The following is a 72089-nucleotide window of genomic DNA, read 5'->3' as shown; positions in this document are numbered from 1 at the left end:
AGCATGACTAATTTCTGAAACTGTGAACGAGTTAAGCATTTTACTTCTGAGATACATCTTTATATACTTGTATTATGCTGTTATGAACTGTTGTGGGATATTGGTTTTGGACCCGACCTTGGTACACGCTCGTCACTACTTTCAACCTAAGGTTAGGTTTGTTACTTATTGAGTACATGGGGTCGGTTTTACTCATACTACACTTCTGCACCTTGCGTGCAAATGTTGGCTGCTGATGTTGCTGTGTTCGATGGGAGCTGGATTAAAGATGTATCTGCATCCCGGCTGTAGCTGCTTCTTGTTCGTGGTAGCTTTAGATCTGTAAAACTCTGTTTATGTACTATTCAAACAGACTATGTATTTATTTCATTTCTGCTTTATAAACTCTATTCTTAGAAGCTCATGATTTGTACTACCAGTTCTTGAGGGAAATGTATAAGATTCAGATAATTCCTTTTGCTCAATTGTCTTATTAATATTATTGAAATTGGATGGTTATTAGTTGGCTTTCTTAGCGGGTTGGGTTAGGTGCCATCACGACTAGTTGATTTGGGGTCATGACAGGTGGTATCAGAGCTCTAGGTTTATAGGTTCTACAAGTCATGAGCAAGTGTCTAGTAGAGTCTTGCGGATCGGTATGATGGTGTTTATACCTATCTTCGAGAGGCTACAGGACATTTGGGATATACTTTCCATCTTTCTTTCTTTATCGTGCGGTATTGATTCAGCTTATAGCGTAACTCTTTGAATTCCTTCCACGGATTCGTATTCACATATGAGCGCTCGGTATCGGATGTGCGCTGATGACTTGTGATTCCATGGTTGAGGTACGAGATGTGATTTTGGCATGCTGATAATGGGCCAGTCTGGAGGACTTGAGGCCGGGTTTTGACGGTGGCTTGAGCACAGAGATTTTGGTTGTGTGAACACGTGTTTATGGGACTTATATGTCCGATGGTGTCCCTGTTAGAGGAATTTATGATTGGATGACTATGGGATGAGTATGAAGAGATTACAAAATATGTTCGAATTGTTGGAATATGACGAGAAGAGTTTACTTGAGATGTAGCAAGGACTATGGAGTGTTTGATTTTTGTGTTGATTTGGCGTATGGTCTCGAGTTATGGATGTGTTGAGGGATCTCTCATGTTGTTTAGTTGTAGAGTGAAGTAGATTATCATGTCTTATTGATGAGTTCAGAATCAAGAAGATTAAGTGATTGCGTAGTAGTCGTGATTGTGGAAGGGTATAGAGAGATGTCGGTTTGAGGCAGAGCAGGTGGGTTATCTCCTGCAAGGTGTCCTGAGGTTGTGTGGTCCTTATGATATTTTGTAGAGAGTTCTCTTTTACCAGTGAATGATATATGTTGCAATTTGAGTTGGGATCGCTTGTGGAAGTTTGCTTGACTATTACAAGGGTGAATGCGAGATTTGCAGACGATTTGAGGTATTATATGATTTGTGTTACATGGGCTTGCGAAGGATTTAGTTGAATTTTAGTGCGGGATTCTGGCAGTAATAGAGTATGGGTATCGTGATGTTATCGAGTGTTTTGTTCTGTGGATTTGAGCCAAGTGGGGAAGTGTGCTATCAATGAGTTGATTGCACGGTTATATGCTGTATTGGTTTCGGTTCGGGGTATAATGGTGAATTAGTTATGACTTGTAGGGGTCGAGATCGAGGTCGGGTAAAGGAATTTCTGGATACAGGTTGTATTACACTCTATGGGTATATGGGAATCATAAAATAATTGAGTGGTTATTTGCGAAGGATGTAGTGTACATAGAGTAGGAATTTGCTCGATTGCTTAGGAGTGTGGGTTACTCTTTTAGGTGTCATCGTGCCAATGGGGCACCAGTCATTTGGCCCATTTGGGGCGGTGCAATTGAGATTTGAGCAGAGTGGATAACTCTCGAAAATGGTTCTAATGGATTCAAGAATTATATGTAGCGATTTGGAATTTTCAAGATTGGTACATGGCTAGAAACTAAGAGTTACATTGGATGGTATCGAAACTTGTGGAATTTTTATACCATTGTGGATTATGCATTTCTGCGTCGAGAAGGTGAAGGAAACAATCTTAGGTTCATATAAGGTCTCTTTAGAGTGGGTATCTCAGTTGTGGTGCTTTGGGGTGCTTAAGAGGGAAGTCAACGGCTTACGGGCCTTAGGGCATTGTGGTTTTATACTAGGGTCTTTTGTGTGGTGAATTTTGGTTAAGGATCGTGGTGTTCCAGTAAGGAAAAATATCAATTTGAAGGCAATTTGGAAGGGACATGGAGAAATAGGACAGCGTGGTAGTAGGTTGGATCAATACAATAATGGATATAATCAGTTCTTTGGGTACTTATGATGTGGCTAGTCTCCACATGTGTTTCATGGTAATGCTCTTGGGTTTTGGCGACCTGCATGGCTGGGCGAGTTAGAGAGATTTAGTTCTGATAGCTTGATTGTGTGCAAATGGGTTTCAAAGAGTTCCCACTGGGTTTTACCATGGTTCGAGGAGTATATTTCCTATTGGCGTGAGGAATATGTTACGTATTAGGATTTTCTCCGGGATGAGATCAGTGGAAGATTTCTGACTGATCGGGTATGTGTTCTTCTTGTGACTTAGAGTTGATTATGAGATTCTTGTACTCTTCACAGGATGGCATGGTAGATGTGATGTGTTGTGTGGGATTGAGATTTGCATGTGCAAGGTCACAGTTCGGTTTTGAAGGGAAGGACATAAATTCATAGGCAACATGGACGGTTTCGGATGACTAGGTAAATGATATTACTAATCGGTATGGCCTGATGAGAGTATACATTTCAGAAGGGGCAATGTGTTTTGATTTATGGGTACTTCATTGGTATTGCAACACTCTCCTGGTTGATCGACTGATGATATTCATATTTTAATATGTGGTACGGAAGAATTTTAGAAGTATTTCTCGTGGGATGATCGTGTATGAGAGATGTGTTAGATATTCTGGCAGTGGAGATGGAATCAAATATGGTGATTCGTGTGTTTTATGGATTTGGAGGCTGGGTGTTCTTAGGAGCAGACTGTTTCATAGTTATGGACTGTAAGGTTGTGGCCGAAGCTAGCCAGATGATAGTAGGTGTTATGATTCAGTCATTGTGGATTTTCGGAGGGTTATTTATCTATTTGTGGGTGACCAGAGTCGATTTAGGGTCCATTGGTAGGCCCAATTAGGATGTGTATTCTACAACAAGCCGGATTGGTTGGCTCCATACTGCTATTATTGAGGGATGTGCCATTCGATTGTTGTTGAGCTTATTCGTGTTCTGAGATGATCTGTAAGTTACTCTTCTATGCTACGAGGAGTTGTGATTCGTTGGTTATATGCACATATGGTGCGGTTCTATTGGGGCCTTATAGCGGAATTTGAGCAAGAAGAGTATTGGGTATTGCTTGGTTGATGGAGTATTGGTTATGTTCTTTCGGGTTTTGGGTGGCATTGTGTCATTTTCTTCTCCGTGGTTATGGTGATGCACTTGGAGTACTTAATGTCGAATTGCGCATGATTATTGATTTTTAGCAAGGTGGCTTGAGGTATTTCATATGGACCAGTATTTGGATAGGGTCACGCATTGCAGCGGAGTTATGTTAAGATTTGATCATTTGTGTTAAATTCGTGTGTTTTTGTTCTACGGTGTGTGATAGGTTCTTAGCATTGCGTTGTGGTGGTACTTGTGGAGCTTGCGGGACAGTTCTCTCATCTGAATCAGTTTTCCATGATTAGAGTATATTTGGAAGGTTGCTTATTGGTGAACGAATTGCACGGGTTATGGCGTCATATTGTATTGATGTGGCATGTCACTAGAGTGGTCGTGTTGGATGAGATGAGATCATTGGACCTAGGATGGATACTATCGGAATTGATTACATCATGTTTGGAAGGATAATATCGAAAGTCGGCTTAGAATTTGCTATAGTTCTTGTCGAGTAAGAGAGAATTCCATGACTGGTTGATCTGATGAATGATTATGAGTTCTGCGTGTTTCTTTCATCATCGGCAGTGTACGGTGGTTTTAGAACGAGGTTTTGTTTGATATGAGGTTTATTACCGACATTGGGTTGATTTGAGCAACTACTGTGATTAGAAATCATTGCTTCGAGCATTTGAGCTATGTGGTATTTGAATTTGAGTATTTGAGTTATGGTTACGGCTTTTGGTACAACTTGTTTAGACTTATACGGTATGTAGATGCAAAATTCTGATCTTATAAGAAATTCCAGATGTTGGAAATTTGATTCGAAGGCTTGTGGGCTAGGTTGAATTAAGAAATTTCAGTTATGTTGTGTTATCAGACCTGTATGGGATATGTGACGTGGGATCACCCAAGGGGATGTGCATGCAAGGTTATACGGCAGTTCGATGGCTTTGAGAACAACTCTGGACATGTTCGAGGACGAACGTATGTTTAAGTGGGGGAGAATGTAACGACCCGACCGTTCGTTTTGAGCATTTACACTTCACTCGGTTGTTTGAGGGCATGAGTAGCTCTGTATGATGTACTATGACTTATGTGAGTCGCCGGTTTTGGTTTTCAGGTTATTCAGAATTGATTTGAAAGAATGATTCTCAGCTAAAAGTTTTAAATTTGAAATAGTCGACCAGGTTTGACCTTTTGTGAATTTGAACCCAGAACGGAGTTCTGATTGTTCCATTAGCTCCGTTGGGTGATTTTGGACTTAGGAGCACGTCCGGATTGTGATTCGGAGGTCCGTAGTTGAATTTGGCTCGAAATGGCAAAAGTTGAAAGTTTGCAAAGTTTGACCGGGAGTGGACTTTTTGATATCGAATTCGGATTGTGATTCCGGGAATTGTAATAGCTTTGTTATGTTATTTGGGACTTGTGCGCAAAATTTGAAGTCATTCCGGATTGATTTGCTATGTTTCGGCATGAGTTATTGAATTTGAAAGTTCAAAGTTCATAGATTTCGATTTGAGGTGCGATTCATCGTTTCGATGTTGTTATGCGTGATTTGAGGCTTCGAGTAGGTCCGTGTTATGTTATTGGACTTGTTGGTATATTCTTTCAGGGTCCCGAGGGGCTCGGGCATGTTTCAAATTTATTTCGGATCATTTTCTTCAATGTTGCTATTGCTGGTTCTGGTGTGACCGCTCCTGCGGTTGGTTTGCACAGGTACGAGGGTCACAAAAGCGACGAAGGGGTCGCAAGAGCGGAAATATTGCTGGTAGGAAAATTCCGCAGAAGCGCAGATCGCTTCGCATCTGTGAAGGCGCAAATGCGGTGAGTTGAGTGCATAAGCAGATTGGAAGCGTAGAAGCGACAAGTGGGCGCGCACCTGCGAGTGCGCAGATGCGGGTATTTTACCGCAGGTGTGAAGGCAAACCTCCAATGTTTCTCCACAGAAGTGTGTTTTTGGTCTCAAATGCGACGCCGCAGAAGCGGCTAATGTGCCGCAGGTGCGAAAGTGCTGGGCAGAATGATAAATACAAGGGTTTGCGAATTTGGCTTCATTTTAACATTTTCAAGCTCGGATTGAGGTGATTCTTGGAGCAATTTTCATCTTGTGGACTGGGATAAATGTTCTCTACTCATTTTTGATCTTATATCACGAATCTACCTTCATTTTTGGTAATTGAATTGTGAAGTTTATAGAGAAAATTGGGGGTTTTGGCCCAAAAGTTTCATAATATGAATTTTTGAGTTTTGAACATCGAATTGGAGTTGGATTTGAGTGAAACTAGTATGGTTGGACTCGTAATTGAATGGGTTGTTGGATTTTATAAATTTTGTCAGGTTCCGAGGTGCGGGCCCGGGATGGGCTTTTGGCCGATTTTGGGCTTTTGATTCAAGATTTGATCTTTTCGATCGGGATTGGTTTCTTTAGCATTGTTTGATGTATTTGGGTTGTTTTTGGTTAGTTTTTGAGCCGTTCGAAGGTCGGAACACGCATGATGGTATTTTGGAGCATCGCTTGGCTTGCTCGGTGTTGGAATTGGCTTGTTCTAGGTAAGTAACTCTTCTAATCTTAGTGCTGAGGGTATGAAACCCCGAAATACGTGTTGTGTGATTTGTGTTGAGGTGACGCACATGTTAGGTGACAGGCGTGTGGGCGTGCACCATGTGAATTGGGACTCTATTATTTCCATGGCACTGAATAGTGGCCCTATTTGGTTGATATCCGTATTTTCACCATGTGATAAAATAATTGAGTTGTCAATCATGCTAGATATTATATTTAGGCTTTATGCCGATATTGTTTGGACCCATAATGGTCGTTTCTTACTGTCATTGTTACACCTCATGTTTTACTACGTGAAAGTACGCCATAAGTAAATTGATGGAAGCTCGAAAATGAGATATTACATCCCGAATTTTTGTATCTTAAAGTTTCGTCATAAGTTAATCGACGTATGTTCTGGAATGAGATTATTATGAGATTATAAGCATTATGCTATTTCAAACAAATGACGAGTAAATTCATGAAGGTGAGAGGGTAAGCAAATCGAAAAAAATGAATTTCGTCGAAGTTTAACATTTTGGGATAAAATACGGCCCGTGCTAAAATACCCGGTATTTATGGACTAGTACCATACAAGATACCACATGTCCATAAGAGTAAGGTGTATAAAGTGTATTAAAAGTGAGTAGTAGTTTTTTAAGTAAATTGAGATAATTCTTAATTATATGGATAATTGATTAATTGTGGAGATAATAGTAGTATTAAATAAGGATTAAGTGGATAATGATCCTTTTAGGGGCTGCCACATGACATTAAGCCAAGCCAAAGTGGCACAAATGGGCATGATGAGTCATGAGACATAAATTGCCTTGTTTACACGTAAGAGCCATTGAATAGCAACCTTGGTTTAGTTCTTTATTTGATAAACGAAGCTGCAAACAAAGAAAAGCTTGTTGGAATTAGCATTAAGAACCAAGACTCACAAATCTTTACATGAGAGACGTAAAGATTTCCTTACAAACCAAGACCACTGTTCTTATGCTTTCCCAATCACTTTGATTTCAAATTCTCAAATTTTTGTCATTCTTTAAATACTTTTTGATAACAATTATAACTTAGAGAATAGCAAAAAGTTATGGCACCAATAGAAGGAATCTTGGCTAAGCTATAAAAGTCTCAAATTCACAAATATATGGAATGGAAAATGTGATTTGCTTTAGCAAGAAAAGCCATCCAAAATTGTGATCAAATTCACCAAAATGGAGGTGTTCTACATCTACAAATGTAACGGATCTCTAGCCAAGAAATCTTCATACGAAATTATAGTACGAAATGTTATAGCAACAGGAATTTTGCGATTCTAAGGGAATACGGTGCAATCTTTCTCAAGAATTTCATATGAATTTTTTCCTAATTCGATTCGCCGTTACGTGTTCGTTGCAAAAGACGTGTGTTAGAGGAATTGTCAAGAGAATCGGTCTAGGTATGTTAAGGCTATCCCTTCTTTTCTTTTGGCATGATCAATATGATACAAACGAAATGAGTAAACGCACAATTTTCATAAATGACTATATTCATAGAAGTATTAGAGATTCCTACGTTCTTAATTCCCCATGCGAATTACTATTATATCTTCTATTTATGTGTCTCAGAAAATTACGTATTTGATAAAGTTTATCCGAAAGGTTCATTGATCTTATTAACGTATTTCTTATGCATTTCATGCATTTATACATGTACATTGACCCAGGACCAGATATCGTTATATACATGTATATTATATGTATATGGGATATGGGAAAAGGTTACGGCGTTATATACGCACCACCACCTGATCAGCTGGTATACGTTGATGATTTGCCCACAGTAGCCGAGATGATATGATGGGATGCCCTCAGAGGCTTGATGATGTTATGAACGCATATACCCATGCATGGTATGACATTTATACGCATATGCATGACATTATAATATTAAATGATTCACAGAGCTATTCAGATATACATGTTGAGTCTTTTACTCCATGTTTCTCTCATGTCCATTGTTTACTGATTTTCATTCCTTACATACTCGATACGTTATTTGTAATGACGTCCCTTTTGCATACTCGGTACATCATTTGTACTGATGTCCCTTTTGCCTGGGGACGCTGCGTTTCATGCCCGCAGGTCCTGATAGACAGGTTGAGAGCAGTAGTCTATCAGCTCAGCAGAAGATGTTGGTGCGCTCCATTTGCTCCGGAGTTGCTATTTGGTCAGTATCATTAGGACATGTATTGATTGGTATGGCGGGACTCCGTCCTGACCTTTATGACAATTATGTATTCTTAGGGGCTTGTAGATAGATGTCATGTGTATGGGTATTTGTATGGCCTTGTCGGCCTATGTTTTGAGTTTATAAATGAACATGTTGGCCTTATAGGACCGTATGTCATGTGTATGAGTTTTTATATCAGGTTAAGTCGTTCTATGCCGGGTAATTCCCTCATGTTTACTCTGTTTATCTCATTACATCCCTTCTGGCCCACTTACCTATGATGATGTAATAAGAAAGATACGTTATGTTGGTACTCGGTTGAGTAAAGTACCGGGTGTCCATCGCGGCCCATCGATTTGGGTCGTGACAAAAGTGATATCAGAGCAGTTCTGTCCTAGGGAGTCTACAAGCCGTGTCTAGTAGAGTCTTGTTTATGAGTGTGCTGTGCACCACACTTATAAGCTGGAGGCTACAGGGCATTTAGGACTATCACGCTTTCTTCTTACTCTAGATCGTGTGGTAGATCTCAGTTGTAAGAACTCAATTTCCTAAACTCTATCTTATTCATAATACGACGATGCCCAGGAAGACGGTTGGTATGAGATATAGCTCTAGAAGAGTTGAGTCAGAGGAACTAGATTTTTGCATCATGCTTATGCTGGATAAATATGAGGTATTCAGCAGATCATGTGTGTACTAAGATGTGTAAGCTTCTTGATAAGGATCCCTAAGGCAAGAATGTCTATCCACTCTTACGGTAAAAAGGAATAAGAGAATCGGAAGGTAGACACAAGTTTCACCAAGTAAAAGAAGCAAGGTGAAGAAGGGTACGAGGTACCTAGTTAATGAAGATCATCAGTATTTTCAACGCAGGCAGAAAAATATAAGCATTGTGAGTTACCTTCAACAGTAACAGAGGTACATCTCAGTTATGCCCTATGGGAGCCAACATATATAGTTTAAGAGAAGGACGGGATATCAAGATCCATCTGGGGTTAAAGTAACCCAAAATGTTGGATGGATTGTTAGCGTTAACTGACATTCCAAAGGATATTGTGAATGTGCTAATAGATCTCCTTGTTAGACACCCAGATGGTGCACTCTAAAATAGTACAACTAGATATGAGTACTGTAGAGACAGTCACTGGAAGCCTTGAAGGGATAAATATTACCTTAATGTGGCTCCCGTCCCTAGTAGAGAGAGAATGTTAGGCAACCTGAAGAAGCCAGTGGATGGAGCAAGGGGAGCTAAAAGCAAAAGAATGTCTTGCTGAAGTTTTTAGAATAAAGTGATAGACAGAAATGTTAGCAGGGAAATAAGCAGAGGGTTAATGAAGCATTATGAGTAAGATGTGATACATGGATGACAATGGTAGATCAATAAAATGACAGTATTACAGAGTCTATAGTCAAGTGAAGGAAAATACAAGAGGTGACAAGCCTTGAAACAACAAAAGAGTATAAGCCATAAAGTCATATCCTCATTTCGAGAAACAAGTTCGTGACTCCAATGCGACTACCCGAAGGAAAAGTTAGACCCTAGAGTAATGGAAATCAGAATGGGCCGGTAAACAAGATAAACTAAACATGAATTAGGGACTAAGTGATTTTATAATATTCGGCATCATGAGAAATTCAGAGATTGCGTTCCGGAGATAATAGAATAGATGATAGAAGAATAACTTTTAAAGGTCACTCAGGAAGACTCTTTCCTAAAACAAGAAATGTGAGCAAAGTTAAGCTTAAGGGACTATATGTGCCAGTTATACTAAGTATCACCCTCGCGAGTAAGGAATTTTGTTATCCTTGGTACAGAAGAATTTCCGCAAGGCGAGTAAGGGTCATCAATGATGTGAAAAGACGCCAAAGATAAAGAGGTAAAACATCTATAGGTAGATCATCGTAGCTCTAAATCTTAGCACTCCCCTAAAGGGGGGAATATGGAGTGATGTGACATTAAGTCAGAATTAAGTGGTTCTAGTAACTACGGAAAGGTAAAGGAAGAATGCGATAAAAAAATGAGAAAGGAATGAGATTGCACTTATCCAAATCCTACATATTTGCTACGATTCCAGAACATTATGCAAATGTGACATAAATGAGAGGAAGTAAGGGTTCCTGCCCGAGATGTTATTGATAAATAAGGAGCATGTGCGAGACGTAAGTTAAGATAAAGAAGATAACCAAAGAAGATTACGCGGAATATTGATATAAGAATGGGCCAACGAGTAGTTAGTAGTTGATCGAGGAAGAGCCTAGTTATAGCTAAACAAGAGAACACAGACAAATCAACAGATTGTGCAAGATGAACATAGTGAACCCCAACACGGGGAATTCAGTCTCGCAGATATGACATCGTGATCCTTGAGATATATTCAGATAGGAGTTGGGGTAGTTAAAGGTAAATAAAAGAGAATGTCACTAGAAGACAATCAAAATATTAGTTCAGAAGCAACCCTACAAGCACAAGGGCGTGGAAATAAGTAACTACGGATAATTATAGGCGGGGAAGAACATCAAAGATTCCGTCAAGTATACGATGTGATAAGCTTGAAACTTTACAAGAGTTAGAAGGTCTTCCCTAAGTACTACAACGAAAGACTAGCTGAGGAAATAAGGAAGAAGGCTTCAACCTAAGCACAATGACCTAAAGAGGAAATGGTCATGTAAAAAAAAATAGTCTCACTACAACATTGTATGCACTCCATGAGGAAGTGGCACCTACCGTGGCTAAGGAACGGGAAGAAAAATCAAAAGTAATATTCGAGATCATATGAGTTGCACGAAAATTTCAACATGCATGGGAACTAAGTTAAGCTAAGTATGCACGCAACAAAGGGGCAAAAAGACCAGGAAAAGTAATTGCTTACGTTTAAAAAAAGCTAAGATGGAACGAAAGGAAGTATTCGATCAATGATACAGAGTTAGTTACGTTATAAACACACTTAAAATTTCGGAGTATTATCCATGCGGCATATATGTTGACAATCATACAGCTGTAGAAGACTCTGGTATAAGTTAAAAGAAAGAATTGAGTCCGGGTCATAGACAAGAGATTGAATTGTTAGATGATTGTATCACGGATATTCCATAGCGGCTATGAAAGACTAAAGTAATAACTAATACCAGGAGCTGCAGATCAGAAAATAGCTTAAGCCTACACAAAGGCTGATTAGAAGGAAGAGGAAACTAAAAAGTTACATCAACGAAGCAAATCAGGAGTCTGATTATTGGACCCAGAAAATTATAGACATCATGATTGAGAACATTGCAGAATCACTCTTAATATCAGAGGTACAAGAGAGATAGTACAACAACCATTTTATATAATGGCCATACAAAAAAGCCAGTTAGAAGAGTACCAACCTCATAAGAAGTCAGTATGAAGCTTCCACCGGATCGTGTATGCACCAGAGTTGCAAGTATTATAATAGAGCTTCAAGTTGTGGATGTGAATTATATATATGTGAAAGGAAGGTCATAAAGGAGATAGAAGATGTGATGCTAGATTTTAAGGTAAGTAAGGTAAAGGTGAACAACGTACGAGATACTCACATGCAGAAGGTTATGTATAGTCCATACTTCGGATAAAAGGCTAAAAGCGCTGGGATTCAGTATCTAGGAATGATAGCAGCTTCATCAATGGCATATTTTCTAGCCTATGGTTTCTAGGTATTGAGAAGCTTAATTAAGAGAGTAAAGAAGAGTTAGAGACGATGTGATGTCTCGCTTGATGTTCCAGGATGACATAAAGAAATCTATAATGCAAGCAAGTTGAAGGAAGGTTGCGAGTAGTATAAATAGATACGTGAAGGTCGCAAGCTAAAGTATGGTAAAGCGACAAGGTTTTAGGAAGATAGGAGTAAGGATAAGAAAAGGCAAGTGCGAAAGTGACGAGAATGGACCTCGGGATTAAGCCTATGAAAACAAGAGAGTTGATGGTTTCTCTAAGTTATAGAGAGCTTAGTATAGCCTGAATAAACTCAAAGGAGTCTAAGACTAGTAGCATTTAGAAGAGATGGAATGCTGCCCTAGTAGTAGAATGAGGGTGTATTTATGGTAGATAAAGGATGGCGTTTGGGCCTTCGATTGAGTAATGACTTGAAGAGGATTTCATGAATTGTACGGAATTAAAATACCCATGTGAGGTGAGCCACATTGGGATGCTATGAAATAAGATATAGCAATATTCGTAAGTTCAACAAAGTATCGAGCGAAGAACTTCATTGTACATATAGATGCCCAGAGGGACATCTTATTAAGCTATGTATATGTTCACAAAATGAGCCCTAGGGATTGGCTAAAAGCTAGAGGAAAAAGGAGAGAAGAGTCGCATAGGCGCTGTCATGACCCAATTTCCTTTCTGTGTGATGTCTTTATGGCACCTAGTCTCTACAACTAGGTAAGCCTAACATTTTTGCGAAATAGTGAAATAAAAATATAAATTTAACCAACTATTCAAAAATACACAACAAATCCCAAAACCCGAAACATCGTGAATCACAAACTACAAAAGGAAAAATTTAGTGTCTCTATACATCAGAGTCTAACAAGGAAAAATACAGAAGATAATGGACATGAGAAAGAGTAGAAGGGGACTCCGAGGTCCGCGGACGCAGCAGATATACCTTGAAGTCTCCAAAGCTATCCCGACGCACTGATAGTGCGGCTAATAAGGTGCACATGGATCTGCACATGAATAACATGTGCAGAGAGTAGCATGAGTACACCACAATCGGTACCCAGTAAGTGCCAAGCCTAACCTCGGTCGAGTAGTGATGAGGTTAGGTCAGGGCCCTACTGGTAAATATATAATTAAAATAATATAGAGTGTAATACCGCAATAAAATAAAGGCTAAAATTTAACAACAATGAAATCATAGAAGGTAACAGCTCAGTACACAGAAACACAACAGGGGATCTCCCGAGATACCGTCTCATAGTCCCAATCGTAAATGTGCAGGGGGATCTCCTGGAATACTGTTCCGTAGTCCCAAAGTAAATATGCAAGACAGAGGGGATCTCCCGGAATACCGTTCCGTAGTTCCAAAGTAAATATGCAGTACATGGGGATCTCCCGGAATACTGTTCCGTAGTCCCAAAGTAAATATGCAGTACAGGGGGATCTCCCGAAATACCGTTCCGTAGTCCCAAAGTAAATATGCATCGCGAACGATAAAAATACAACTACATCATGAAATTCTTACAATTTAGACTAAGTACTAGTCAGGGAGGAAGCAGGAAATTCACTAAGCGTGTTGCACAGAATTCATATAAACTATTAAGACACGTAGGCATGTTGTATTAGACTAAACATGATAGCTACACATATTGGAATAACTCAATTAAGAATGAAAATAGATTAGTACTCATTAAATGGTATAACTTAAAATAACAGGAAAATATGTTGTTGTTCAGTAAGAAAATCGGGTTTTACCACAACTAGCCCATGTACGTACTCGTTACCTCACGTACACGATGTTCACATATCATAATAGTTCCAAATCTTAAGGGGATTTTTCCCACACAAAGTTAGGCAAGCCACTTACCTCGAACCAAGCTCAATCAATCGGTCACAATGCCTTTTCCACGAATATCCATCTCCGAATGGCCCAAATCTAGCCAAAAGCAATTACATATCATAAATACAACCATAATAGACTCATCTAATTAATAAAATCAACACTTTAACCAAATTCCGAAATTAACTCAAACATTGCCTATGGGGCCCACGTCTCAGAATCTGGTAAAAGTCACAAAATACAAACACCCATTCACTCACGAGTCTAACCATATAAAAATTACTCAAATCCGACCACAAATCCCCTTTCAAAACTCGAAATCTTTGTTGAAGAAGTTCTTCCAAATGTTTTCCAATTTCAACCCCAAAATCCGAAATTAAATGATGGAATCAACAATAGACTAGTGGAATATAACCATAAAGGAGTTAGGAATCATTACCCAAAACTCTCTCTGAAAATCCCTCAAAGAATCGCCAATTTCCGAGCTCCCAAGTCCAAAAATGGAGAAATGACTCAATCCCTCGAAACTCTCTCTTTTCTGCCCAGCGAACTCGCTCCTGCGAGCCCAGAACCGCACATGCAGTACCGCTTCTACGGCTAGGATGCCGCACCTGTGAGTTTTCATAAAACTCCAAAGGCCACACCTGTGCGCCTAAGTCCGCACCTGCGGATGCGCTTGTGCGCTCAATCGTCCGTTTCTGTGGAACCTTGGGTCCTTCTCATCTCCGCATCTGCGACTGCCCTTCCACAGATGTGGCTCCGCTCCTGCGGCTCTCTCATCGCATCTGCGACCACTGACTCCCCGGCCTAAAAGCGCACCTGCAATCCTACCCTCGCTTCAGTGAGGCCGCACCTGCGGAATTCCCACCACTGGTGCGAAAACACCAGAACCAAAAACTTCAAAACTCTTCTATGTCCAAGCTTTCACCCATTAAGCACCCGAAACTCACCCGAGGCCCCCCGGGACCTCGACCAAACTTACCAACCAATCAAAAAATACCATACGAACTAAGTCGAGTCCTCAAATCATATCAACTAATGCTAAAATCACAAATTATCCTCCGATTCAAACTTAAAGAACTTGAAACTTTAAAATTCTACAACCGTTACCGAAACCTATCAAACCACGTCCGATTGACGCCAAATTTTGCACACAAGTCATATTCAACATTATGGACCTACTCCAACTTCCGGAATCAGAATCTGATCCTGATATCAAAATTTCCACTACCAGTCCAAAACTCCAAAAATTTAACTTTCGCCAATTCAAGCCTAAATAAGCTACGGACCTCCAAAACACAATCCGGAGTCGTCTTCGCACAGTTCCGACTATGGTCACAATTCTAAGACTTAAGCTCCCGTTTTAGGGACTAAGCGTCTCAAAACACTCTAAAAACTAAAACGAACCATCCCGGCAAGACACAATAGCAGAAATAGATATGTGAGAAGTAGTAAATAGGGGATCAGGGCTATTACTTTCAAAACGACCGGCCGGGTCGTTACAGGCGCACATACAAAGTTAGAGTCGTACATGCTGCATGATAAAAGATAGCAACAGTTACAAGATTGGAATGATTCCGACCTTGAGTCATGGTGTGAGAAAGAGGCCTGGGGGGGGGGGGGAATGCCCTGGCATTTGGATTTATTCACAGAACAGTTGCCTAAATGGCAAGGAGAGTATTAAAGTATTCGCAAGAGCTATGGGTTATGAGAATGATAAGTGCATCAGTCAACATTCGAGGACGAATGTTCCAAAGAGGGGAATGATGTTACACCCCATATTTTCGTACGTGAAAGTACGCCATAAGTAAATTGATGAAAGCTCGGAAATGCGATGTTACATTTCGCATTTTCGTATGTTAAAATTTCGTCGTAAGTTAATCGACATAAGTTCGGGAATGAGATTATTTTGAGATTATAAGCATTATACTATTTCAAAAAAGTGACGAGTAAATTCGTGAAGGTGAGAGGATAAGCAAATCGAAGAAAATGAATTTCGTTGAAGTTTGACATTTTGGGATAAAATACGGCCCGTGCTAAAATACCCGGTATTTATGGACTAGTACCATACAAGGTACCACATGGCCACAAGAGTATGGTGTATAAAGTGTATTAAAAGTGAGTAGTATTTTTTTAAGTAAATTGAGATAATTCTTAATTATGTGGATAATTAATTAATTATGGGGATAATTATGGTATTAAGTAAGGATTAAGTGGATAATGATCCTTTTAGGGGCTGCCACATGGCATTAAGCCAAGCCAAAGTGGCACAAATGGGCATGATGAGTCATGAGACATAAATTTCCTTGTTTACATGTAAGATCCATTGAATAACAACCTTGGTTTAGTTCTTTATTTGATAAACGAAGCTGCAAACAAAGAAAAGCTTGTTGGAATTAGCATTAAGAACCAAGACTCACAAATCTTTACATGAGAGACGTAAAGATTTCCTTACGAACCAAGACCATTGTTCTTATGCTTTCCCAATCACTTTGATTTCACATTCTCAATTTTTTTGTTATTCTTTAAATACTTTTTGATAACAATTATAACTTAGAGAATAGGAAAAAGTTATGGCACCATTAGAAGGAATCTTGGCTAAGCTATAAAAGTCTCAAATTCACAAATATATGGAATGGAAAACGTGATTTGCTTCAGCAAGAAAAGCCATCCAAAATTGTGATCAAATTCACCAAAATGGAGGTGTTCTACATCTACAAATGTAACAGATCTCCAACCAAGAAATCTTCATACGAAATTATAGTACATAATGTTATAGCAACGGGATTTTTGCGATTCTAAGGGAGTGCGGTGCAATCTTTCTCAAGAATTTCATATGAATTTTTCCCTAATTCGATCCGCCGTTATGTGTTCGTCGCAAAAGGCGTGTGTTAGAGGAATTATCAAGAGAATCGGTCTAGGTATATTAAGGCTATCCCTTATTTTCTTTTGGCATGATCAATATGATACAAACGAAACGCGTAAACACATAATTTTCATAAATGACTCTATTCATAGAAGTATTAGAGATGCCTATGTTCTTAATTCCCCATGCGAATTATTATTATATCTTCTGTTCATGTGTCTCAGAAAAATACGTATTTGATAAAGTTTATCTGAAAGGTTCATTGATCTTATTGACGTATTTCTTATGCATTTCATGCATTTATACAAGTACATTGACCCATGACCAGATGGCGTTTTATACGCGTATATTATATTTATATGGGATATGGGAAAAAGGTTATGGTGTTATATACGCACCACCACCTGATCAGTTGGTATACGTTGATGATTTGTCCACAATGGACGAGATGATATGATGGGATGCCCTCAGAGGATTGATGATGTTATGAACGCATATACCCATGCATGGTATGATATTTATACATATATGCATGGAATTATAATATTAAATGATTCACAGAGCTATTCAGATATACATGTTGAGTCTTTTACTCCATGTTTCTCTCATGTCTATTGTTTACGGATTTTCATTCCTTACATATTCGGTACATCATTTGTACTGACGTCCTTTTTGCCTGGGGACGCTGTATTTCATGCCCGTAGGTCTCGATAGACAGGTTGAGATCCCTCCAAGTAGTCTATCAGCTCAGCGGAAGATGTTGGTGCGCTCTGTTTGCTCTGGAGTTGCTATTTGGTTAGTATAATTAGGACATGTATTGATTGGTATGGCGGGACTCTGTCCCGACCTTTATGACAATTATGTATTCTTAGAGGCTTGTAGATAGACGTCATGTGTACGGGTATTTGTGTGTCCTTGTCGGCCTATGTTTTGAGTTTATAAATGATCATGTTGGCTTATAGGCCCGTATGTCACGTGTATGAGTTTTTATATCAGGTTGGGTCATTCTATGTCGGGTAATTCCCTCATGTTTACTCTGTTTATCTCATGACGCCCCTTCTGGGCCACTTACCTATGATGATGTTATAAGAAAGATACGTTATGTTGGTACTCGATTGAGTAAAGTACTGGGTGCCCATCGCGGCCTATCGGTTTGGGTCGTGACAGTCATCTCACTGATTTCATTGATATTTCGTACTCAGTCATATTCATGTATTCATACCATATCTCAGTCTTAGATATTATTTATTGATACGTCATATCATTGTTGTCGGGCTAGTTTCATGACATTGTGAGCCTGAGAGTAAGACTGGAGAGATTGATGACTGAGTGAGGTCGAGTGCCTAAGTGGGACTGACATTTTGGGATTGGACTGCACGCCGCAGCATATTATATTGATTATATTTTATATGGGGCTGGTTGCACGCCGCAACATGCCTTAGGGATGTGTATATATATATGGATCGGGTTGTACACCGCTGCGAGCCTTATGGCTATTTATATGTTATGGGATCGGGCTGCACGCCGCAACGATATAGCGCTTGGGCTTAAGGAGCCCCTCCGGAGTCTGCACACCCCCAGTGAGTGCAGTCGACTATATATATGTGGATCGGGTTGCACGTCATAATGGGCCTTATGGTCATATATGGATCGGGCTGCACGTCCCAGTAGGCATTGTACAACGCTGAGTGATTGAGTGTGCTGAGCCTTGAGCATAGTCAGAGAGAATGCGAGACAGTGAGATTGAATACTCTAAGCGTGTGAGTACATGATTCATCTCTGAGATACATGGCATTGGCATGTATACATGACATACATGCATAGAGACGCATTTTTCCTCGTGTTGTACGGTATCACGTCATTCGTGACTTTTTACACATATTGATATGTGGGCATAGAGAGGTATTTCACACTTGCTATCTAGAAAGAAAATGAAACATCTTATTTATTGTGGAAAGGATATTTGGAAAAGTTACAGTTTTCAAACTTACTCGTATTTTTGGCATTTTCGGTAAAAGATTTGGGGTTTTCACTAAAATACTTGAAAAGCATGACTAATTTCTGGAACTGTGAACGAGCTGAGCATTTTACTTCTGAGATACATCTTTTATTACTTGTATTATGCTGTTATGAACTGTTGTGGGATATTGGTTTTGGACCCGACCTTGGTACAAACACGTCACTACTTTCAAACTAAGGTTGAGTTTGTTACTAATTGAGTATATGGGGTCGGTTGTATTCATACTACACTTTTGCACCTTGGGTGCAGATGTTGGCTGCTGATATTGCTGTGTTCGATGGGAGCTGGATTAAAGATGTACCTGCGTCCTGGCTGTAGTTGCCTCTTGTTCGTGGTAGCTTTAGATCTATAAAACTCTATTTATGTACTATTCAAACAGACTATGTATTTATTTCATTTCCACTTTGTAAACTCTATTCTTAGAAGCTCATGATTTGTACTACCAGTTCTTAGGGAAAATGTATAAAATTCAGATAATTCCTTTTGTTCAATTATCTTATTAATATTATTGAAATTGGATGGTTATTAGTTGGCTTATCTAGCAGGTTAGGTTAGGTGCCATCACGACTAGTGGATTTGGGGTCGTGACATTTTAGCACATTACTCACCAAATATTTTGTTGGTTTAGTGAGTTATTGTGCGATATTTAAGCTAAATTGTATTGTTTTATGTGTAGAAACATCGGAAGAAATCATTAAATGAAAGTTGCACAAAAAGAGGATAAAAAAGCAAGAAAAGAGCACAAAAGCATCAAGTACCCAAATCGTGCTATAGACTACAGACCAGGCTTTGTGAGGTCTATAGCCAGGTTGACTGTGCTATAGACCAGGCTTCGCGAAGTCTATATCCAAGTTGACCGCGCTATAGACCAGGCTTCGCGAGGTCTATAGCCAGGTTGACCGCACTATAGACCAGGCTTCGCTAGTTCTATAGCCAGGTTGACTGTGCTATAGACCAAGCTTCGCGAGGTCTATAGCTAGGTTGATCGCGCTACAAACCAGGCTTCGCGAGGTATATAGCACGGTAATTAAAAGTCGCGGGTTAAAAGACCCCAACCCGGATTTGGACTGAAGGATCTCGGCATTACATATAAATACTCCACAAACGAGTTATTCTAGGGTTGGGCATGATTTTGGAGAAGAAAAAGGCTGCCAAGACTGTGGAGCAAGAATCAAATGAGTGTTTCCTTCCTTTATCTCTTTACTTTGTAGTTTAATGTCTTTGAACATTATATTAATTGTTGTGGTATTTATGAGTAGCTAAACTCTGTTATCTAAGGTTTGATGGAATCTATTGGAGGATGATTTTCTACTACATTTAATATAGATTTACCTATGATTTGTCTCTACTTGTTCAACTACATTTTCATTGTTAATTGAAGAGATATCAATTAACTGTTCCTATTTAGTATGTATATTGTTCGAGAGAGAGTACACATTTAGGTAGTTATTGAACAACACCCCTCCTAACGTAGTTGAGAGATAAATACAGATGGTTTAAAGGCGGGATTAGAGATAACAAAGCCTTGGTGCGATCGTAGTGAGTGGTAAATTAGTGCCTCCTAGCGTAGTTCGAGAGAATACGTCTAATAAATTATGGTAGTTTCTCAAGAGAGAGCTACGACAATCAAAGTACTCATGATTGGTAGAAAATATTTAGGCAAATTCATAGAAAATGTAGTGGGAAAGATTCCGATAATAGGGAAAATCATAACCTTAGACTCTTCCAAATCTTGTCTACAATATTTTCTTTGTTAGTTATAAATTACTGCATTTTTAATTACTTTGATCTTTGTTAGTAAACTCTCAAATTATTAGGTAATATTTCTAAAGATTGATTACTTGAATTCGTGAAAAACTATTAGTTGTAATTAGCACGTTATTTCCCTGTGGGATTCGACTCCGGACTTGTAAATCGGATTATATTTGCAATGATCGCTTAGTCCTTTTTATAAGACATAGTTGGGCGTGATCAAATTTTAGCGTCGTTGCCGGGGAAGCAACATTGTTATTAATAACAGCTAGAAGAATTGCTAGGAATCTTAGTTTAGTCAATTTTCTTCATTTTAAATTCATTATATTGAAATTCTAACGTTTGTAGTCTTTTGTGTATAGGTGCATGCTTAGAAATGCCTCAAGAACTGGTGAATTGCTTGAAGCATCACCGGATCCTAAGAAAGCTTTCAAGGTATTAAATCATGCAAACAGGAAGGACAAACGTAAACAACACCCAAGTGAACAAATTGAATTAGACATGGGTGACGTTTTGGATAATCAAAACAATCGATACAATGTGAATGACCCGAACAATCAGGGTGTGGCACCTCTTGTGCCAGAAGCAGCTTTGTATGATTGGGCATAACCCACCGCTGAAAATTTGGCAAATGCAATTGCAGCTCCTTAGATTCAAGCGGAGTCATTTCAAATCACAAACAACATGCTATACCTGCTGCAAAACAAGGGACTGTTCTCCAGGTCTTACATTGAAGATCCACAACAACATCTAAAATTGTTTTTGTCAATTTGTGTCACGTAAAGGAAACCGAATGTGACACCGAAAGCAATAAGACTGTTGTTGTTTCCATTCTCAGTGATAGGAAAAGCCCAGTCTTGGCTTAATTTGCTCCCCATAAATTCCATCACCACTTGGGAGGAATTAGTCAAGCAGTTTTTGAATAAGTTCTACCCACCCAATAAGACCGCCAAGCAAGTTGATGAAATATTGAGATTGAGGCAGAAACCAGCTGAAACATTGCAAGAAATGTGGGAGAGGTTCAAAGGTATGCTGGTTAAGTGTCCACATCATGACATTCTAGATCAGATGTTGGGACAACAGTTTTACATGGTATTGGCGGATAACTTGAAGGCTAATGTTGATGCTTCAAAATGTGGAACACTTTTTAGCCATTTAGAGAATGTAAGGTCCTGCTAGATAAAATGGCTCAAAACTCAGGCTGGATGACAAGAGACACTACAATCTCCCCTATAGTTCACTCAGTAGCATTGGACCCTAACAACTCCATAGCCGAGAATATAGCTACTCTGATGACGCAAATGAGTATCCTCACCAAGAAGATTGATGAATCTGGACAGAAGCAGGTACACATAGTTGACACAACTAATGGGGGATTTTGTACACTATACATTAACCAACCATATGTGTTCTCGTGGAGTGGTGAAAATGACAACCAAAACTATCAGGAGAATATGAACTATGTGGGCAACTATGGAGGCCAGAGGCAAAGTGGTCAGAATTGGGGCTAGCAGAATGAATAGTATAGGCCAGCACAACAACAATACAATAACACCAACAATCCTGGAGCTATGCCACCACAGGGTCAAGTAGTGCCTTACCAAAGGCAACATGGATACAGTCAACAAATTCAGCATCTATCTTATCAACAACCTCAACAACAACAACTAGTGAGACGAGATTATGGGTTGTCTTAAATTAAAGGAATGCTGCAACAACTGATTGGGCCTAATGGAAAAATGCGAGATAAGGTGGAAGCACAAGAGTCAGCGATAAAATGCATTGAGATTCAATTAGGGCATATATCTATGGCTCTGAATAATCATCCCTAAGGGAATTTACCTGCAGACACACATGTCAATCCGAAGGAGCAAGGCCTGAATCAACTTATGGCAGTGAGTTTGAGAAATGGTAGAGATCTTGATTTAAGCAAGAAATCGCTCGTGAGAACCGATAAACTGAAACACTTGTGTCAGTGCCAATTGAGGTAGATGAGTCAACTGAGTTAATAAAAGTGAGAGTGCAGCCAGCCCAGGAGGAAATAAACAAGGAAAAAGAGGTTGCGGAGGAGACTGAGAAAGTGCAAGAGAAGGCATTAGAAAAAGTGCCTGAGTAAGATCTGACTCAAGCCACAGGAAAAAAGCTAGCTCCAGTACCCTTCCCGCAGAGGTTGGCCAAATATCAGAAGGATGAGCAGTATAAAAAATTCATGAACAAATTCAGGTAAACATTCCTCTAATTGATGCTTTGAAGGAGATGCCCAGTTATGCAAAAATGATGAAGGACTTGATGTCTAGTAAGTTCGACTTTCAAGACTTGGAAACTGTTATATTGACACAAACCTATAGTGCTGTTGTGATAAGACCTATGGCTGAGAAGTTATCCGACCCTGGAAGCTTCACAATTCCATGCACCATAGGTAGCTATGCATTTGCCAAAGCATTGTGTGATTTGGGGGCAAGCATAAATCTGATGCCATTGTCTATCTATAAAAAGTTAGGCATTGGAAGAGCATGGTCCACATCCATGTTACTATAGTTAGCTGACCAAACAATGAAAAGGCCATCACATATACTTGACGATGTACTTGTGCAAGTTGGAAAATTCGTGTTTCCAGCAGATTTTGTCATTTTGGACTGCCAGGTTGATGAGGAGATTCCCATAATTTTGGGAAGGCCGTTATTTGCCACAGGAAGAGCTCTGATTGATTGTGAAACGGGGGAGCTGAAGATGAGATTGAATAATAAAGAAATAACATTTAATGTGCAAAAGTCTATGCGTCGACCGAGTGAGTTTGCAAATTGCTCTTTGATAGATGCAGTGGATGTGATCATGGAGGAATATAATGAGGCACTTAATGCAATAGACCCTCTAACAGCCTGCCACATGAACTTAGAAGAAGTAAATGTTGAGGACTTAACGAAATGGGTGTTGGCTTTTCAAGGGTAAGGGTACTGGAAAAGAGAGCTCGAATTCGAGCCTTTACACTCGGAAGAAAGAAAGATTCCTCCAGCCAAGCCATCGATCGAAGAGCCACCACAATTGGAGCTGAAACCGCTACCATCTCACCTCAGGTATGCTTTCTTGGGACCTAACTTGACTTTACATGTTATTATCTCATTGGGTTTGTTAGATGTGCAGGTCGAACAACTTTTGCAAGTGTTGAAAGAATGCAAGACTGCCATCGGTTGGACCATCGTAGACGTTAAGGGTATCAACCCGGCCTTCTGTATGCAAAAGATTCTACTAAAAGATGGGCACAAACCTTCTAGAGAACATCAAAGAAGGTTGAACCCAAACATGAAAGAGGTTGTAAAGAAGGAAGTGATCAAGTGGATAGATGCTGGAATTATTTTTCCCATATCTGATAGCAATTGGGTTAGCCCAGTTCAGTGTGTGCCAAAGAAAAGTGGGATGAATGTTGTGCAAAACGAGAACAACGAGTTGATCTCAATGAGAATAGTCACGGGATGGAGAATTTGTATGGATTATAGAAGATTGAACAAGGGCACCCGAAAAAACCATTTTCCCTTGCCGTTCATTGATGAAATGCTAGATAGATTGACAGAAAGGTCTCATTTTTTCTTTTTAGATGGTTACTCGGGGTATAATAAGATATCTATTGCCCCGAAAGATAGAGATAAAACGTCATTCACATGTCCATATGGCATTTACGCTTTTTGGAGAATGTCGTTTGGCCTATGCAATGCACCCGCCACATTTCAAAGGTGCATGATGACCATCTTCACAGATATGGTAGAGGACATAATGGAAGTTTTTATGGATGATTTCTGAGAGGTGGAAAACTCTTTCGATGATTACCTTAGAAATCTGATAAGAGTGTTGCAGAGAAGTATGGAGACTAATCTGGTGCTAAACTGGGAAAAATTCCATTTTATGGTATAAGAAGGTATATATGATGACCCAAAAGGTCATCTTATATTTTAGAACTCAAATCTGCGCACTTAAGAATTAAAAATCTCATTTTTACCCTCCTCGATTTAAGTGCGCAGTCTGGACAAGTTTCCGAAAAGCTTTTATGTTAAAAACTGATAAAATTAAGAATTTATGCCTTAAAAGTTAATTTTAGTTGACTTCAGTCAACATTTTTGGTAAATGGGCCCGGATCCCTGCGTTGACGGTCCTGGTAGGTTCGTATCGAATTGTAGGACCTGGGCGTATGCCCAGAATTGAATTCGGAGGAACCTAGCTTGAGTTATGAAATTTTGATGAAAATTAAAAGTTTGGAAATTATTTGTTTTTAAGAATTGATTGATATTTGGAATTCTTAGTATCAGGTCCCTATTTTGGTTCCGGAGCCAGGTACAGGTTCATTATGATATTTAAGACAAGTCTGTGAAATTTGGTGAGAAACGGAGTTTATTTGACGTGATTCGGACGTCCAGTTGAGAAAATAGAAATTTTAAAGTGTTCTTGAGAATTTCATTTGATTTGGTACTAAATTCGTAGTTCTACGTGTTATTTTGGCGATTTGATCACGCGAGCAAGTTCGTATGATATTTTTAGACTTGTGTGCATGTTTGGTTTGGAGCGCCGAGGGCTCGGGTGAGTTTCAGATAGGCAACGAAGTGAGATTTGGCTTGGAAAACACTGCTGGGCATATGATATTATTACAGGCCTCTAATCTCGCATTTGCGAGATCAGACATCGCAATTACGACCTCTAAGAGGTTCGCATTTGCGAGCTTCTCATCGCAAATGCGAAGAGAAGCTGGGCCAATAGTTTTCGCATTTGCGGGTTTTCTTTCGCATTTGCGAAGGGAATCGTGGAAGGGCAGTGATCGCAAATGCGATCATTTATTCGCATTTGCGAAGATTCAAGTTCGCATTTGCGAACTTATCTTTGCATTTGCGAAGGCAGCAGAAGTGTGAAGGGCTTCGCATTTGTGAGCTTCACATTTGCGAAGCTCAGGTCGCAAATGCGACATCTGCAGCTGATCAAAATGACATTTGGACGGGAATTTTCATTCTTTCCCAAATTTTCAAGACCTAAAACACAAGAGGCGATTTTTTAAAAGACCAATTCTTCCCCAAATCATAGGTAAGTAATTCTAAACTGGTTTCTTTCAATCTTTCACTACATTTTTTAAGATTTCAACCTAAAATCTAAGGTTTTCATGGTAGAAACTAGAAATTTCGGAAATTTGGGGATTTAGACCTCAATTTGAGGTCGGATTCCAAAACCAATTATATATTCGGGCTCGGGGGTGAATAGGAAAATGGATTTTGGTCCGAACCTCGGGTTTTGACCAAGCGAGCCCGGGGTCGGTTTTTGACTTTTGTTGGAAAAACTTAGGAAAACTGTAATTATGCATTAAAATTGATTCCTTTAGCGATAATTGATGATATTAAACTAATTATGATTAGATAGGAGTGGGCTGGAGGTTAATTCTAAAGGGAAAGCAATACTAGAGCAGTGAGTGGCTTGCGAAATTAAGGTAAGTGTTGTGTCTAACTTTGGCTTGAGGGAATAGGTATTGTGTGAGTATTTGCTACGTGTTTTGTTGTTGAATACGATGTATAGTTGAGATGACGAGCATCTATGCGTTATGGTCGAGTCATAGCATGCGAGTGAAATTCCATTCTTGCAAATTTGTAGTCTTAAATCTTGTTATCCATACTTATTGTTGTTGTTGAAATCCGGTTCTACCAAGGTTGATAAAATTGTGAATATTGATTCGAGGTTGAGATGTTAAATTGTGAAAGTAATCATTGATGAAATATTGATTTTTTATGAAACTTCTCTCTATCCATTGTTATTGAGTCTGTGATTGGTGAGGAGGAGTGTAAAGCACAAAGGGTGATGTCGTGCATGCATTATTTATATTGTGAGGAAGAGTGTAAAGCACGAAGGGTGATGTTGTGTGTATTATGAGATGTTTAAAGCACGAAGGGTGATGCCGTGTATATTATGAGAGGTTTAAAGCACGAAGGGAGATGTTGTGTATATTATGAGATGTTTAATGCACGAAGGGTGATGTCATGCCGTTCTCTTTATTTATTTGGTGAGGTTGAGAGTAAATGCACGAAGGATGATGTCGTGTCGTTCTATTTCTTTATTTGGTGAGGTTGAGAGTAAAAACACAAAGGGTGATGCCGTGTAGTTTTCCTTGCTGTTTTAATTGCTCAATTAGTTTAAGAATTTTCGGTTTAATTCTGTCTTTTCTTTGTTCTCACTCTTTATGTTGTATTCCCCCACTGTATGTTCCCTTCCCATTATTTCTTTATTTACTGTTATTGCCACTAGCATGATTATATTGTTCAGGTTATATGTGGGTGTCTTGTCCTAGCCTTGTCACTACTTCGCCGAGGTTAGGCTCGACACTTACCAGTACATGGGGTCGGTTGTACTGATGTTTCACTCTACACTTTCTGTGCAAACTTTGATACCGGTTCAGGTTGATCGAGATTTTGCTATTGGTCCGATGTCCGGTGACTCAAGGTAGATCTGTCGGCGTTCACAGACCTTGAAGTCCCCGTCTATTTTTTTTATGTCACTGTTGTTTTCTTTCATTCAGACAGTTGTATTTCTTCCAGACTAATTACTTGTAGTAAATTCTAGAATGCTCGTAAATTGTGACTCCAGATTCGGGTGGTAGTAATTAATACAGTTTTATAAAATTCCGCACCTCTTATATCTCATCTTAGTTAATTATTGTTATTTACTGAATGAAAATAAGGAATTAGTTTAACGATTTTCTAATGTTGGCTTGCCTAGCAAGTGAAATATTAGGCACCATCACGGTCCCGTCGGTGGAAAATTTTGGGTCGTGACAGTTGGTATCAGAGCACTAGGTTACATAGGTCTCACGAGTCACGAGTAAACTTAGTAGAGTCTGAAGGATCGGTACGGAGACGTCTGTACTTATCTCTTAGAGGCTATGAAGTTTAGGAACAATATCACTTCTTTTATTCCTTATCGTGCAACATTGATTTATCTTGAAAGATATATCTCATATTCCTTTGTATCCACTCGTATATGACATTGCGCACTCGGTATCAGTAGTGCATCGACGGTTCATGATTCCTAAGATGAACAACGAGGGAGCCAGAGATGCTCAAACATTGCCTCAACGTTTGATTCCGACTGAAGACGCAGACGTATTAAGAGATCACCCAGTGAATCAGGTGGGGGATGGAACATACCTTGGCATCTGGTTGATTTATACAAGTTGTGAAGGTTAATATTGTGGACCATCGGACGTGGTGAACTATGACTTCGCGCCGAGTGGGGGGGGGGGAGTCCACTATCAATGGATGGATTGCATGGTCATGTGTTATATCAGTTTTGGCCTGAAATGTATATATGTGGTACTGAAAGATTCCCTAAAAATTTACACAGGTTTAAGGCCTGAGATTTTGTAGAGGATAAGGTTGGTACTTGCAGTATGTCCGCCTACTTAATAATCTTATACTTCAGTACCAAAGAAGTTAGAGAAACAACTTTAAATCTATAGAATGTCTACTCAGTGTAGACGTCATGGTTGCGGATTTCGGAGTGCTTCAGAGGAAGTACAGTGGTTGATGAGATTCTGTACTAAGTGGTTCGTGCCAAGATTTGCCTGTATGGAGCTCTACTTGTGTGATCGTTGTGTATAAATGGGGGTAGGGGTTACCCCAAAGAAGAATCGAAGAGTATGTTAAGAAATGGGTCAGCTCGACAGTGTTGATAACAAAAGAAGAAATTGGCCTTGGGAGAGATAATTCTCCACAGGTGTCTGTGGCAAGCCTATGAAGAGGGCAGACCAGTTAATACAACACCGCCCACTTGGCTCGGTTCTCAAAAATGCTTTTGAAAGAGTTTGTTTCCCGGACTCTGCATAATGCATGTCGCATAGGGTTTGAACGATTGCGTCAGGTCACCATGACAGTGTCATAATATTCCATCGGGTTCAATAAGTTAGCCCGTCATATTCCTCCTTTGCTTCCTACAGCCAGAGAGCGATTCCACAGACTCATTAAAGGACTTAATTATGATTGTAAAATTTTGTATGACTCGGGAGCTACAGGCAGATACTTCATTTCCACTAGTGGTAGAAATTTCCAAGATATTAGAACGTGTTCGGGGTGAGAGAAAAGGAAACTAAGTAGACCAAGACGTCTCGAGGTTCTGGGGGATTCAATGGATTCTACTCTGCGAGTATAAATCATTATGGCGGGGGCTCGGTTAGTCGGCTAGCCTAGTTCGCACATCGGATTAATCGAGGTGCTCCAGTAAGTTCTTTTAATGCACCACTGACATAAGTTTCCTACAATGGTTATTCTAGTTATCTGGCACAGACTCGGTATGTGCGGCCAAACCCGCAAATGGGTTATCATGAATGCAGTGATACTAGGCACATCATGAGAAAAATTGTCCCAAACTTGGGAGAGGCATATTTCATCAAAGCACTCAGGCTATGTGCTTCATTGTAGTTACTACACCACCCACACGACCAGTTAAGGGTGGAGGGCATGCATGTAGAAGGCGTCCTAGAGGTAGAGACCCAGCCGTTGTTATATTTATTTTATGGTATGGCGGAGGTCGTTACATCAGATGGTGTCATTATAGGTACAACCTCAATTTAAAATAAAGGAATAATTTCCTTAACTTGATTCGGTTCTGAGTATCAAGACAAATCCTCCTATTATGCTCCACTTATGAGAAAGCTTCGTAATTCTATAATCTACTTATGTGTTAACTCCTGTTGGGAGATTCTATGGAGATAACTACGCCTATCATTCCATGTTGGTCACTAATAAGAGCTGTGAGGTTAAATGTGGCTTTCTGTTACTCATTTCGGTAAGTTTTGATGTAATTTACAGAAAATTAATTACAAATTGTGAATTATATGCCCTACCGGTGTGGGGTTCATTATGTGTTGTGATTTTGTTTAACGAAAGTTATTTAAAAGGAGAAAATGGAAAGTTTAGATTGGCAAGATATGCATATTACTTGTGATTCAGAACTGAGGCCGAGGTCCTAGTATTTTAAAATAAATTGATATTTTTAAACCGAGCTATGAGCTGCGGTGGAAGTTATATAAGGACGAGATCCTTGTGATAAAAATTCTTGTGTTTAAATTCTCCCTTGTGAAATTAAATTTGTACGATAATACTAATAGTGAGTCATGCCTGCTAGGTTTTTAAAAAAATATTTGTATGAAATTCTTTATGCATACTTGCCAAATTTTTGTTATAATATTGAGTTGTAACCTACGAGGTAGGTGCCCGCCCAAGTGACGTTAAATGTGACTCGTTAATTCGGGTAAATAATTATGAGGTCTTCATGCCTCACATCTCGTTATTAGTATTGTGAAGGTTTGAAACGAGATTTTTGTTAACATGAAGTTAATTGACGATTCTGTAATTGATTATGAACAACTATTAAGACCAGATTGACCCAGAAGGGTGCCCCATTTAGATGGTCAGACGAGTGTGAGTTGAGCTTTCAGAAGCTCAAGACCGCTTTGACTACAACTCTAGTGTTGGTATTACCCACAGGTTCAGAATCGTATACGGTATATTGTGACGCCTCTCACATTAGACTTGGTGCAGTATTAATGCAAGATGGCAAGGTAATTGCATATGCATCGCGGCAATTGAAAGTTCACGAGAAGAATTATCTTGTTCATGACTTAGAACTGGCAGCCATTGTTCATGCGTTGAAGATTTGGAGTCATTACTTCTACGGTGTCTCGTGTGAGGTATTTACTGATCATCGTTGCCTTCAGTGCCTGTTCAAACAAAAAGATATTAATTTGAGGCTGAGAAGATGGTTGGAGTTGTTGAAAGACTATGATATCACCATTTTGTATCACCCCGAAAAGGCCAATGTGGTGGCCGATGCTTTGAGTAGAAAGGCTGTGAGTATGGGAAGTCTTGCGTATATTCTGGTTGGTGAGAGACCATTAGCTGCATATGTTCAGACTTTGGCTAACCAATTCGTGAGGTTAGATGTTTCAGAACCCAGTCGAGTTCTAGCTTGCACAGTCGCTCGGTCTTCTTTATATGAGCGCATCAGAGAGAGGCAGTATGATGATCCTCGTTTACTTGTCCTTAAGGACACGGTGCGGCACGATGATGCCAAATAGGTTGTTGTGGGGGAAGATGGAGTTCTGCGAATGCAGGGTCATATTTGTGTGCCTAATGTGGATGGGCTTCGTGAATTAATTCTTGAAGAGGCACACAGTTCCAGGTATTCTATTCATCCAGGTATCGCCAAAATGTATCAAGATTTGCGGGAACATTATTGGTGGAGGAGAATGAAAAAGGATATAGGTGCATATGTAGCTAGGTGTCTCAATTGTCAACAAGTTAAGTACGAGCATCAGAGACCTAGTAGGTTGCTTCAGAAGTTAGAAATTCCTGAATGGAAATGGGAGCGTATCACTATGGATTTTGTTGTTGGACTCCCACGGACTCAGAGAAAATTTGATGCAGTTTGGGGTCATTGTGGACAGGTTGACCAAGTCAGCACATTTCATTCCAGTGGCAATTACCTATTCTTCAGAAAGGTTAGCTGAAATTTACATTAGTGAGATTATCCGCCTTCACGGGGTGCCCGTGTCTATTATTTCAGATCGAGGTACGCAGTTTACCTCACACTTTTGGAGGGCAGTACAACATGAGTTGGGTACGCGGGTTGAGTTGAGCACAGCATTCCATCCTCAGACGGACGGGCAGTCTGAGCGTACTATTCAGATCTTGGAGTGTATGCTCCACGCCTGTGTTATTGACTTTGGAGGTTCTTGAGATCAGTTCTTTCCACGTGCGGAGTTTGCTTATAATAATAGCTACCAGTCGAGCATTCAGATGGCTCCATATGAGGCATTATACGTAAGGCGATTCTGTTCGCCAGTTAGCTAGTTTGAACCGGGAGAGGCTCGGTTATTGGGTACCGATTTGGTACAAGACGCCTTGGATAAGGTCAAGATTATTTAGGATCAACTTCGCACAGCTCAGGCTAGGAAAAAGAGTTATGCCGACCGTAAAGTTCGTGATATTGCATTCATGGTTGGAAAAAGAATATTGCTTCGGGTATCGCCCATGAAGGGTGTTATGAGATTTGGGAAGAAGGGCAAGTTGAGCCCTAGGTATATCGGGCTATTTGAGATCCTCGAGGGAGTGGGGGAGGTAGCTTATAGACTTGAGTTGCCTCCAGGGTTATCCTCAGTTCATCCAGTATTGCATATGTCTATGCTCTGAAAATATCATGGTGACCCGTCCCACGTGTTAGATTTCAGCTCTGTCCAGTTGGACAAGGATTTGACTTACGAGGAGGAGCCGGTGGCAATTCTAGCCCGGCAATTTCGCCAGTTGAGATCAAAGAGTTACCCTTCAGTTCGAGTGCAGTGGAGAGGTCAGCCTATTGAGGCAGCTACTTGGGAGTCCGAGTCCGATATGCGGAGTAGATATCTCCACTTTTCACCAGCCCAGGTACCTTTCTATGTCCGTTCGAGGACGAACGGTTGTTTTAGAGGTGGAGAATGTGATGACCCAAAAGGTCATCTTATGTTTTAGAACTCGAATCTGCGCTCTTAAGCCTTAAAAATCTCATTTTTACCCTCCTCGATTTATGTGCGCAGTCCGGACATGTTTCCAGAAAGCTTTTATGTTAAAAATTGATGAAAATAAGAATTTATGCCTTAAAAGTTGATTTTAGTTGACTTCGGTCAATATTTTTGGTAAACGGGCCTGGATCCATACGTTGACGGTCCCGGTAGGTCCATATCGAATTATGGGACCTAGGCGTATGCCCGGAATCGAATTCGGAGGTCCCTAGCTTGAATTATGATTTTTTGATGAAAATTAAAAGTTTGGAAATTATTTGTTTTTAAGAATTGATTGATATTTGGCATTGTTAGTATCGGGTCCGTATTTTGGTTTCGGAGCCTGGTACAGGTTCATTATGATATTTAAGACATGTCTGTGAAATTTGGTGAGAAACGAAGTTGATTTGACGTGATTCGGACGTCCAGTTGAGAAAATATATATTTTAAAGTGTTCTTGAGAATTTCATTTGATTTGGTACTAAATTCGTAGTTCTAGGTGTTATTTTGGTGATTAGATCGCGCGAGCAAGTTCGTATGATATTTTTAGACTTGTGTACATGATTGGTTTGGAGCGCCGAGGGCTCGGGTGAGTTTCGGATAGACTACGGAGTGAGATTTGGCTTGGAAAACACTGCTGGGCATCTGATATTATTGCAGGCCTCTGATCTCGCATTTGCGAGATCAGGCATCGCAATTGCGACCTCTGATAGGTTCGCATTTGCGAGCTTCTCATCGCAAATGCGAAGAGAAGCTGGGCCAATAGTTTTTGCATTTGCGAGTTTTCTTTCGCATTTGCGAAGGGAGTCGGGGAAGGGCAGTGATCGCAAATGCGATCATTTAGACGCATTTGCGAAGATTCAAGTTCGCATTTGCGAAGGCAGCAGAAGTGTGAAGGGCTTCGCATTTGCGATGACTCCTTCGCATTTGCGAAGCTCAGGTCGCAAATGCGACATCTGCAGCTGATCGAAATGACTTTTGGATGGGAATTTTCATTCATTTCCCAAATTTTCAAGACCTAAAACACAAGAGGCGATTTTTCCAAAGACCATTTCTTCCCCAAATCATAGGTAAGTGATTCTAAACTGGTTTCTTTCAATCTTACACTACATTTTACAAGATTTCAACCTAAAATCTAAGGTTTTCATGGTAGAATTAGGGGTTTTGGGTAGAAACTAGGGATTTCGGAAATTTGGGGATTTAGACCTCAATTTGAGGTCGGATTCCAAAACCAATTATATATTCGGGCTCGGGGGTGAATAGGAAAATGGATTTTGGTCCGAACCTCGGGTTTTGACCAAGCGAGCCCGGGGTCGGTTTTTGACTTTTGTTGGAAAAACTTAGGAAAACTGTAATTATGCATTAAAATTGATTCCTTTAGCGATAATTGATGATATTAAACTAATTATGATTAGATACGAGTGGGTTGGAGGTGAATTCTAAAGGGAAAGCGATACTTGAGCAGTGAGTGGCTTGCGAAATTGAGGTAAGTGTTGTGTCTAACTTTGGCTTGAGGGAATAGGTATTGTGTGAGTATTTGCTACATATTTTGTTGTTGAATACGATGTATAGTTGAGGTGACGAGCATTTATGCGTTGTGGTCGAGTCATAGCATGCAAGTGAAATTCCATTCTTGCAAATTTGTAGTCTTAAATCTTATTATCCATACATATTGTTGTTGTTGAAATGTTGGGAGACTTGTATCCGGTTCTACCAAGGTTGGTAAAATTATGAATATTGATTCGATGTTGAGATGTTAAATTGTGAAAGTAATCATTGATAAAATATTGATTTCTTTGTGAAACTTCTCTCTATCCGTTGATACTGATTCTGTGATTGGTGAGGAGGAGTGTAAAGCACGAAGGATGATTCCGTGCATGCGTTATTTATATTGTGAGGAAGAGTGTAAAGCACGAATGGTGATACTGTAGATATTATGAGAGGATTAAAGCACGAAGGGTGATGCCGTGTATATTATTAGAGGTTTAAAGCACGAAGGGTGATGCCGTATATATATGAGGGGTTTAATGCACGAAGGTTGATGCCGTGCCAGTCTATTTATTTTTTTGGTGAGGTTAAGAGTAAATGCACGAAGGGTGATGGCGTGCCGTTCTATTTCTTTATTTGGTGAGGTTGAGAGTAAAAGCACGAAGAGTGATGCCGTGCAGTTTTCCTTGCTGCTTTAATTGCTCAATTCGTTTAAGGATTTTCGGTTTAATTCCGTCTTTTCATTGTTCTCACTCTTTGTGTTGTATTCCCCCACTGTATGTTCCCTTCCCATTATTTTTGCATTATTTCTTTATTTACTGTTGTTGCCACTAGCATGATTATACTGTTCAGGTTATATGTGCGTGTCTTGTCCTAGGCTCGTCACTACTTCGCCGAAGTTAGGCTCGACACTTACCAGTACATGGGGTCGGTTTTACTGATGCTGCACTCTGCACTTTCTGTGTAGACTTTGATACCGGCTCAGGTTGATCGAGATTTTGCTATTGGTCTGTTGTTCGGTGACTCAAGGTAGATCTGTCGGCATTCATAGACCTTGAAGCCCCCGTCTATTTTTTTTATGTCACTATTGTTTTCTTTTATTCAGACAGTTGTATTTCTTCCAGACTATTACTTGTAGTAAATTCTAGAATGCTCGTGAATTGTACTCCAGATCCGGGTGGTAGTAATTAATACAGTTTTATAAAATTCTGCACCCCTTATATTTCATCTTAGTTAATGATTGTTATTTACTGAATGGAAATAAGGAATTGGTTTAACGATTTTCTAACGTTAGCTTGCCTAGCAAGTGAAATGCTAGGTGCCATCACAGTCCCGTCGGTGGGAAATTTTGGGTCGTGACAGTATAGTCTTAGGACACTTAGTGTCAAGTAAAGGCATTGAGGTGAACCGTGCCAAGATTGATATAATAGAGAAGCTACCACCATCCACTTCCGTCAAAGCAATAAAATGTTTCCTTGGTCACGCCGGTTTTTACAGGCGGTTCATAAAAGATGTTTTCAAGATTGCTAACCCTTTGTGTAAATTGCTTGAAAAAAGCACCCTTTTGTGTTTTCTGATGACTATATGGTAGTTTTAGAGGGATTGAAGAGGAGGCTAATGTCTGCACCTATCATAGTTGCACCCAACTGGGAGCAACTATTTGAGCTGATGTGTGATGCAAGTGACTATGTTGTGGGAGCCGTACTTGGACAGAGAAAAGATAAAATCATGCATCCAATATACTATGCAAGCAGAACATTGAATGGCGCTCAATTGAATTACACAGTGACAGAAAAATAGATACTAGCAGCGGTGTTCACATTTGATAAATTTCGGTCCTACTTGATAGGCTCGAAGGTAATTGTTTATACTGACCATGTTGCTCTCAGGTACCTAATTCATAAGAAGGAGGTAAAGTCACGCCTGATTCGATGGGTTCTACTGCTGCAAGAGTTCGACTTTGAAATTCGTGACCGAAAAGGAACGAAAAACCAAGTTGCCGATCACTTGTCCAGGATTAAAAGAACTGAAACGAAGGTTGAGGTGGAAGAGATCATGGAGACTTTCCCAAATGAACAACTGTTGGCCACGAGCCTTGAGGTAGCGCCATGGTATGCATACATAGTAAACTACCTAGCAAGCGGTATTGTTCCCCATGACTTGTCTTCTTTGCAGAAAAAAAAGTTCTTTCGTGATTGTCACATGTATTTCTGGGATAAACCATATTTGTTTAGGATTTTTATTGATAACATGATCCGGAGATGTATTCTCGAGATAGACCAAGCTTCTGTTTTGCAAGAATGTCATGCTTTACCTTATGGAGGCCATTTTGGAGGAGTAAGGACAGCTGCTAAAGTGCTGGAGTCAGGCTTTTATTGGCCGGCGTTGTTTAAAGATGCACACTGTTGGGTTAAGAGCTGTGATGAGTGTCAAAGGACGGGGAATATTTCCCATCAATATGAGATGCCTATGAACCCAATTCAAGAGGTAGAAGTTTTTGATGTATGGGAAATCGTCTTTATGGGACCATTTGTCAGCTCATACAACAAGTATATACTCGTAGCAGTAGACTATGTCTCGAAATGGGTAGAAGTTGTAGCACTCCCAACAAATGATGCAAAGGGAGTTATTGGTTTCCTAAAAAAAAATATCTTCACCCGATTTGGAACTCCAAGAGCGATCATCAGTAATGGAGGAACTCACTTTTGCAATCGAGCCTTCGCAAAGTTGCTGGAAAAATATGGCGTATGCCATAAGGTTGCAACTCCGTATCACCCACAAACAAGTGGTCAAGTTGAAGTGTCAAAAAGAGAAATCAAGAGTGTTTTGACCAAAACTGTAAATGCTACTCGGACTGATTGGGCGAGAAAATTGGATGACGCACTATGGGCCTACCGCACTGTATTCAAAACTCTGATTGGTATGTCACCGTACAAATTAGTATTCGGAAAGGTGTGTCACTTACCGTTGGAGCAGGAGCATAGAGCTTTTTGGGCCTTAAGGCAATTAAATCTTGACATGGAGGTCGCTGGTACGAGTAGAGTCACAAAGTTTCATGAACTTGATGAGTTCTATTACCATGATTTTGAGAGAACCAGGTTGTACAAGGAAAGGATGAAGATCATGCATGATAAGCATATTTAAGAGAGGATTTTCAAACCCGGTGAGGTCGTGTTGTTTTATAATTCAAGATTGAAACTATTTCTGGGTAAGCTGAAATCTAGATGGTCGGGACCATTTAGAGTGGTGAAAATACTCTCAAGTGGAGCTGCAGAAATTAAATCCAAGGATGGAACAAATAGGTTTAGAGTTAATGGGAAAAGGTTGAAACATTACTTTGGAATGGAGGAGGAAAAAGTTGTATGAGTGATTCATTTGAAGGAGCCTCAATTGTTGGGTGGACCTTAATTTTGATCGCCTGTGTCGTTCCGCGACGTTAAATCAGGCGCTCGTTGGGAGGCAACCCAATGCGTAGTTTATTTTAGCTTAACTAGAATTTTCTCTTTTGTTTTTAATCACTAACAAGTTCTAGTTAAGTTTTGGTGTTTTAACAGGTAAAGCACTTTGGGATGTTATTGTGCTTGGAGGCGGGCACAACACGGAATAAAAATCACATGAGTACGCTCCAGACCTCGACATCTACCCCGTACCACAAAGACTAAAGAACAACGGACCTGGCAGCAGACCTCGCGTCGCCAGGTAATTACCTCGCGTCGCCAGGTAATTACCTCGCGTTTCGCCTCACGTCGCATGGGATACAGCGAGCAGCACCTCATGTTAGCCTCGCGTCGCATGGGATACAGCTAGCAGCACCTCGCATTAGCCTTGCGTCGCAAGCGATACAACGAGTAGGACCTCATATTAGCCTCGCGTCGTGCGGGTTATAGCGAGGTCAGTCTTGTGTTAGCCTCGGGTCGCATGGGTTATAGTGAAGTCAGGTAAGTTTAATTTTTTTACTTCTTAATCCCACCAGTTATAACACAACAAGCACACACATTAATTAAAACACAATAGAAAATCCCTCTTTACTGCCCGCTCCTATTTTTCCCCTCCCTCTCACACACAAACTCCATTGAATACTTTCACATACCCTTTCCTTCGAGTCACTTGAAACATCAGTTGAAGAGAAAATCCTCCTCCTAAGCATCTAAGGTATGTTTCTAACTCTTTTCTTTGTCAAAAAAATTTGAATTGAGTTAAAGAATGCAATTCCACAACTTTGGGGTATATCTTCGTATCAAGAATGTACTTGCTAGCCCAATACCATCTACCCCATAGGATTGGTATTACTAATGTGTACAGGGTTGGTAATGTGAAATCCCCAAGCCGATTTGGGACGGTGAGGCAATCCCTCATCCCTACAAGCATTACCATGGCATTAGTGCACACTAAGTGTTTGTCAAAATGCCTCAAAGGTATTCTTTGCCCAAAGGGAGTTCTAGTATCCGACATTGTTATACTAGTGCTATGTTGCTTTGCACCACTCCAAATTGTAAGCTTAGGTTGGATCACCGATAGCTAAATGCATTACAATTATAGCAAATATCATTCAGCCATTGCTTGATTCTCATGCTAAATTAAAGAGGTAAAGTCTGAGTAGCCTCAAAATGGTTGAACATCATGTCATGAACTCTTAAATGTGGGGTCGCAAGAACATGTTTTGAATTGATTCAATTCCTCTTGACTGATGAACGTTCACTTGTGTAGGTCCGAATATGCCTCCTAGGAAGGACATTGGTATAGGCAAGGGCAAAGCCACGGCTCCTACTAAGGCCAAGGTATCATTCGGACCTCCACCGAAAAAGAGGAAAGGCGGGGAGGCTACTTCAAGTCAAGTTGAAGGGTTGCAAGCAGTTGCAGCTATAGCAGCTACACACCCACAACCTGAGGGCCAACGAGAATTCGGACTGAAGAGCATACCTCATTCTGCCAAGAATTGGTACAAGCTTTGTCGGCCGAGACATATATATTCTGAGTCAACTGTTCATGAGCGTCGCCTACAATGAGAGGTGGAGGAGGAGCGAGATTTTGATATAGTCATTCCTCCACCTCTCCGACTAACGGACATCACAGGCATCCGGGTTAAGGAGGAAAATGCCATGGCCACAATGACAGGTGCCGAGCGCAATGCTCGATATGACAACTTTATGGCACATCTATATGGGATGATGGATTTACAGTTCAGGATTGGGGGAAGGCCGGCCACTAATGAGGAGAGGGCCATCTTGGAGGAGCGTTTCCCGCTCAATCCTCATGCACAACAGCTAGTTAGTCTTGGCGATGGTCAGTGACTCCCAGATGATGAGGATGTCAACACGCCAGTATGTTCTGAGGCCGAGCCAGAGCAGTCCGAGGATGATGATGATTATGATACTGAGGAGGGAGCAGCGGATGACGAGTGGACAGCTGCAAATGAGGCTTTCGAGGATGAGTGCGATTTCGATGATTGATCAGGGAGTTTTTCCTACCCCCTTACCTGTTTTTTGTTTATTTTTGGAACACTTACATGCATTGGGGACAATGCATGAACTAAGTGTGGGGTAGGAAATATTCTCTGTCATTTGTAAATATTAGATAAACTAATTACTTTGTGTGTTTAATTTTTTTATTTATTTTACTTTTTTGTTTCGTAATTCCCATTTTTTTTAAAAACAAAAAAATTGACTAGACTTTTCCCGACGATGGAATTCTTAGGCAGTTTTCTTGAGGGAGTTAAGTCTAACAAATATATATATATATATATATATATATATATATATATATATATATATATATATATATATATATATATATATATTGGTCTTTTCTATTAATTTAGATAGTAATAATCCTCGTAGTGTTTCTTTGTGCCGCGGTTCTTTTCCACGGGATGTAGTTGAACTGGGTAGTAGTTTTTGTTTTGTCTTTAGATTAGAATAGGATTTATGGAATAAAAGAATGAAAAAATGAGAATTGTTAGGCACCTTTGACTAGTTTGATAGTAGCATATTTAGACTCTAGCATGTGTAGTGCCTTCTCTATGGTTTGAAAATGTTATGATGCCTTGTTGAGTAATAACATGTTTATTGACGCCTATATCTCATTTTCTTGGTTTGTGTCACTTTGTGCTTGATGCTTAATTTTGTGTGGCTCTGTGAATACTTGCAATTGTTTGAGAATAGGAATGGAATCGTCCTTGGTGAATCATGTGCCATGTGTGGTGAGAAATTGTATAGTCTTTGTCATTGCATTAGAGTCTAGAACATGCCCGGCATGTGAGTTGAAGCGAAATTTTAGGTTTTGCTCGGTTTGAAAAATGATTTTAGGCTTTCTCTGATCTCTTTGAACTTAATGCCTACCACAAATAAAATTTATCCCTAGTCAACCCTTTTGAGCTTATAGATTTTTCTTTGTCAATCACATTATAAGTCTATACCCATTTGTTCTTAATTATAATTATTTTGATCCTTGTACCTCATAAAGCACTTTAATTGTGACGTGAGCGCTAGAAGAAGTAAGGACTAAGTGTGGGGTGGCTTTTGAGTGGAACCAATGAAAGAAAGAAAGGTGCACTTATTTTGTAAATTAATACACCACTAGAGGAAACTTAAAAAAATAGTAATCTTGTTCTTGCTAGTGGGTATGAATTAAAGTAGTGCTTAAAGAAAGAGGAAATACTTTGGGGATGATATTGTTTTTGAAAATGCAGATGGGTTGGAAAAATAATGCGCTTCAAGTTAATTATGTGATGTTTTAAAGTGTTTAGAAGGGTTAGTCACTATTCCTAAATTTATCCTACCTGTCCTTAAGCCAACATTACAACCATAAAAAATCCTAAGTGATTTTAGACCGAGCGAGCCTATATTAGTAGAGATTTACATAATGGGCAAGCCTATGGTACTTTGTGCATGCATGTGACTTCTTTGTGAGAGTGAGGGATTTCTTTAATATATGAGAATCCTTAAAATATATTTGAGTATTTGATTCAAATGTGTGGATTCAACCTACTCTCTTGTTCTTGTTGTGAGGGCACATGATTTCGCAAGGGATAGGTGACGTTATTAGATTTCTCTATGATGTTAAATGTTCAAGCCATGAATACATTGTGATATTGAGTTGGTTTGTGAGGTTAGGATTGTTATAAACATGTTGTCTTTTTGTTGAATAAAGATTTTAAGTATGACATAATGTAAAGGGAAGTTTGAAGGCATATGCTAAAGTTTAATTGTTGCTATCAACCATTGTCATAGGTATGGAGTGCTTCAGATGTTCTAAAAGAGAATAAAAGTGCTCTAGGAATTTGTGGTTGACTCGAGGACGAGCAACGTTTAAGTGTGGGGTGGTGATGTTAGGCCAAAATATTATACTATTAGCACATTACCCACCCTATATTTTGTTGGTTTAGTGAGTTATTGTGCGACATTTGAGCTAAATTGTGTTGTTTTATGTGTAGGAACATCGGAAGAAATCATTGAATGAAAGTTGCACAAAAGAGGTAAAAATGCAAGTAAAGAGCGCAAAAACATCAAGTACCCAAACCGTGCTACAGATCAGGCTTTGCAAGGTCTATAGCCAGGTTGACCGTGCTATAGACCAGGTTTCGCAAGGTCTATAGCCATGTTGACCGCGCTATAGAGCACGCTTCGCGAGGTCTATAGTCATGTTGGCCGCAATATAGACCAGGCTTCGCGAGGTCTATATCCAGGTTGACCGCGCTATAGACCAGGCTTTGCGAGGTTTATAGCCAGATTGACCGTGCTACAAACCAGGCTTCGCGAGGTCTATAGTACGGTAATTAAAAGTCGCGAATTAAAAGATCCCAACCCAGATTTGAACTGAGGGATCTCGGCCTTACATATAAATACTCCCCAAATGAGTTATTCTAGGGTTGTACATGATTTTGGAGAAGAAAAATGCTGCCAAGCACTGTGGAGCAAGAATCAAACGAGTTTTTCCTTCCTTTGTCTCTTTACTTTGTAGTTTAATGTCTTTGAACATTATGATAATTGTTGTTGTATTTATGAGTAGCTAAACTCTCTTATCTGAGGTTTGATGGAACCTATTGGAGGATGATTTTCTACTACATTTAATATAGATTTGCCTTTGATTTGTCTCTACTTGTTCAATTACATTTTCATTATTGTTAATTGAAGAGCTCTCAATTAACTGTGCCTATTTAGTGTGTATATTGCTCGAGAGAGAGTACACATTTAGGTAGTTGTTAAATAACACCACTCCTAACGTAGTTGAGAGATCAATACGGAGGGTCTAAAGGCGGGATTAGAGATAACAAAGCCTTGGTGCGATCGTAGCGAGCGATAAATTAGTGCCAGCTAGCATAGTTCGAGAGAATACGTCTAGTAAATTGTGGTAGTTACTCGAGAGAAAGCTACGACAATCAAAGTACTCACGATTGGTAGAGAATATTTAGGCAAATTTATAGAAAACATAGTAGGAAAGATTCTGACAATAGAAAAAATCATAACCTTAGACTCTTCCAAATTTTGTCTTCAATATTTGCTTTGTTAGTTATAAATTACTGCATTTTTAATTACTTTGATCTTAGTTAGTAAACTCTCAAATTGTTATATAATATTTCTGAAGGTTGATTACTTGAATTCGTGCAAAATTATTAGTTGTAATTAGCACGTTATTTCCCTGTGGGATTCGACTCCGGACTTGTAAACCGGATTATATTTGCAACGACTGCTTAGTCCTTTTTATAAGGCATAGTTGGGCATGATCAACTATCAAAGATCGATATGGAGTTTTGTGAAAGAAAAACCAGTAAAGCAGATAGCTTAACGGACACAAAATTTGTGAGAAAGAAGTTTAGAACAGCAGAATAAGTCGAGAAGATGTTGTAGTAAGAGCAGAAAACAAAGGAGAAAAAGCTACATTAAAGGAGAGAAGAGGAATATGATCGAGTATGAAATAAGAATACATCTTACTAATCATAGTGTATTTAATTTGAGAACCTAAATCTGAAGTCCTTAGGCAATGAGCGGAGCATCTGAAGATACTTATATAAATCAATTTGGAAACACTTAATTAGTAGTAATGTTCAACTTTATCTCATTTGGTGCTTATATCATGTGTGATATTGTATGCAGGGTTTCAGGTGTGCCATTAACTGGGAGGAGGGAATGGGAACCCGTTTGATTTCAAAGATAAAGAGGATAGAATGATGCTCACTTTCTCTGTTTTCCCATCTTCAAAAGTTTCAGACACTGTTGTTGCGCCTTACAACACCATACTCATGTCTGTTCATCAGCTTGTAGAGAATGCAGATAAGTGCAAGGTTCTCGACAATGAGACATTGTATGACATTTGTTTCTGTACCCTCAAGCTGACCACTAATATAGCTCTCTTGATGAAAATATGCTGTTAGAATGCAGAATTTTGGTATCTTTCAAAAAAGAAAAATTGAACAATATTATGTTTAGTTAATTTATACATCTATAAAGATCCTCTCTAACTAGAAATATGATCATTTGTGAGAGGGAAAGCAAGTATGCAAATATCACCTATTACCTCTTACCTCCCCTCCCAACCCAATTCGCATTTACCGGTCCATATTAAGTGACTTTTTTGCCTTTGGTACACCCCTTAAGAAAGTACTATCTCCTAGAGAAAAATGGTATATTGACTAAATTACCCTTAATTAAATTTTGCATATTGTTACTTTGACACATTGGGATATATAAATGTATAACACTACTAGAAATATGCTAAAAACCGACCAAAAGAACTGACCAAAGTTGGTCGGTTATGGCCAATTACCGACCAAAACACGACCATTAGGGTGTGGAAGGTGTTTTGATGGTCGGAATGGCTTACCGACCAAAGTTGGTAAGAAATTACCTTGGTCGGTAGCTTAAAACGACAATCTGACAATTTTAAGTACTTACTGACCAACTTTGGTCGGAAACATATTTATTAATTTAATTTTACCGACCAAAGTTGGTCGGTTTAACTAAATTATATTTTTTTATTAATTATAAAAATTTAAAAAAAACGACCAACTTTGGTCGGTAATTTAAAATATATATTAAACATTACCGACCAACTATGGTCGGTAACCTCAACAGTGCAGGCAAAATACCGACCAAAGTTGGTCGGTAATGTTGAATTCTAGGAATTCAATGTTCATTAACCGACCAACTTTGGTCAGTATTTTGGAATAAATTTTTTTTTATTAAAAACCGACCAACTTTGGTCGGTTTTTCTGGGTTTAATTTTGGCATAAAATGCATGTTTTGGCAGCTACACCACCTGCCAGCATACCAATACACCTAATAATAACTGAATTATTACAATAACAACAACAACAACAACAACAACAACAACAACAACAACAACAACAACAACAACAACAACAACAACAACAACAACAACAACAACAACAACAACAACAACAACAACAACAACAACAACAACAACAACAACAACAACAACAACACAACAATAACAACAACAATACAACAACCAAAATATTCAATAAATACTTTAAAACTAACAAATTAAAGTTCAATTGAACATAAATATCCAAAACCAAGTTAAAACTAATTACAACTAGTTCAAAACTGGTTCTATTTGTCTAGTTCAAAGTATATAAAAGTCAAGGGGTGTTTTCTACAACATCATCATCACCGTCTGATGAACTTTCATTTACAAGACGATATAGAGAATGGTCTTGTGGAGGACGGGAAGAACGATCATGGGAAGGACGGGAGGAACAATCACGAGCAGGAAGGGAGGAATGATCACGTGGAGGTCAACCCTCTGGAGATGACTCACGAGACTGGGACCACAGAAAAGCTCCACTAGATAGGAGAGTTCTGATTTGAGCTTGCATGCCAAGGAATTGAGCATCTCTAAGCCTTTCTCTTTCCTTGGCCGCTTCTAGCTCGGATGTGAGCTTTGTCACTGTCTCCCGCATAGCGGAGAGTCTCTCCCTATTAAGTTGCTTGTCTTGCAAGGAAGTCCCAATTCCTTGCATTTCACACTTATAGAGATGGAATTTTTTAGTAGGAAGCTCGTATACCTTCCCCCATTTTGGACCGCCAACAGACTCCAACCATATTCTTTCAGCATCCTCATCCGAAGGTTGGGTTGGCTCACCCGATTCACCAGCTGGATGACTACGGATGAATTCCTCCACGTTACTTTGATAGCGACCCTATATTATTTTAAATTAAATCAGTATTTCAAATTTTTATAAAAGTAAATTATAATACTTAAAGAAAATTGAAAGCTTACATATGCAGTCTTGATCCCCCTCTTTCTTCTTCTTCACAATATGCGTCTCCTTGAATAGCTCATCATGGCTCATTGGACGCCCATACTTCTTTTCCTGAAAACAAATTAATTTAGTTAATAAACATAATAGATATACTTAGAAAAGTAAAATAATTTAAGCAATTACGTACCAATCTTCTTTTTATTGTCCCTAGGCTGATCGCACCTCCAGTGTGCAAGGAGCCTCCATTCTCGGATGCACGAGCTTTCTTTCCTTTTTCGCTCCTCTCTAAGAACTCTGCGGTAAGCCATTGCTTTTGCAAATCATTCCACAAATTCTCAAGTAACCAGCCAGGCCTCTTGTTCTTCTTTCTAGCATCCGAGAAAGCATCCGCCAATCTCTTGTGAGCTTTATGATAAAAATTTGTAGCCACTTTCGCGCTATAGCGGTCTTCCCATACACACTTGCTCTGTATTTCAAAAGTTAAATATTAGATGGAAACATTATAAATATAAATTATTAAACTGTTTAAAAGAACATTTATACCTTAAATTGATTAAAACTTTGCTCCTTCAACGAGAATGGGCAATCAGTCCAAGTCGCATAAGGGCGATCATAAAGCTTTCTGATGGCATTGGTGATTATCTTCATAGTCTTATTATCCAGCCTGAACCTACAATTTCACAATAAAAATACATTAATATCTTAGTAAAAATGTTACAAATCAATAGACACAAAAATAAAAAATAACACTTACCCATCACCCTCAGGGACTATGATGATCCGGCCATATCGATCATAATGTAATACCTCGTCATCAATATCTGAAGCATGTGTATCAGAGGCATGTGTAGACGGTGTAGGCGGGTCATAGCTACTGCCACGCAGGCGAATACCTGCAATAGATGGAGTCGATGATGAAGATGATTGCGATCCCTGTGACTGCGACATAGCTGGATGCGACCCAAGTGCTTGTGATACTGATGGCTGTGACCCGAGTGGCTGTGACATGGATGGATGTGATCCATGTGGCTGTGATATGTAGGGATGTGATCCACGTGGATGTGATATAGATGGCTGTGATGCATATGGTTGTGACGCAGCTGGACTGTATGTCAGACGTATAGTCTTATGGCCCTGTGATGGAAGACCTGGTGTCTGAATAAAGGTGTACGGCTTGTGGTGCTATGGCAGATCAATATAGCCGTGTGGTGGAGGATAAGACATAGGAATCTCTAAAAAGGGTGGACAAGAGGGACTATTATTTTCTACCCTCCTCTTTCCCTTCCTACCATTTTCTTGACCCCGAGAACTAGTAGGGTCATTGTTACTTTGACCCTTGCCTGCCATCTACATAATATAATACATATTTAGATTGAAACATATAAGAAACTAGCTATAAAACGAGAGTGCTTTAAAAACCAACTTTTTAATCCTCATCGACGTATTGTTCCTCGTCCGAGAATTCTTCGTCCTCCCTTGTTTGAGCTTCATCAGTTGATTCTTCATCCTCATTTTCTATAATTGTTACTTCATTTATATCAACTTCTTCCAATATGCATTCAGGATGTTCCAAATCATTTTCTAACTGATCGTCCATTATTTGGTAAATACTGGAGATATCATTTTGATATGCAACATCTAACACATTCTCGACTTCCACCCTACCTACAGGCTTAGTTTTTATTACAACCCAATAATCGGACTTATTCCGCCGCAATGGATAAGGAGCATAATACACTTTCCTAACGTTATGTGCAATTATGAAAGAATCATAGCGATCATACTCCCTCGTATGATTAACCTCAATTATGTTGTATTGGTGGTGTACTCTTATACCTCTTGTTGGATTTGGGTCAAACCACTTGCATCTAAAAAGTATCAATTTCTTATATGGCTAACCTGTATATTCTAGTTGTAATATTTCTTTGACCACACCATAATAATCAATATCTCCAACTTGGTTGCCATCACCGCCTTGAACCCACACCCCGTTGTTGTTGCTATTTTTATTTTTAGAGTAATCCTCTGTATGAAACTTATAACCATTCACTATGCAGTTAGACATTGTTGTGAACTGAAGCCCAGGTCCCCAAGATATATCTTTCAAAAATTGATTTACTCCATTATTTGGATTATTTACCTATAGTGTTAAAAAAATTCATAAGAAAGACTGAGGTATGACGCACAAGTAAAATTATGACTGAGTACAAGACAACAATTAGCAAATAATTCAACAAGTACGCGACCTCTGTGGGTCCCAACAGTACTATCACATAGCCTAAGCATGATTTTTAACATGATTTACAGTCAAATTTCTTCAACACAAAGAGAGCTTATAGCTAACAACAGGTTATTCAACTTTACAATTTCACGGGACGGACCAAGTCACAATCCCTTCGGTGCACGCCCACACGCCCGTCACCTAGCATGTGTGTCACCTCCAAGATAATCACATGACATAAAATCTGGGGTTTCATACCCTCAGGACCAGATTTATTACTGTTACTTACCTCAACCCGTGTAATTATTTATTCCACTATGCCCTTGCCACGAGAATTGGTCTCTGAAAACCTCGTATCTAGCCACAATTAATTCAAATTAGCCAATACAAATTATTGTAATTAATTCTATAAGGAAATACTAATTTTCCCAATAAAATTCGAAATTAACTCAAAAATCGCCCGTAGGGCCTACGTCTCGAAACCCGACAAAAATTACAGAATATGAACAACCATCCAACCACGAGTCCAACCAAATAAATTTCACCGAAATCTGACACGAACTCGACCCTCAAATCTTCAATTAAAGTCTATGAAGATTTCTACCATTTTCAACCCAATCCTTATCTATTTGAACTTAACAATCTTTCCACAACCTTATTGGTATGTATACATGATACTATACACCCAAGAATCATACTATTAATCACCCATCTTTACTCCAAACCCGAAATTGAAGAATTAGGGAAAGAAATTCTTACCTCTTTGCAGCCCTAGCAAGATCCTTGTGAAATCTTCAAACCTTGAACAAGAATTGATGGATAAATGACTAAGTCTTTACTTTCTCTCTCTAAAATGCTCTCACCTCTCTTTAAAATATCAGATTTTGGCTCAAAAATGAGCTTCAAGGGCTATAAATCGAAGTTGGGTCGGGTCAAAAATTAGAAAGAATGGAAGCTCCGACACAATTATGCGGTCGCATATGCGATCGCATAACAGGTATGCGGTCCGCATACCGGCCGCATAATTTGGCCTCCAAAGCTGGGCGTTACTGACCTGTTCTGCGGTCATTATGTAGTCTGCATACTTGTTCTGCGGTTGCATAATGCATCGCAAAACAGGTCTGCGGTCGCATAGTGCGCCGCAGATTTTCCTCAAATCTTGCCCTCCTCCTGTTCCACTTTGCGACCATTATGCGGTCCGCAGAGTGATTCTGCGACCGCATAGTGGTCGCAGAAATGACCATTTTTCGATAAAATTTTCCTTTACACTTCGGTACTAATTGATCTACCTCGGCACCACCAAAACTTAATTTCCTTAGCAAAATTTATAACTGTAATTCACAATTTGAGCAGTAAATGGGGGAACGGGATTGCAAAAGTCAAAACGACCGGTCGGGTCGTTACATTCTCCCCCTCTTAAACAAACGTTCATCCTCGAACGGGCTTAGAATCATACATGGAGTCTCAAATAGATGTGGATATTTGCTCTGCATCTCTTGCTCAATCTCCCAAGTAGCTTCTCCGACTGGTTGGCCTTTCCACTGCATCTTCACCGAAGCTATGTTCTTTGATCTCAACTTTCGAACCTGCCGATCTAAAATAGTTACCGGCTCCACATCATAAGTCAAATTACCGTCCAGCTGCACTGTACTGAAATCCAGTATGAGACGGATCCCCGACATACTTTCGGAGCATGGATACGTGGAACACTGGATGAACACCTGATAGACTAGGTGGCAAGGCAAGTTCATAAGCCACTTCTCCAATTTTCTTAAGTATCTCAAAAGGCCCAATATACCGAGGGCTCAACTTACCCTTCTTCCTGAACCTCAACACACCCTTCACGGGTGAAATCTTAAGCAGAACCTTCTCTACAACCATGTGAACAACATCACGAACCTTCCTGCCGGCATAACTCTTTAGTCTAGACTGTGCCGTGCGAAGCCGTTCCTGAATTACTTTAACCTTCTCTAAAGCATCCTGAACCAAGTCAGTACCCAATAGTCTAACCTCACCCGGCTCAAACCAACCCACCGGAGACCAACATCGTCTCCCATATAAAGCTTCATACGGAGCCATCTTAATGCTTGACTGGTAGCTATTATTGTAAGAAAACTCCGCGAGTGGCAGAAATTGATCCCAAGAACCCCCAAAATCAATGACACAAGTGCGTAGCATATACTCCAATATCTGAATAGTGTGCTCGGACTGTCCGTCCGTCTGAGGGTGAAATGCTGTACTTAACTGAATCTTTGTGTCCAATCCTCGCTGCACTACCCTCCAAAACTGTGAGGTAAACTGCATACCCCGATCTGAAATAATGGACACTGGCACGCCGTGTAGGCGAACAATCTTGCGAATATAAATCCCAGCCAACCGCTCCGAAGAATAATTAGTACCAACTGGAATAAAATACGCAGATTTGTTTAGCCGATCTACAATCACCCAGACATCATCAAACTTTCTCAAGGTCCGTGGGAGCCCAACTACGAAGTCCATGGTAATACGCTCCCATTTCCACTCCGAAATTTCAAGTCTCTGTAGCAATCCGTCCGGTCTCTGATGCTCGTACTTTACTTGTTGACAATTAAAACACCGAGATACAAACCCAACTATATCTTTCTTCATCCGCCTCCACCAATAGTGCTGTCTCAAATCCTGATACATCTTCGCGGTGCCTGGATGAATAGAGTACCGCCAACTGTGAGCTTCCTGGAGAATCAGCTCACGCAAACCATCTACATTAGGCACACATAGCCTGCCCTGCATCCGTAATACACCGTCATCTCCAATAGTGACTTCCTTGGCATCACCGTGATGAACAGTGTCCTTAAGGACAAGCAGATGTGGAACATCATACTGGCGCTCTCTAATGCGATCATATAAAAAAGACTGAGAAACTATACAGGCCAAAACTCGATTCGGCTCGGAAACATACAATCTAACAAACTGATTAGCCAAGGCCTGAACATCCAAGGCTAAAGGCCTCTTTACTACCAGTAAGTATGTTAAACTGCCCAAACTCTCCGCCTTATGACTCAAGGCATCGACCACCACATTGGCCTTTTCGGGATGATAGAGAATGGTGATATCATAATCCTTTAGCAACTCCAACCACCTTCGCTACCACAAGTTAAAATCCTTCTGTTTAAACAAATGTTGTAGACTCCGATGATCGGTATACACCTCACACTGGACACCGTACAAGTAATGCCGCCAAATTTTCAAGGCATGAACAATAGCTGCTAACTCAAGATCGTGGATTGGATAATTCTTCTCATGTACCTTTAGTTGTCTGGATGCATAGGCAATCACCCTACCGTCTTGCATCAGCACTGCGCCGAGACCAATACGCGACGCGTCACAATACATAGTATAAGACTCCGAACCTCTAGGCAACACCAATACTGGAGCTGTAGTCAAAGCTGTCTTGAGCTTCTGAAAGCTCTTTTCACATTCATCCGACCACCTGAATTGAATACCTTTCTGGGTCAATTTAGTCATAGGCAATGCAATAGACGAGAATCCTTCCACGAAGCGACGATAATAATCGGCGAAGCCGAGAAAACTTCGAATCTCAGTAACTGAAGAGGGCCTGGGCCAATTCTGAACTGCCTCTATTTTCTTCGGATCCACCTTAATTCCTTCACTGGACACTATATGTCCCAAGAATGCCACCGAACTAAGCCAGAACTCGCACTTAGAGAATTTAGCATAAAGTCTCTCCTCTCTCAGCCTTTGTAATACAATACCTAAGTGTCGTGCATGCTCCTCCTAGTTACGTGAGTACACCAGAATGTCATCAATAAATACCATGACAAATAAATCAAGATATGGCTAGAATACACTATTCATCAGATGCATAAATGTTGTTGGGGCATTGGTTAGCCCAAAAGATATCACAAGAAATTCATAGTGACCATAACAAGTTCTGAATGCCGTCTTCAGAATATCCGAGTCCCGAATCTTCAACTGGTGATACCCAGACCTCAAATCAATTTTAGAGAACACCCTCGCTCCCTGAAGCTGGTCAAATAAATCATCAATACGTGGCAATGGATATTTATTTTTGATTGTAACTTTGTTCAACTGCCTATAATCGATGCACATCCGCATAGTACCATCTTTCTTTTTCACAAACAGAACTGGTGCACCCCAAGGTGACACACTAGGCCTAATAAACCCTTTTTCAAGGAGTTCCTGAAGTTACTCTTTCAATTCTTTTAACTCAGCTGGTGCCATATGATACGGAGGAATAGAAATGGGTTGAGTGCCCTGCACTAAGTCAATACCGAAATCAATATCCTTGTCGGGCGGTATACCCGGCAGGTCTTTAGGAAATACATCAGGAAAGTCTCTCACTACCGGTACTGAATCAAGAGTAGGAGTATTTACATCAACATCTCTCACAAAAGCCAAGTATGACAAACACCCCTTCAAGGACTATAAATCGAAGTTGGGTCGGGTCAAAAATTAGAAAGAATGGAAGCTCCGACATAGTTATGCGGTCGCATATGCGATCGCATAATAGGTATGCGGTTCGCATACCGGCCGCATAATTTGGCCTCCAAAGCTGGGCGTTACTGATCTGTTCTGCAGTCATTATACGGTCCGCATACTTGTTCTGTGATCGCCTAATGCACCGCAAAACAGGTCTGCGGTCGCATAGTCCACCGTAGATTTTTCTCAAATCTTGCCCTCCTCCTGTTCCACTTTGCGACCATTATGCGGTCCGCAGAGTGATTCTGCGACCGCATAGTGGTCGCAGAATTGACCATTTTCCAACAAAATTTTCCTTTACACTTCGGTGCATTGTTCAACCCAAAAAGTCTGAGCCACCAAAACTTAATTACCCCGGCAAGCCAAATAATAACTGTAATTCACAATTTGAGCAGTAAATGGGGGAACGGGATTGCAAAAGTCAAAAGGACCGGCCGGGTCATAGTACAGACGTCTCCGTACCGATCCGCAAGACTCTACTTAACCTTCTCATGACTTGTGAGACCTATGTAACCTAGTCTCTAATACCAACTTGTCATGACCCAAAATCTAACCATGGTCGTGATGGCACCTATCGTGTTACAAGGCAAGCCTATTTCCCAAAATATTACTACTAAATCGATTATAAGAATTTAATAAAATATTTCCAACATTTGAATTTATCATAAACTAAATCAACTTTAAATATAATTATAGAAAATACGGAAATGAGCCCCAAACATCGGGGTGTCACTAAGTCATGAGCGTCTAAATCTATGAACTAAGAAATAAAACTGTCTAATGTCAATACAGTCCAAAAGAAGAAATGATAAAAGGAGTAACAAGGTCCTGCGGACGCTAGCAGCTACCTTGCAGTCTCCAATGATAGCCGGCCTGAACGCAACGATCGCCGCGCTCTAACTCACTTGGATCTGTACATAATGTACAAGGTGTAGTTTGAGTACAACCCACTCAGTAGTAACATAAATAACTAAGGAACTGAGTAGTAGTTACGAGATAAGTAGAACAATTCAATTATTTCTTTATCACAATTTAAAATAAACAAAAATAAACAGGTAAATTCCATCAACTCAATAAATGCTACAAAGAAATTAACGGGTAAAATGCAGCAACAGCAAAAGCAATGAATCCTCACAGCAATGCCACTCCATCACTCAGCACTCGGCTCTCGGTACTCGCACTCAGCACTCAACACTCAATAGGTACCTGCGCTCACTGGGGGTGTATACACACTCCGGAGGGGCTCCCAAAGCCCAAGCGCTAAGCATGGATAACTTACGTGCTGCACGGACAACTCACGTGCTATGCGGATAACTCACGTGCTATAGTATCAATACGTGGAACCGCACGGACAACTCACGTGCCTCAATCAAATACCTCACAATAGGCCCTCGGCCTCACTCAGTGATGTACCTCTCTAGCCTCACCATCATCAACAAATAAGGGAAACACAGCCCACGTCAGTATCACAGCATATCGGCAAAATAATAGGGACTGAGGTAAACATGTACAGTAATATCTATGACTGAGTGCAAATAATGTGAGCATGAATAAAGCCTAAGCATGATCTCTAACATGAAGGCAAACAAGTTCAACAAAATATAAATACAAAACCACAGATAATAGTCATTAGGCCTTACAGCCTCACGGGACAGACCAAGTCTCAATCCCTCGCAGTGCACACCTACACGCCTGTCACCTAGCATGGGTATCACTTCCAAACAATCACGTGATGTCAAATCTCCGGGTTTATACCCTCAAAGCCAGAGTTAAAACTGTTACTTATCTTAATAGCGTAAACTCCTACTCCGGGATGCCCTCGTCTCTGGACTAGGTCTCCAAAAGCTCTGAATCTATCCATGATCAGAATAATACTATCAACATAGGCTAAAGAATCGAATTCCACAATAAGAACTACATAAATAGGCCAAAAATCCGAAATCGGCCAAAACTCGGCCCCCGGGCCCACGTCTCGAAACCAGTCAAAAATGGCAGAATAATAATTCTAGTCCTCTCCCGAGTCTAACCATATAAAATTCATCAAAATCGGACTCCATTTGGTCCCTCAAATCCTCACTTAAAACTCTCCAAAACTCAAGCCCTAACTCCCTCAATTTCACCCTAAACCCCTACTAATTTCATGGCTAATCAATGGAAAAACATCATAAACACATGTAATTAAATCCAAGAGACTTACCTCACTGATGTCTCGTGATTCTCCCTTGAAAAACACTGCCCCAAAGCTCAAAACCGTTCAACAATAGTGGAAAAGGGCAAACATTCACGAAGTGCAACTTATATAGGTTCTGCCCCAGGGATTCCACACCTGCGGACCCTTCCTCGCACCTGCGGACTCGCATCTGCGATCCCTGGTGCGCATCTGCAAAAGTCACTTAAACGCCAAGCTTCGCACCTGCGGCTTCCCCTTCGCACCTGCGGGCTCGCAGGTGCGATCCTCTCTTCCGCACCTGCGCTCAATGCCAGGCCTCCATTTTCCGCATCTTCCACATAACATCCGCACCTGCGATCATCGCACCTGCGGCTCCCCATCCGCAAATGCGGCCACACTAGTAGCCTTACACCAGCAGTTTCCAGCTGCATTTCCCAACTTCCAAACTTCTCGTTAATCATCCGAAATCATCCTGAGACTCTCGGGACCTCAACCAATAATTCCCACAAGTCATATATCACTACCCGAACTTAGTCAAACCTTCGGAACACCCAAAACAACACCAAAACACCAAATCAACCCCGGATTCAAGCCTAAGAACTTCTAAACTTCCAAAATTTGCCAACGACGCCGAAACCTATCACACCACGTCCGAATGACCTCAAATTTTGCACACATGTCACAAATGACACTACGAACCTACTCCAACTTCTGAAATTTCATTTCGACCCCGATACCAAATTTTCCACTGCCGAGCAAAATCGCCAAATTTCTAACTTTCACCAATTCAAGCTTAATTCTACCATGGACCTCCAAATTACATTCCGGGCACACTCCTAAGTCTAAAATCACACAACGAAGCTAAACAAATCATAAAAATCCAAATCCGAATGCGTTTACTCATAAGTCAACTTCGGTTGACTTTTCTAACTTAACTTTCTAACTAAGAGACTAAGTGTTCATTTCATTCCAAAATTATTCCGAACCCAAACCAACCAACTCGATACAACTCAACGCAACTGAACAACACATAAAAAGCAAAAATGGGGGAAACGGGGCTACAACTCTCGGAATGACTGACCGGGTCATTACATCCTCCCCCTCTTAAACAAACGTTCGTCCTCGAACGAATCTAACAGAAGAATATACCTGAAATCATAGCATCTGAAGCAATAGCGTCTGGCCTGGCTGGGGGGCATAAAAACGGGACTGACCACCCCCTGATCTGCCTCCCTCTCTCGGGCGACCCATAGCTGACTGGGCTCCGCCCCTAGCTAGTTGAACTCTACCCCTAGCTGGCTGGGCGGGTGGTGGAGGAACTGGTGCTGGTGCCGTCGGCCGAGTACTCCGCTGTGGAGTCCCACCCAATAGCCTAGGGCAATATCTCGTAATGTGACCAAACCCCCCGCACTCGAAACAACCCCTCCTCTGACGAAACTACTACTCCTGATGCCCAAAAGAATTACCCGATGATACCTGAGCGGGCGGGGCATAATGAGAACCCTGCACTGGCAATGCACTGAATGATGACTGACTCTGCTGAAACTAGCCCTGCTGAAACTGACCTCCCTGAGGAGCACCACTGAAACCACCCTGACCACGAGGCCTCTTAGCCTCCTTCTCAGCCCCCTCCTGACCTCGAACCATCTCAATCTGTCGAGCAATGTCGACAACCTCATCAAAGGTAGCCCCAGATACTCTCTCCCTGGTCATAAGAAATCAAAGCTGAAAACTGAGGCCATCTATAAACCTCCTGATTCTCTCTCGGTCTGTGGGAACCAACCAGACCGCTTGACGAGCTAACTCAGAGAACCGCATCTCATACTGTATAACAGACATCTCACCCCAGTGAAGCTGCTCAAACTACCTGCGCAGCTCCTCTCTGCGGGACTCAGGTACAAACTTCTCCAGAAAGAGAACGGAGAACTGCTGTCAAGTAAGGGGTGTTGCGCCAACAGGCCTACGCCTCTCGTAAGTCTCCCACCATCTGAATGCAACCCCAGAAAACTGAAAGGTAGTGAATGAGGCACCACAAATCTCCAGAATACCAGCAGTACAGAGTATCCTATGACACATGTCCAAGAAGTCTTGAGCATCCTCTCTCTCTATGCCACTGAAGGGTGGTGGCTGAAGTCTCCCAAACCTCTCCAACCTACGCTGATCATCATCAAGAATAGTAGGAACCACATAATCCTGTGCAGCTACAACCGGCTGGGCTGGTGATGCCTCCGGTGTCTGAAGTCCTTGAACAACCTGCTCGGGTGTGCGAGCGACGGGAGTTTGAGTGCCTCCACCAGCCTGAGAAGTGGTTGCGGCTGTCGAGATAGAGACCACTTGAGCAAGGCCGGTACATGCTATTAGAATCTGAGCTAGGGCCTCCTGAAGTCCTGGAATCACAATAGGCACAAGTGGTGCCTGAGCTGGTCCAGCCGGAACCTCTACCTCCGGGACCTGGTCCTGAGCTAGGATAATTGGGGGATCTGTAGGTGCTTCCATAGCTGTTGTGCTGACGATGACTCTGCCTCTACCGCGGCCTCGGCCTCTCATGGCCCGAACTGGTGGTTGTCCCTCTTGAACGGTAGCACGAGTCCTCACCATCTGTGAGAGAAAGAATAACAGATTTTTAGTTACTAGAATACACCGGACGCACGACAAGAATCCAAGAATGTGAAATTTTCCTAAAGGTTCTGCATCCTCTCAAAGATAAGTACTGACGTCTTCGTACCGATCCGCAAGACTCTACTAAACCTGCTCATGACTCGTGAGACTTATGTAACCTAGGCTCTGATACCAACTTGTCACAACCCAAAATCTAACCATGGTCGTGATGGCGCCTATCGTGTTACAAGGCAAGCCTATTTCCCAAAATATTACTACTAAATCGATTATAAGAATTTAATAAAACATTTCCAACATTTAAATTTTTCATAATCTAAATCAACTCTAAATATAATCATAAAAAATACGGAAACGAGCCCCAAACATTAGGGTGTCACTAAGGCATAAGCGTCAAAATCTATGAACTAAGAAATAAAACTGTCTAATGTCAATACAGTCCAAAAGAAGAAATGACAAAAGGAGTAGCGAGGTCTTGCGGACGCTAGCAGCTACCTTGCAGTCTCCAACGATAGCCGGCCTGAACTCAATGATCGCCGCGCTCTAACTCACCTGGATCTGCACATAAAGTGCAGGGTGTAGTGTGAGTACAACCGACTCAGTAGTAGTAGAAATAGCTACGGAACTGAGTAGTAGTGACGAGCTAAGTAGAACAATTCAATTATTTCTTTATCACAAATTAAAATAAACAGGTAAATTCCATCAACTCAATAAATGCTACAAAGAAATTAACGGGTAAAATGCAGCAACATCAAAAGCAATGAATCCTCACAGCAATGTCACTCCATCACTTAGCACTCGGCACTCGCACTCAACACTCAACACTCAATAGGTACCTGCGCTCACTGGGGGTGTATATAGACTCCGGAGGGGCTCCCAAAGCCCAATTGCTAAGCACGGATAACTCACGTGCTGCACGGACAACTCACGTGCCATAATATCAATCCCTGGATCTGCACGGTCAACTCACGTGCTACGCGGACAACTCACGCGCTATGGTATCAATACCTAAATCCGCACGGACAACTCATGTGCCTCAATCAAATACCTCACAACAGGCCCTCGGCCTCACTCAGTCATGTACCTCTCTAGCCTTACCATCATCAACAAATAAGGGAAACACAGCCCACGTCAAGTATCACAGCATATCAGCAAAATGATAGGGACTGAGGTAAACATGTACAATAATATCTATAACTGAGTGCAAATAATGTGAACATGAATAAAGCCTAAGCATGATCTCTAACATGAAGGCAAACAAGCTCAACAACAAATAAACACATAACCACAGATAATAGCCATTAGGCCTCACAGCCTCAAGGGACGGACCAAGTCTCAATCCCTCGTGGTGCACACCTACACACCCGTCACCTAGCGTGGGTATCACTTCCAAACAATCACGTGATGTCAAATCTCCGGGTTTATATCCTCAAAGCCAGAGTTAAAACTGTTACTTACCTTAACAACGGAAAATCCTACTCTGGGATACCCTCGTCTCTGGACTCGGTCTCCAAAAGCTCTGAATCTATCCATAATCAGAATAATACTATCAACATAGGCTAAAGAATTGAATTCCACAATAAGAACTACATAAATAGGCCAAAAATCCGAAATCGGCCAAAACCCGGCCCCTGGACACACGTCTCGAAACCAGTAAATAAAAATGGTAGAAAAATAATCCTCGTCCTCGCCCGAGTCTAACCATATAAAATTCATCAAAATCGGACTCCGTTTGGTCCCTCAAATCCTCACTTAAAACTCTCCAAAACTCAAGCCCTAACTCCCTCAATTTCACCCTAAATCCCTACTAATTTCATGGCTAATCAGTGGAAAAACATCATAAACGCGTGTAATTAAACCCAAGCGACTTACCTCACTGATGTCTCGTGATTCTCCCTTGAAAAACTCTGCCCCAAAGCTAAAACCGTTCAACAATGGTGGAAAAAGGGCAAAAATTCACGAAATGCAACTTATATAGGTTCTGCCCGAGGGATTCCGCACCTGCGGACCCTTTCTCGCACTTGCGGACTCACATCTGCGGTCCCAGGTGCGCATCTGTGAAAGTCACTTAAACGCCAAGCTTCGCACCTGCGGGCTCGCAGGTGCGATCCTCTCTTCCGCACCTGCGCTCAATGCAAGGCCTCCATTTTCCGCATTTGCTACATGCCATCCGCACTTGTGATCATCGCACCTACGGCTCCCTATCCGCAGGTGCGGCCACACCAGCAACTTCTAGCTGCTTTTCCTAACTTCCAAACTTCTAGTTAACCATCTGAAATCATCCTGAGCCCCTCGAGACCTCAACCAATAATTCCCACAAGTCATATATCACTTCTCGAACTTAGTCGAACCTCCGGAACACCCAAAACAACACCCAAACACCAAATCAACCCCGTATTCAAGCCTAAGAACTTCTAAACTTCCAAAATTCGCCAACGACGCCGAAACCTATCAAACGACATCTGAATGACCTCAAATTTTGCACACACATCACAAATGACACTACGAACCTACTCCAACTTCTGAAATTTCATTCCAACACCGATACCAAATTTTCCACTGTCGGCCAAAATCGCCAAATTTCTAACTTTCGCCAATTCAAGCCTAACTCTACCACGGACCTCCAAATTACATTTCGGACACACTTCTAAGTCTAAAATTATCCAACGAAGCTAACTGAATTATAAAAATCCAAATCCGAATTCATTTACTCATAAGTCAACTTCCGATTGACTTTTCAAACTTAGCTTTCTAACTAAGAGACTAAGTGTTCATTTCATTCCAAAACTATTCCGAACCCAAACCTACCAACTCGATGCAACTCAATGCAAATGAACAACACATAAATAAGTAGAAATGGGGAAAATGGAGCTACAACTCTCGGAACGACCGATCGGGTCGTTACAATATATAATGTAACGACCCGGCCGGTCGTTTTGAGTATTATAATCCCGTTCCCCCATTTCTGCTCAATTTATGATTTATAGTTATTTTATGACTTACCGGATTAGTGGGTTTGGGTACGGAAGGAATTCAGAGTGAAATGAGACACTTAGTCTCAAAATTAAAAATTTAAGTTTAAAAAGTGGACCGGATATGGACCTATATGTAAACGACCTAGGATTTGAATTTTGATGATTCCAATAGCTCCGGGGTCGGAATCCGATTCTGAAAATTTTAATACCTCTGTTATGTTATTTATGACTTGTGTGCAAAATATGAGGTCAATCGGACATGAATTGATAGGTTCCGGAGTCATTTGTAGAACTAGAAATTTCAAAGTTCATTAGGCTTGAATTGGGGTGTAATTCATGGTTTTAGCGTTGCTTGAGGTGATTTAAGGGTTCGACTAAGTCAGTATGATATTTTAGGACTTGTTGGTATATTTGGTTGAGGTCCCGAGGGGATCGGGTGAGCTTTGGATGGTTAACAGATCATTTTTGGCCTTGGTGAGATTGTTGTTATTTGTTGCTGCATTTTTCGGATTTTCTCTTTCGCGTTCGCGAGTGGGCCCTCGCACTTGCGAAGAGGAGCTGGGTTGTGCATCGCGTTCGCGATTGGAATATCGCATTCGCGAAAGGAAAAATAGTGGGCATGGGTTTTGCCTTCGCGTTCACGAAGGGGAGCTCGCGTTCGCGAAGAAGGGCTCCATAAAGCATCGCGTTCGCGAGCAGTGTCTCGCGTTCGCGAAGAGCAAATGTTGGTAAGCACATTTTGTGCTTCGCGAACGCGAGGGACCTGTCGCGTTCGCGAAGAAGAGAGGTCTTGACAGAGAGTCAATTTTTGGGAGTTTTTCAAGGAAAACAATGGGGTAAGTGTTCTTAACTCAATATTAGTTAAATTACTCGAATCCATGGTTGTTTTTATCATTTAATTGGTGAATTAAGTTGGAAATGTTTGAAAACCCTCTTAGTTTAAATTGAAGATTTGAGGGTCGAGTTGGGGTCGGATTTTGATAAAATTGGTATGGTTAGACTCGTGGTTGAATGGGCTTTTGGATTTTGTAACTTTTGTCGAGTTCGGACACGTGGACCCCACAGGCAATTTTTGAGCTAAAAATTCGGATTTTTATGGAAAATTAGCATTTTCTTATGGAGTTAATTCTAATAAATTTTATTGACTGAAACGAATTATTTGTGACTAGATTCGAGGCATTCGAAAGCCGATTTGTGAGGCAAAGGCATAGTAGAGTAAGGAATTTCACGCTCTGAGGTAAGTAGCAGTTTTAAATCTGGTCCTGAGGGTATGAAACCCTGGATTTTGGTATCATATTTTGGAGGTGACGCACATGCTAGGTGATGGCGTGTGGGCGTGCACCGAAGGGATTGTGACTTGGTCAGTCCCGAAAAAATGTAAAGTTGAATAATTTATTGTTAGCTATATGCTCTCTATGTGTTGATAAAAATTTGACTGTAAATCATGTTACAAATCATGCTTAGGCTATGTGATAGTACTGTTGGGACCCACAGAGGTTGCGTACTTGTTGAATTGCTTGCTAAATGCTATATGTACTCAGTCTCAGGTTTTACTTGCACATTTTATCTCAGTCTCTGTTATTATTATTGATACATCATATCATTGTTGTTTGGGCTGATTTCATGATTATTGAGAGCCCAAGAGACTGGAGAGATTTATGACTGAGTGAGGCCGAGGGCCTGATTGTGAGATATTGATACCATAGCACGTGAGTTCTCCGTGCAGTACATGAGTTAGCCATGCAGATCCTTATATTATACTATAGCACGTGAGTTGGTCGTGCAGCACGTGAGTTGGTCGTGCATCATGTGAGTAGGCCGTGCAGATACTTATATTATATTATGGCACGTGAGTTGTCCATGCAGATTATAGCGCTTGGGCTGTAGGAGCCCCTCCGGAGTCTGTACACCCCCAGTGAGCGCGGGTACCCATTGAGAATGAGTGATGAGGGCTGGGATCCCAGTGAGTGATTGTTGTCCTGAGTGGTTGTACTTGATTTCCATTTGTTGTTGCACTTAGTTGTTATCTGTTATTGTTGTGAAATCTCTGAAAGATTTTTATATACGGATTACATGAACAGGAACTATATAAAAATTGATTTGACATTAAACTACCAGATTTGAAAGCATGTATATTCTTTGCTGGAACTACTGAATATGAACTGTAGTTGTGTAGCTCATCACTATCTTCAGTTCTTTATTTATTATTGTTACTTACTGAGTTAGTTGTACTCATACTACACCCTGCACTTCGTGTGCAGATCCAGGTATTCCCGGACATAGCGGGTGTTGATTCTTCCGTACAGCTGATTTTCAGTAGATGTTGAGGTAGCTGCCGTGTTTCGCAGACCTTGTCTCTCCTTCTCTATCTCCTTGTTTAATGTATTTGGTCTCTGACTATTATAGACCGTATTTTCCAGACTTGTATTCATATTAGATGCTCATGTACTCAGTGACACCAGGTTTTGGGGAGTGTTCGTGTCAGTATTTATGGGATTTTGTATTGTAATAAATTTTTGTATTTTCAAACTTAAGAGAAATTGTGGTTTATAGAGATTATCGGCTTGCCTAGTATTGAGATAGGCACCATCACGACAGGTTGGGATTTTGGGTCGTGACAAGTTAGTATCAAAGCCTAGGTTACATAGGTCTCACGAGTCATGAGCAGGTTTAGTAGAGTCTTGTGGATCGGTACGGAGACGTATGTACTTATCTTCGAGAGGCTGCGGAACCCTTAGGAAAATTTCACTTTCTTGTATTCTGTCGTGCGAATTTGTTGATTCTGGAAACTAAATTTCTGCTATTCTATTCTCTCACAGATGGTGAGGACACATACTACCAGATCGGACGGTCAGCCACCAGTGCCACCAGTTAGGGCCGCGAGAGGTCGGGGTCGTGGTAGAGGTCGGGGCCGAGGTAAAGGTCGAGGTGTAGCTCGTACCACAGTTGGACCAGCACATGTAGTACCACCAGTTGCTCCAGCTCACGAGCAGATTCCGTATATAGCTGAGCCGACAGGATCAGCTCAGGCACGAGCTGTGCCCATTGAGATTCCAGGCCTTCAGGAGACTTTGGCCCATATATTGGCAGCTTGCACTGGTCTTGCTTGGGTGGTTTCGGCTCAGGCCGCACCTGCCGCTTCTCAGGCCGGGGGAGGTACTCATACCCTCGTTGATTGTACTCCAGACCAGGTAGTACAGGGACTTCAGATACCGGGGGCACTACCAGCCCAGCCGGTTGCAGCTACTCAGGCCCCGGTAGTTCCTGCTATGGCAGATGATGAGCAGAGGAGACTTGATAGATTTGAGAGGCTTTGACCTCCACCATTTAGCGGTACTGAGTTAGAGGATGCTCAGGGTTTTCTGGATAGGTGCCAATGGATGCTTCAGACAGCAGATATTCTGGAGACCTGTGGGGTCTCATTCACTACTTTTTAGTTTTCTGGGGCTGCACTCAAATGGTGGGAGACTTACGAGAGGCGTAGGCCTGTTGGCACAGCACCCCTTACTTGGCAGCAGTTCTCCGTGGTTTGTTTGGAGAAGTTTGTGCCTCAGTCACGTAGAGAGGAGCTCCGCAGGCAGTTTGAGTAGCTTTGCCAGGGTGATATGTCAGTGACGCAGTACGAGATGAGATTTTTTGAGTTGGCTCGTCATGTAGTCTGGTTGGTTCCCACTGATAGGGAGAGTATTAGGAGGTTCATTGATGGCCTCACATATCAGTTGCGGTTACTTATGACTAAGGAGAGAGTATCTAGTGCTACTTTTGATGAGGTAGTGGACATTGCTTGGCAGATAGAGATGGTTCGTAGCCAGGAACGTGGAGAGAGGGAGGCTAAGAGGCCTCATGATCCCGGTGATTACAGCGGTGTTCCTTCAGGGGGTCAATTTCACCGTGGTAGGGGGAGTTCTTACAGACACGCTCAGATGGGTCGTACGGCTCATCGTGGTGCATCAGCTAGCCACGGTTCTTATAGTGCTCACTCAGGCCAGTCTTCATTCAGTGCACTACTAGTGCAGAGTTCTCATCATGCCTCGTCCGCCCAGGCTTCTGCAGGTTATTCCTCGGGTTATCAGGAGCAGGAATTCCGTCATAGGAGGGGTTGTTTCGAGTGCGGAGAATTTGGTCATTTCAAGAGAGAGTGTCCTAGGCTGTTGAGTGGGGCTCCATAACAGAGTTCTCGACCGACGACACCAGCACCAGTAGTTACACCACCCGCCCTACCATCTCGGGGTGGGGGTCAAACAGCTAGGGGTCGCCCAAGAGAGGGAGGCCGATCAGGTGGCAGGCAGGTTCGATTCTATGCTTTTCCTGCCATGCCAGATGTTGTTGCCTCAGATACAGTGATCACATGTATTGTTTCAGTGTGCCACAGGGAGGCTTCTATATTATTTGACCCCGGTTCCACTTATTCATATGTATCATCGTATTTTGCTCATTATCTGGATATGCCCCTGTGAGTCCTTAGTTTTACCTGTTTGTGTATCTACACCGGTGGGCAATATTATTACTGTGAATCATGCGTATCGGTCGTATGTGGTAACTATTGGGGAACTGGAGACTAAAGTTGATCTCTTATTACTCAGTATGGTTGATTTCGTTGTAATCCTGAGTATGGATTGGTTGTCTCCATGTCATGCTATTCTAGACTGTCACGCAAAAATAGTGACGTTGACGATGCCGGGGTTGCCAAAGGTTGAATGGAGGGGTTCTCTAGATCTTGTTCCTAGCAGGGTAATTTCTTATTTGAAGGCCCAACGTGTGGTTGGAAAGGGATGCTTGTCATATTTGGCTTTTGTGAGAGATGTTGAAGCATATACTCCTATTATTGATTCAGTACCGGTCGTGCGAGACTTTCCGGATGTATTTCCTGCAGACCTGCCGGGTATGCCACCCGACAGGGATATTGATTTCGGTATTGACTTGGTGAAGGGCACTCAGCCTATTTTTATTCCTCTGTATCGTATGGCACCAGCTGAGTTAAAAGAATTGAAAGAGCAACTTCAGGAACTCCTTGAAAAGGGGTTTATTAGGCCTAGTGCGTCACCTTGGGGTGCACTGGTTCTGTTTGTGAAAAAAAAAATGGTACTATACGGATGTGCATTGACTATAGGCAGTTAAACAAAGTGACAATCAAGAATGAATATCCTTTGCCGCGTATTGATGACTTATTTGACCAGCTTCAGGGAGCAAGGGTGTTCTCAAAACTTGATTTGAGATCTGGGTATCACCAGTTGAAAATTCGGGATCCAGATATTCTGAAGACGGCATTCAGAACTTGTTATGGCCACTATGAATTTCTTGTGATGTCTTTTGGGCTAACCAATGCCCCAGCAGTATTTATGCATTTGATGAATAGTGTATTTTAGCCATATCTTGATTTATTTGTCATAGTATTTATTGATGATATTCTTGCATACTCGTGTAGCCAGGAGGAGCATGCACAACACTTAGGTATTGTATTACAGAGGCTGAGAGATGAGAAACTTTATGCCAAATTCTCTAAGTGTGAGTTCTGGCTTAGTTCGGTGGCATTCTTGGGACATATAATGTCCAGTGAAGGAATTAAGGTGGATCTGAAGAAAATAGAGGCAGTTCAGAATTGGCCCAGACCATCCTCAGTTACTGAGATTCGGAGTTTTCTCGGCTTGGCCGGTTATTATCATCCTTTCGTAGAGGGTTTATCGTCTATTGCATCACCTATGACTAAATTGACCCAGAAAGGTGCTCCGTTCAGGTGGTCACATGAATGTGAAGAGATCTTTCAGAAGCTTAAGACAGCTTTGACTACAACTCCAATATTAGTGTTGCCTACAATTTCAGAGTCTTATACTGTGTATTGTGACGCGTCGCATATTGGTCTCGGTGCAGTGCTGATGCAAGATGGTAGGGTGATTGCCTATGCATCCAGACAGTTAAAGGTACATGAGGAGAATTATCCAATCCACGATCTTGAGTTAGAAGCTATTGTTCATGCCTTGAAAATTTGGCGGCATTACTTGTACGGTGTCCAGTGTGAGGTATATACCGATCATCGGAGTCTACAACACTTGTTTAAACAGAAGGATCTTAACTTGCGGCAACGAAGATGGTTGGAGTTGCTTAAGGATTATGATATCACTATTCTCTATCATCCTAGAAAGGCCAATGTGGTGGCCGATGCCTTGAGTCGTAAGGCGGAGAGTTTGGGCAGCTTAGCATACTTATCGGTAGCAGGGAGGCCTTTAGCCTTGGATGTTCAAGCCTTGGCTAATCAGTTTGTTAGATTGGATGTTTACGATCCGAATCGAGTTTTGTCCTGTATGGTTTCTCGGTCTTCTTTATATGATCGCATCAGAGAGCGCCAGTATAATGATCCACATCTGCTTGTCCTTAAGGACACGGTTCAGCACGGTGATGCCAAGGAAATCACTATTGGAGATGACAGTGTATTACGGATGCAGGGCAGGCTATGTGTGCCTAATGTAGATGGTTTACGTGAGCTGATTCTCCAGGAAACTCACAGTTCACGTTAATCTATTCATTCAGGCGCCGCAAAGATGTATCAGGATTTGGGACAACACTATTGGTGGAGGCGGATGAAGAAAGATATAGTTGGGTTTGTATCTCGGTGTTTAAATTGTCAACACGTAAAGTACGAGCATCAGAGACCGGGCGGATTGCTACAGAGACTTGAAATTCCGGAGTGGAAGTGAGAGCGTATTACCATGGACTTCGTAGTTGGACTCCCACGGACTTTGAGAAAGTTTGATGTTATTTGGGTGATAGTAGATCGGTTGACCAAATCTGCGCATTTTATTCCAGTCGGTACTAATTATTCTTCGGAGCGGTTGGCTGAGATTTATATTCGCGAGATTGTTCGCCTACACGGTGTGCCGGTGTCCATTATTGCAGATCGGCGTACGCAAATGCGGCCTGGGCAAGACTGGGGAAAGGTCGCAGGTGCGATGCATTTTCCGCACCTGCGTGACCGCAGAAGCGGAAAATCTTCCCAGGTGCAAAGGGCCTCTGGTCAGTGGACTTCCGCAGAAGCGGATTTTGGTTCGAAAAAGCGGTTCCGCAGATGTGGCGACGCGTCCGCAGGTGCGAAACTGGGCAGAAACATTTAAGGACCAAAAATGATCATTTCGCCATTTTCGATTAAGATTTTGGAGCTCGGGTTTTGGGCGATTTTGGACGAGTTCTTCAAGACTTTGACTTGGGTAAATGTTCTATATCCTAAAGTGATTATATTTCATGAATCTATGATTATATTCATCATTTTATTCGGATTTAAATAGAAGAAATCAAGATTTTTACAAAATCTTCCAAAAACAGAAATTTAAGATTTGGAGGTCTAGTTGTTATTGGAATTCGATAAAATTGGTATGGTTGAACTCGTATCGTAATGGGTGTTCGGATTTTATGAAAATTTTGTCGGGTTCCGAGAGGCGGGCCCCGCATTGACTTTTGTTGACTTTTTGGAATAAAATTTTAAGTCGACGTATTATTATCCGGAATTTGTTTCCGATGAATTTTAATGAAGTTATACAATTAATTTGGATAGATTTGAGCTATCCGACGGTCAATTCAAGCAAGAAGGCTATTTTGGAATATCGACCTAACTTCAAAAAGGTAAGTATCTTGCTTAACCTCGAGTGGGGGAATTACCCCTTAGGTATCGAATTTTATGTGCCATTTATGAAATATGAAAAGCCATGTGCGTGAGGTGACGAGTACGTACTCTGGATTATATGTGCAAATTTTATTGGATTAAAATCTTAGGCATTATTGTGTAGTAAATTAGAAAATTGTGGATAATTATTAAATCATCTGTTTGCCATGCCTAAATCCTTGTTGTTGAATTTGTTCTAAATTGGAAAATTGTGGACAATTATTAAATCATTTGTTCGTGAGTATTGTTGGTTTAATATTTCTTGAAAATTAATTTCAATATGAATTTTCTTATGCAAATAATTAATTAAGCAAGGTTAAGAAGAAGTGTTAATATAATTATCTGAATTTGCATTAATGAAGGTTTTGCTTTATGTTGAGTAATTTTTATCGCTATTGATTGTTTTTGGGTGTTATATACATTGTGTGGAGCCTTGGGCTATTTGTTGTGAAATTAATTGATTTTGTTATATATTTGGAATTTGGTTGTGGCCATTGGGAAAATTGTGATATGAATTGATTTTATTGTATTGCCGTGATAATTTTCCGTGTAAATTATTGTGTTCTGTGAGTTATTATTTTAGGGAGATAAGGGTAGCATTCACCGTTGATATTATGTGGGTATAAGGGTGGCATTTCACTGTTGTTGTGTTTGTTGGAATATTGTCTGAGCGGAGCGATAAGGGTGGCTATAGGAGTGATAAGAGTGGAAATAGGAGCGATAAGGGTGGTTATTGATATTGTTTGGGCGGAGCGATAAGGGTGGCTATAGGAGTGATAATGGTGGCAATAGGAGCGATAAGGGTGGCTATTGTCATGGACGATATGTGATGATGTGGGGTTGTGGTGTTGATGATTTTCATATGATGTTGTGATTTTTTTGTGTTTATTTTTATACCTTCTGCAATTTGTCTTGTGTTGGTAAATTAATAACAGTCTGATTTATGTTAAAATTGAGAGCCTGTGGTTATTCCCAGGCGGATTATAAAATAAAATGTGGGCACGAGGTGCCGTGAGTAGATAATGAGGATATTTGGCACGTGAATTGTCCGTGCAGTTGTGATATGAAATGTGGGCATGAGGTGCTGCGATGAAATGATAATGACATTTGGCACGTGAATTGTCCGTGCAGTTGTAATATGAAATGAAGGCACGAGGTGCCGGAAAAATATGATGATTTAATTATGGGCACGAGGTGCCGTGAAAATATAAAAATGGGTTGAGACCCGTGTTTACGAAAAATATGAAAATGGACTAAGACCCGTATTTTTTTTATGATTATGAAATGAGGTGTCACGTGGTGACTTTTTATTTGAAAGAATTATATTTAAAATATTTATTTGGAAGGATTTTTATTAAAAAAAGAATTATATGAAAGAATTATATTTGAAAGATATTTATTTGAGAAAATTATATTTGAAACGATTTATTGAAAGAATTATATTTGAAAAATAATTATTTGAGAAAACTACATTTGAAAGAGAGTTATTTGGAAGAATTTTATGTGAAGGATATTTATTTAAAAAATTTAATTTAATTGGGCGTACATGTATTATTAATTGTTGAGTGATGTGATGTTTATGGTATTCTTGTTGTCTTGCTGCGCGTACTACTGGTTGTTTTATCCTGACCTCATTGCTATCTGTTTCCTAGTATTTTATATATTATATTGCACAAGTTATTAGACTAGTGAGTGTCTTGATTGTACCTCGTCTCTACTCCATTGAGGTTAGTCTTGATACTTACTGGGTACCGACCGTGGCGTACTCATACTACACTTCTGCACATTTTTGTGCAGAGCCAGGTATTGAAGATAACGGACTTGAGCAGAGTTAAAGCGGGATCGTAAGGATTCAAGGTAGAGCTGCTTGGTCGTCGTCCCTTGGAGTTTTTTCATTTCATTGTACTGTTAACTTGTAATCAAATAATATTGTATATTCGGTTCTCGTGATCATTCTATGTATTCAGTTAGAGTTCGTGACTCAGTACTACCAGTCTTGGGAGGTTGTATATTGTAATTATTTCCGTTGTTAGTTTCAAAAAAAAAAATGGCTTCAAAAATGTAATGGAAATCGGCTTACCTAGTCTTAGAGACTAGGTGTCATCACGACTCCTGTGGTAGGATTTTGGGTCGTGACACTTTGAATCATCTGGTAACTGAATTCAACCTTGCACGCAAGTCATACGCGTAATACGAAGCTGCTCTGGGCCTTATGCCGCCGAACGGGACTTAAATTCTCGAAACGACAAGTCGGGTCGTTACACTTGTTGACCAATTTACCGACCAACGTTGGTCGGTATTTATTTTTTTTAAAATGTAAAATATTTTTTCCAGTTTCCGTCCAAGTTGGACGGTTTTTGGTCGCTTTTTTTTGACCGACCAACGTTGGTAGGAAATTTTTGGTCGGTTTTTAGCGGATTTCTAGTAGTGTATAAGGGCAGATTTTGGAAAAATGAAATTAATTTCTTGATTGTGCAAAAGGACACTTATTTTTTACCAAAATAAAAAGGCCAAAAAGTCACTTATTATAGACAGGAGAGAGTACTTTCTAACACTTTGTTTAGTCAACTAAAATATTAAACAGTTAATATCCATATGCTTCATGCTGTTACACTTTGTGAGTTTGTTTTCTTAATTTGCGAGACAATTGTAGCATAGTGATTGTTATTTCTCCAACCATATATATGTCTGAAGTAACTTGTTGCCTCAGATTTCCTGGGCAGCTTAACTCTGATCTCAGGAAGCTTGCTGTAAACCTCTTCATTTTTTCATGGTTGGGTTTGCACTACTTATCTCGCGCGCGAGGTTCACAACAATATGATATCACTGAGTTAGCTCAGCAAATGTGGGATGCGAAGAACATGATTTGTGCTGTTGACCCACGACACGGACGCTAGCTAGCTATCTAACAGCATGCATCAACTGTGTTCCGTGGCTAGATATATGAGCACCAAAGGAATTGAAGCTGATCGATGAGCAGATGCTTAACAAGCAGAACAAACATTCTTCATATACTTCATTTGAGTGGATCCCCAATAATATTAAATGGATGAATGGAGGCGGAGAGCAGCCATGAATGATCTGGTCTCTGAATACCAACAGTATCAAGATGCAGTATAGTAGCAGACGAGGAAGAGACATGCATATCAGGACTGATGTGGTCATGCTGTGAAGTTTTATTAGATATATATATATATATTACAGCAAAAGGATAATGTGATTATTTGGATTATTTACCTACATAGAGTTAAAAAAATTCATAAGTTAGCACAACTTATGAATCAATTTTTATACATTCACTACATATATATATATATATATATATACACTTACAAACTGTTTGAATACATGCCAGGCGTGTGGAACTGCAAAAAAAGTTCCTTGAAATATTACTACTTGCTTTTGATTCCCTCCCATTACAAAATAAGAGGTGTGAGTTGATTGATGAGGATGTTGCTCCTAAATCCAATAGTAGAGAGAACACAGATTAAAATGAGTTCTACATATCTCAATGAAAATGTAAGATTAGACTAGATACTTTTCATGTTTGGCTCAAGGTCGTTTCCATGTTTGGCTCAAGGTCGTTTCCAGATTGACGCTATAAAATTAGTCTGTGCAATTACTTAATTTGGAGGAGCTTGGGTGGTTTTGACGAAAAAAAATAAAGCAGTTTTTGAATTATTAAATAAAGTAGAAAGATCGAAAAAAATCAATTGAATGAAAAAAAGCTTAGCAAGTGATTTTTATCTTTCTTTTAATTATTTCTTCCTTTCTAAAGGATGAATTCCAACTAAGGAAATGGCTCAGATGCCATAGCCAACACCACTTAATGAAACCAATTTTAATCGAATGTTGATAGGATGGACAATTTTATTTTGCTTGTTTATTTGTGACGATACAAGATATGATAAACATTTTGTCTAGACGAAAGCATATACCTATGTACTCGTACAGTTTATATTCCCTAAGCGAATACTTGGATTTTATTAAGAACTAGAGAATGGGAATAAAAAAATATTTTTGTGCCTTTTAGCCAATATACTTAATAGAAAATGACTTCAGAGAAATATATAGATTACAATTATAATTTCATGATTATTAATACCTTTACAATGAACTACGAGGTCCCAAACCTCATAAAAAAAATTCTCAATTTTCCGGCGGGTCAAATGATTTTGTGGTCCATTCTTATTTTACTTTTACACAATTTACTTTTTACAAATAAAAGGTCTAAAAAGATTACCTTTTTAACTTCAACTTATCTATATCTATATTATATTAAAAGTGGGAATTCCTTAATTAAAAAGTTGAATTACTAATATATCCTTCTTAAAAACTTAAATACCCTACTTATAAATAAATATATAATAATAATACTTATTAAGATAAAAAGTTGTGTCTGTTAAATAAGCAACTAACTATCGTTTTTAATAAAACCTATTCAACCATTTGTTTAAATCTCAAGAGCAAAAGCATGAAGATTTCGAACAACAACGATGTAGGGAAGTGGGAGCACCGATCACAAAGTAGAGGAAAAGAAGAAAGATATTATCTTTGGTTTGGCCTTCCAAAGGATTTCATCGGTACAACATCCTATGGACCAACATAAACATCACGTGGGTTTTTTTACTTTTTTCCTCAATTTAAAGAAAAGAATAAGTATCATATTTGTTACCAACGCTTGTTGAATTTTCTAAATTTGCGGTTGCTTCTGATTATTTGATTTTTGACTATTTCAAAACATAATTCGGCTTCTAAAAAAATAGTATATAAAATTTCAAGGATTACATGTAAAAGATTATAATTAGTACTATAAATAAAATTTAACTTTTATGCATAAATAGTATAAAACTCTTTACACTATTAGATCTCTTAAAAGTAAGTTAATACAAGTAATTACTTAGAATAATAGAATTCACATGTTAAAGTTGTATTGATATTAAAGAGCATATAGAGATTATTGAGTTAAATATCATAAAAGTAGAAAGAAAAATATAAAAATAGAAACTAATTTAATTTAAAGTGTCAATTCTAAAAAAAAATAATCATATTTATTTAATTGGTTTCTCTGGTAGTCAATTAGTGGTGAGCACTTCCAACTAAGAGGTTGTGAGTTCGAGTCACCCCAAGAGCAAGGTGGGGAGTTCTTGGAGGGAGGGAGCCGAGGGTCTATCGGAAACAGCCTCTCTACCCTAGGGTAGGGGTAAGATCTGCGTACACACTACCCTCTTCATATCCCACTAGTGGAATTATATTGGGTTGTTGTTGTTGTTGTCCGGTAGTTAATTAATGACATAAAAAGAATAGCTATTATTTTGGCTTTCTAATAGTTCT

The 72089-nt window shown here is 40.3% G+C and overlaps 1 protein-coding gene, 1 non-coding gene and 1 pseudogene across 2 annotated transcripts; 2 read left to right on the top strand and 1 right to left on the bottom strand.

The window, feature by feature from the left end:
• Positions 1–21314: 21314 nt before the first annotated feature.
• On the bottom strand, positions 21315–21417 carry LOC142176869 (small nucleolar RNA R71). Its single transcript, XR_012705674.1, has one exon. It is a non-coding gene; the product is annotated as a small nucleolar RNA R71 (small nucleolar RNA).
• Positions 21418–22912: 1495 nt separating this feature from the next.
• On the top strand, positions 22913–38404 carry LOC142175918 (uncharacterized). The gene is made up of 4 exons (XM_075242925.1): positions 22913–23260; positions 23501–23931; positions 35288–36318; positions 38106–38404. The coding sequence occupies exons 1-4, from the start codon at positions 22913–22915 to the stop codon at positions 38402–38404; spliced, it is 2109 nt and encodes a 702-aa protein (XP_075099026.1).
• A 102-nt stretch (positions 38405–38506) lies between these two features.
• On the top strand, positions 38507–69831 carry LOC142175917 (tubulin beta-1 chain-like; annotated as a pseudogene).
• Positions 69832–72089: the final 2258 nt, after the last annotated feature.

This window comes from Nicotiana tabacum, chromosome 22 (genome assembly GCF_000715075.1).
Source record: "Nicotiana tabacum cultivar K326 chromosome 22, ASM71507v2, whole genome shotgun sequence".
Classification (NCBI taxonomy): Eukaryota; Viridiplantae; Streptophyta; class Magnoliopsida; order Solanales; family Solanaceae; genus Nicotiana; species Nicotiana tabacum.
The sequence above is the reverse complement of the archived record's forward strand: the minus strand, read 5'-3'. Positions and strand labels throughout refer to the sequence as shown.

Excerpts from the sequence above, each read along its gene's own strand:
- LOC142175918 (XM_075242925.1), top strand. The coding sequence starts at position 22,913 with ATGAAAAGGCCATCACATATACTTGACGATGTACTTGTGCAAGTTGGA. Across the intron at positions 23,261-23,500 it reads GCCACATGAACTTAGAAGAA|GTCGAACAACTTTTGCAAGT; the intron begins GTAAATGTTGAG and ends TTAGATGTGCAG. Across the intron at positions 36,319-38,105 it reads TGTATTCAAAACTCTGATTG|GTCCGAATATGCCTCCTAGG; the intron begins GTATGTCACCGT and ends TCACTTGTGTAG.